This window comes from Cervus elaphus, chromosome 12 (genome assembly GCF_910594005.1).
Source record: "Cervus elaphus chromosome 12, mCerEla1.1, whole genome shotgun sequence".
Taxonomy (NCBI): domain Eukaryota; kingdom Metazoa; phylum Chordata; class Mammalia; order Artiodactyla; family Cervidae; genus Cervus; species Cervus elaphus.
The window spans coordinates 82,468,429-82,540,517 of record NC_057826.1 but is presented as its reverse complement, the minus strand read 5'-3'; the positions used below and the strand labels follow the sequence as shown (position 1 = coordinate 82,540,517).

The window sequence follows — 72,089 nt, the reverse complement described above, 5'->3', positions numbered from 1 at the left end:
CTTTAAAGGTCTTCCAAATTCCTTTGTCATTTTATACTCTGTGCCAAGCATAGTATCTGCCAATCAGTAAGTTCCTGATCAATGAAGTACCAACCAATCTGGGGTGTACGGTTACAGAAATGATCCACAATGAATCATACCTCTCTGAGTCCATGTCCTTGTATATCTTCTACATTGACTCTGGGCTTGGCCACATAATTCGCTTTGGCACCGATGGGACCTTAACAAACATGATACAACACGGGCTTGAAAAGCACATCAGAACACACACACCATATGAAGAAGCCTGAGCCAGGCTGCTAGAGATGCACAGTCAACAGACAGCTCCAACCACCGTTCATGTGAATGAGGCAGTTTTAGAACCTCCTGTTCCTACCAAGCCACCAGATGGCTGCAGCCAGACAAAGTCAGAAGAAGACTTGTCCTGCTGAGCTGAGTTCAAGTTGCTAACTGGCCCATAGAATCAAAAGAAAAAGTAATTGTAGTTTTAAGCCACTGATTTTTGGGTTGGCATGTTATACAGTAAGAGATAATTGAGATACTACTTCTTTGTAAATATATGTGTGTATATATATATATGACTTTAGATCAATAATGGTAGACAAGTTACATCCCATCTATCAACTTTATTGATTGGTAGTGTCTTTCTAGAAGGCTGTGTTGAGAAGAATTTGAGGACAACCTGGTGGAAAAGAAAGCCAAGATTCTAGCAATGTGTGCAAAGAACATGTGTGGGCATAGAAGCAATATGTCTGCCTTAGATGTGCCATCCTTCTTCCATATTATCAGTCAGTGGTCAGTGAGTAAGGAAAGCAGAATCATCAAAGTTAAATGTTAAATGGGCCAATTGAAAAGGGGATTTTCCAATGAATTAGGTAACATTTCCTGGGAACAGTGATGGTGAAGGCAGAACTTGGAGTGAACTCAACCAGACATTATTCAGGGCCAGCCTCCGGGCCACAGACTGGTACCTCCTGTCAGATTAGTGGTGGCATGAGATTCGAAATAAAGTACACAATAAAAGTAATGCTCTTGAATTATCCTGAAACCATCCCTCCACCTCCACCCCCATCCGTGGAAAATTGTCTTCCATTAAACTTGTCCCTGGTGCCCAAAAGGTTGGGGACCACTGATATCACCAGGGAACGCAATTCTGTGACTAAGGAAAGCCACGATTTGGGACTCTAGCTGGCAACTCAGGTTTGCCTGGAGCAGTCCCAAGTGACTTTACTAGCGCCACAGACGTCTTCACCAACTTCACAGGTCCAGAAGTTCAGTGTTGGTAAAGCATCTGGAACTGCTTGGTCTCTTGGGAGGAAACCAACAAGAACCACATTTGTGAGACACTGACAGCAAAATAAAATGTGAGGACTCTCTGAGGGTATAATGAATCTTATCTGCTCCCAAGACTAAATTAGTCATCACAAAGACTCAGTCCCATGAAGAGGATGGAATGAGAGGAAAGTAAGTGGGAAGGCTCAGAGTGAATATTTCACACGAGTCAGAAAAGGCGGATGAAATGCCTCTGTCTCACAACAGTGCCCTCTCCCCGGCAGTGGGAAAACCGCAGACTCTCCGGTCCAGAGCCTGTCTCCCTTGAGAATAGCAGGAGGCACATTGACAGCTTGGAGACAGGGATTCCTCTTCCAACATCTCTGCAGATCCCATTCCTTCTGGGAGACATGCTTCCCCAGACTGGTGAAGCTGTTGCTACTGTTTTACTCAGAAGCACCTTATGGGAATTCAACCTTTTTTTTTTTTAAAATAATGATTATTTACTTATTTCTTTCTGGCTGTGCTGGGTCTTCATTGCTGTGCCTGGGCTTTCTCTAGTAGCAGACAGTGGGGGCTACTCTTCTTTGCGGTGCACGGGCTTCTCGTTGCAGTGGCTTCTTTTGTTGTGGAGCAAAGCTCCAGGTGTGCCGGCCCCAGTAGCTGTGGCCCACGGACTTAGTTGCCTTGGGGCCTGGGGATCTTCCCTGACCAAGTATTAAACCCCTGTCCCCTGCAATGGCAGGTGGATTCTTAACCACTGGACCACCAGGGAAACCCTGGGAATTCAACCTTAATTAGAGTTTGTTTTCTCAAGTTTCTATCATTGCCCCTTGATTTATAAGGCATCTTACCCCCTTCAAAGATTTCTACTTAATGCGTTGATTTTGTCCATCCATCCATCCATTCATCCACTATTTCACCTATTTATCCTGTGAATACTTAAAATACACTCAGGAGCTAGGAGACCCAAAGAGAAATGAGGCATGAGCCCTTTAGGGGGTCACAGAGGTGGGAAAGGAGACAAGAATTTAGGAGCAAGATCAGTCTTAGACAAGTCCAGGGAAGACATGAGGGTACTCTGGCCAAGTCTGAGCAAAGGTGATTGGGAAGATGGGGCAGTTATCAGAGAGAGGGAATGTTAGGGAGAGAAATTGGATGGTGACTATCTAGTAGGTGGGAGTGAGGTGAAGGAGGAGGAGACCAGAACAATAAAAATGACTGTTAACTACTAAGTAGAGTTAAGTAAGTTAGTGTCATCACCATTATTATTATTAATAGCTGGTGTTTATTGAGCACGTGCACCACGCCCGCTACTATCCTGAGCCCTTTATAGGCACAAATTCAATTAATCCTCACAAACCAGCAAGACAGGAACTATTATGATGCCCATATTTCAGATGAGGAGGTGGAGGCACAGAAAAATAGGTCACTTGTCCAAGGTGACACTCAGGGGTGGAATGACCCTTAGGAGTCCAGCTCAGGGTTCACAGAGAGAAGAAATATAAGAGGAAGATACACAGAAAGGCTTGGGAAATGTGCAATTTGGGAGGCCTGGACCATTCCAGTGGACCCTCCCATAGGGAGGTGTGTGTATAGGACAGAATCCGGGGAGAGTATCTGTGCTGGAAACATGAACTTAGCCACCGTCAGTGTCCACAGACAGTGGGGGAAGCCACGGGCGTGCTGCGGAATGTCAAGGGCAGGGCTGAGGGCAAAGCCTGAGAGAGGCCCCAAGGGTGAAGGAGCATTTGGAGGAAGAGGAGACTGGTGGGGACTATGGAAGAGAATGAGTCAAGAGTCAGAATATGAACCGGGAACAGAGGGCTTCACAGAGCATGAGGTGGTGAAGAGATTAAAAAAAGAGGCCATGTCTTCTGAGTCCCAAACCACCAGAGAGCCGGAGAATGAGGCCTGGAAGCAGCTAGTAGACTGAACATTCAGAAGGTGTGACAACTAGTGACCTTGATAAGCACAGGTTTCAGTGGCATGAACTCCAGCTCCCCAAACACCTGGATCAGTGGTTCTCAAAGGCTGGTGCAGGAAAACCTCCCGGCAGTTTATTAAAATGCAGATTCCTGAGAACTAACCCCAGAGAGCTGGATTCAAAAGGCTTGAATTTGAGCCCTGGAGTCTGAATTTTTAACAAGTCCCACCTCCCAACCCCCATCCCCAGGTGATTCTGATATGGTTGGATCACAAGCTATATTTTGACAAGCACTGTCCTGAAGACACAAGCATTTCCTTTCCCACCTGCCCCAGCTTCTGGCTTCCTGTTAAATGAACCATAATCTCCTGGGAGACCAACGCTGTGAGTGACCAACCTTTTCAGTTCACGCCTTCCCATGGGGGATTGCCCCACAGACCTTCGTGGCATAAATCATATTTCAACACTGTAATCAGTAAAACTTTCATACATACCACACACATGCACATTCCTAGGCATACACAGAATAAAGAGAAACATTTGTCTCAGAGACTTACAAGCAAATAAATATAAATACAGAGGACTAATTCAATAAAGGAGAGGAGGAAACTATTATACAATTTAAAAAAAAAAAGGCAATACTCAAGTGACTCAAATACCACCAGAGAAAGCACATAAATGAGGTTGAATTGTGTGTGTCTGTTGCTCAGTCCTGTCCAACTCTTTGTGACCCCATGGACTGGAGTCCATCAGGCTCCTCTGTCCATGGGATTTCCCAGGTAAGAATACTGGAGTGGGCTTCCATTCCCTTCTCCAAGGGAACGTGGGTCTTCTGCATTGCAGGCAGATTATTTACCATCTGAGCCACCAGGGAAGTGATGAATGAGGTTATAAACATTTATATTTACTCCTTTTTTTTTTTTTTTTGGCTGCCCTGGGTCTTTGTTGTGGCATGTGGTCTCCAGAGTGGGCGGGCCTTTAGTTGCCCCGAGGTATGTGGCATCTTAGTTCCCTGACGAGGGAGCGAACCTATACATTGCAAGGCAGATTCTTAACTATTGGGCTTCCAGGGAAGTCCCTATATTTACTTTTATAATACATTTATATTTCCTCTTAGGAAATAGGAGCCAAAGGAACACAGAGGAAGGGGTAACAAATTCAGCTTGGAGGACATGGTTAAGGCATTCTTGAGAAGGTGATGTTTTAGTTAGGCTTGGAAGGGTAAACAAGAATTCCCAAGGAAGAAAGGAAAAGAATTCCAGGCAGAGGAATAGCAAGTGTGAAAGTAGGGAGGCAAGAAGGAGCACAGTGTTTCCAGGAAAGGTAAGGAGATTAGCATGGCTGGAACAGAGAAAAGAGGGTGGAAGGAGGGAGAAGCAGATGGAATAACAGTGAACTAGGGTGGAAAGCGACCCTGGGCCACTCACCCTTTGGAGGCTCTTTGATGCATGCTATGGAATGTGCCCTTGATCTTGGAAGAAATGGAGAACCATGTGGTTTTTTCAGTAGGGGCTCTGTCTGTAGTTTCCTGGAGCTGAGGATATGACAGTGGGGAAGCTGGCAGATCTCTTCCCTTCCATCTAGTACAGCATCCAATAGAAGGGAGGTCTCTAGTAGAAACAGAATCCTGAATTCACATGGCCCTTGCAGACACAGCTTCTGAGTGTGCTTCTCCTGGGCTGTGGAACCTGAAGAACATCATTTGGGAGATAAACCATGGGGAATGAGGTGAGAGAAAAAGGGGTAGGGTGGGGGGAAATTACCCTTAACTCCAATTCCCCAAATGGACAAAAGAGAAGTATGAGGTCTCTTTCTCTAAACACAGATTTTAAATAATCACAAAAAATCAAGTTTAGTTTCTGCAGAATGGCTGGGGGAGGAGAACCAAAAATGATCAAAGAGCAACAAAGCAGAAAAAACAAGCAGAGGAGGAAAGAATATAAAAACAGGAAGTCAGTGGGCAGCAATTCCCCATGAGGTCATTGGCACAGCCCCCAGGGGCTGATTCTCTGGAGGTTACGGGGTGGTGGCTGGGAGAAAGCAGGGGTACAACCCTTTCTCACAGCTGTGGGCACTAGAGCAGGCCAGAACATGGGGTCAATGCCAGACACACCTGGGAAATTCCATAAATTATTTCTGTGTGGACTGGAGGAGGGGTAGTCTCCAAGCTGCCCAGCTGAGCCTTGGGTGAAGCAGGAGGCAGCAGCTGAATTCAGGTCAGAAGCTGAGCCCTGTGTCTGGCAGGTCTCTGCGACTCTGGGCAAGGGCGTCTACCTCTGTAGGCCTGTTTCCTCATCCAGGATTCAGTGTGGTTGGCCAAGAGGACACTTGAAAATCCAGCTGTATACCCTGGTGTGAGCTGTGACCAGGAAGAGTGTTTTATTTTTCTAATTTACACCCAAACACCATTCTGCCAGCCAAAGCCAGAGCCACAGGGCTGTGACCACTTAGAGAGGCGCCTTTTTCTTACTCATATGTAGGCGCTTCATGGGCTGATGGTTGCCCTGACTGGGGGTGTGGACGGAGGTGCAGTGGACTAGCTTGAAACAATTGGCTAGGGCCACCCCACGGAGGGTCCTGGATGCATGCCGAGGAAATTGGACATAGACTTAAAGGGAATGGAAAGTAAATTTGCTCCAGCTCACAGGCCTCCCACCAAGCTCTTTTCCTGGTCCTGCTCATTGGAGAAGCTGTGCTGTGACTGTCACTTACCTCCTAAAACAACAGACTGCCTCAGCCACCCTTGGGTCATTTTTGGGTTTGGGCATGACCTTTATTATGTCCCCCATCATTGGAGGAACTGAAATAGCCCCTGGACACATGTCCACCCTGACCTGTACTCACTGAGTCTGGCCTCAAAGCTGCCCAGGGGGCCCAGCTACACAACCCATAAGTTCCGTTCAGTTCAGTCACTCAGTCACGTCTGACTCTTTGTGACCTGTAAGTACAAGAGAGTTAATGCCCCACAGGGTGAATTTTGACCAACAAGAGACCCAAGACAGGGAGGAAGCAACAGAGATTCCTAACTCTTCTCCCGAGCAGACTGTTCCGGGGTGCAGTGACTTCACATGGTCTTCCAGAAACATTCAGCATGGCTGAGCCGTCTGTTCAATTTCTCGTGGTGCCACAGTCAGTTCAGTAATGGACCACTTTGCATTCGCTTTGCTTTTTGTCTGCCCCACGTCCTAATTCTCTCAGTCTCTGCCCTGGCATTAACTCACCTCCCCATAAAGCTTTGGCATGTCAGCTTTGCCTCTTGTTTTTCATAGGAAAAATGAGCTTAGGTGAGAGCTCCCGGTAACAACTGGTACTGCCCTCTTGCTGTTAGTATATGACTTCTCCTGTGCCTGCGTGTGTTGAAACAAACTCATCCTTGTTATAGCCATTTGGGCTACAGAATCAGAAGAGCATGGAGCCAAGCAGCTGAGCTGTGCCCAGTCGCTGAGTTGTGTCAGACTCTTTGCAATCCCATGGACTGTAGCCTTCCAGGCTCCTCTGTCCCTGAGGGTTCTCCAGGCATGAATACTGGAGTGGGTTGCCATGCCAGGGGATCCTCCCAACCCAGGGATCGAACCCAGGTCTCTGGAACTTCAGGCAGATTCTTTACCATCTGAGCCACCAGGGAAGTCCAAGAATACTGGGGTGGGTAGTCTATCCCTTCTCCGAGGGATCCTCCCAACCCAGGAATTGAACCAAAGTCTCCTGCATTGCAGGCGGATTCTTTACCAGCTGAGCTCCCAGGGAAGCCCAGAGTCAGAGTGCGGCTGGCATCATTGCTCATTAGTTGCATACATAAACTTGGGTGGTGACTTGACTTCTTTCCATCTCAACTTCCTCTTTCATGAGCTAGAGATCACAAAACTTACTTCATAGTGTTGGGGATGATTAAACGAACTGAGATGAGGTATGCAGAATATTTAGCATATTGCTGGACACACAGAATGAGCTCAGACAGTGCTGTTTTTGTTACAACGATTAGGGCAATTGAAGAGCAGGCACCCAGGAGGCCTGAGTCAGTGCCCAGCAACAGCATCTCAGAGAGGGACACACTCAGCCCGAGGTAGGGGCACGGCTGTGATGCCAAGGCCAGCCTGAAGACTTCCCGGACGAGATTCTGAGCATGAGGATTCTCTGCTCTTTGAACATGGAGAGCGACTTGAACATTACTCCAAGCCCCCTCTCGCCATTCATTTCATCTCCAGGCAGCACATGCCCATTGGCTACCCACTCTGACCTCGGCCCTGAGCACATCCACCCATTCCTCACCCTGAGTGCTATTTCTGCTGCTGCTCCTGCCTCCGTTTGACCCTCAGAAAGGACAGGCTTCTTGCCTGGCTCGTGTCCACTTGGGCCTCAGTCTTGGAGACTGAAGGCGAGATTTGGCAGGAGGCGAGGCCAGGGGTAACCTAGGACAGAGGCTTTCACTGCCCATAGAAGCCTCCGACGCCAGCTCGGATGTCAACAGCTCAACCTCAAGGTCACTGTCACATTTGCTCAGCAGTGCTGCTGCTGGGGGCCCTGCGTCTACTTTTCATGCTCCACCGCTGAGTGATAACAGACCACGGATAGGGTGGGGAGAAGAAGGGGAAGGGGCTTCTCCCCCTCCCTCACCCCCACATCTGAAGCTGAGTGCGTAGGAGTGAGGGACCTGAGACAGATTTGAGAAAGGGCTACAATAGGTTTTATTTTGCTTTGTTTCATTTTATTTATTTATTTGGCTGTGTTCGGTCTTAGTTGCACCATTTGGGATCTTTCGATGTGGCCCACAGACTACCTAGTTGTGGCAGGCAGCTTCAGGAGTTATAGCACTAGGGCTTTCTATGTGTGACACGGACTCTGAGGGCAAAGGCTCAGGATTTGTGTTTCGTGTGCTTACCTGCTCCGAAGCATGTGGGATCCTAGTTCCCCAACAAGATCAAACCAGTGACCCCTGCATTGCAAGGTGAATTCTTTGCACTGGACCACCAGGGAAGTCCCTGTTTCATTTTTTCATGATGGGGGAGCTTGCAGGTGGAAAGAGCCAGAAAAGTGGGGAGAGATGAAAGCTGGTAGAGTGAAGCCCCAGAGGAACCCTGGGAGGAGCTGAAGGCTCTGGAAGCCAGGACAAAGGCAAAGAGAATCTGGTCTCCATAGAGTGAGACACCTCTGCTCTCTGACATTACTGGGAGGGTGTGGGGGTGCAGACATAAATACTTTTGTGGGAGGGAAGCTGGAAGTTGGGGGGTTTCATGGTGCACGGCCTCAGTTTTCTCTGAGAATTAGGCAGCAAAGCCATCTGCTGACAAGGGGAGTCAGGATGGAATGAGATGGTAGTGGTGAGGATCTAGAACGGTCAACCTGGAGAAGGGACAGGATACTTTCTATAGACATAGCGAAGGAGGGCTCAGAGGCACTGAAGGCTGAATTCATGATTTCCTCTTCAGAGCATCCAGCAGTAGAAAGATTTCAGTCACCAGCAGGCCATCCCCATGTGCTATCTCTGCCTCCTCTCCCCTCTAGGGTCAAGTGACTGGCTCCGTGGCCAGCTTGGGTGCTGCAGGAGCAGATGGCAAGGGAGGCAGTCCTGCCCCTCTGGCGATGATGGATCTCCTGGGGCCCAGTGTTCCAGAAGCAGCATGCAGCCAAGCCAGGGTGGAACCGCCTGTTGCCTGGAGTACACAGGCTCTTTAGACGCTAGGATGTAGATCTCAGCCTGTCAATCAAACACTGTTCATGAGATGTCACTCCCCTGCGTCTCCAAGCACCAACACATAGACAAGAAATCCTACCAAGCTTCCCCAGTGCCAAGGCCAACTTCACTAAAAGGGGCTTGTCCAGAGGTTTTATTAACTGATGTATATACTTAGTTATTCAGTTGTGTCTAACTCTGTAACCCCATGGACTATAGCCCTCCAGGCCCCTTTGTCCATGGGATTCTCCAGGCAAGAATACTAGAGTGAGTTGCTGTTTCCTCCTCCAGGGGATCTTCCCTATCCAGGGACTGAATCCATAACTCTTATTTCTCCTGCATTGGCAGGCAGATTCTTTTACATAACTGACTGTATCTTTGTTTCCACAGATTAGCTGTTTCCCAAAACTCCCCAGGTGGTGAAGAGAGCTAGAGGCCAGGGTAACTTGAAAACATGTTTTCTGGCAGAGGATTATTGGCAGAGCAACCAAACTGGGGCCACTTATTGTCCTTACATGTAAAGTAGCTCAGCGCTCAGCCCTGGCCTACCTTCTGGAAATGCCATGAGCTCACAGATGTCAACCAAGAAGCTTAGCCTCCTAGGAGAGAGATGAGCCATGTGAATTCACTGCATACTCACTTTTTTTTTTTTAAACCTCGTTGAATTTTGTTGATCCACTTATCTGAAGGAATAAATAGGGACTTCCCTGGTGGTCCAGTGTTTAAGAATCTGCCTGTTAATACAGGGGACACAGGGTTCGATCCCTGACCCAAGAACTAAGATCCCACATGCTGCGAGGCACCTAAGGCAGCTGAGTCCTTGAGCCACAACTACTGAGCCCCGGCGCCCTAGAGCCTGCACGCCACAACAAGAGAAGCCACCGCAGTAAGAAGCCTGCTCTCTACAATGAGAGAGAGCCTGCGCAGAGCAGCAAAGAACTGGTGCAGCCAAAAATGAGAAATGATAAATAAATAAAAGGATACAGAGCTGAAAACAAAAGCCATGGCCCCCCTCCCCACTACACTCCCATATATCCAAAATATGCTGTTTTTTATCTTCAGGTTCTGCTGTTCATCCCTTTTTCTGTTTTGGCGGAGTTGAAACACTGTTCTACACTGATCTTTTGAAGGTCACCATCTCGTGGTAGAAGAGGGTAACTGCCCATTAATGCTCTGCTGAAATAATTCATTATTTCAACAAGTACTGTATCTGTTGAGAGTCCACTCTCTATCAGGCGCTGTCTAGTAACTGCAGCCATCTCCTTATATTAAAAATAAGAGTCTGCTTATATAGTGGGAAACTCACTGGGACAGATGATAGCAGTCATTCCAGACCATCCATAACAGCTGCATCATAGGAACCCAATAACCTCCCTCTTCACTGAAATCTCACTGAGACTCTTGGAAGCTGAAAGGAGCCTGATGGAACTAGACTGCCTGGGGCTGCAGAATCCATTCCAGGTGCAACAAACGTGACCTTTTCCAGCTGTGATCATTTCCCACCCCCTACACATCCGTGGTTCTCAGCCCTGCTGCCCAGAAGAATCACCTACAGGCTTTTAAAAACAGCATACCCAGATCTCACTCCCAGAGATTCTGATTTAATAGTTCAAGGGTGAGGCCTTGGTATTTTTAAAGCTCTCCAGGTGATTCTAATGTGCAGTCAGGATTGAAACATGCTATAAAAATTGGTGAGCACGGGTCAGACATCACCCTTTTTATTGCTATTATAACTGGGAGAATTACTCCCTTACATACACATGCTTTCCTCACTAACCCCTTTCATACAGGAATTGAGAACAGCAAGGGCCCATCAGCTAAGAATTTCATCCGTCTCTCACATTACAAGGAATATGTTCCAGGTCTCCAGAGGGGACGGTCTTTGAGAAGCTCCACAAGCTACTAATAAAAAGTATATGGCCAGTTGGCCCCTTTTCTTATTCTTAGCCAGACTAAGGGAGTGCAATTGGAAAGAAGAAAGGATGGAGGAAGCCTTAAGCATAGAAGTATATTCTGGTCACTAAAAGAATGCTAAGTGAAATTTCAAGGGGGCAGCCTTGCAACGTACAGAAAGTTAGGCGGGAAAGTGTTTCTTTTCTCCTTAAGGGTCTACAGGTACTCTATGCTATCCTAGGAACTGGCTTCCCTCGTGGCTAAGCTGGTAAAGAATCCACCAGCAATGCCATTCCAGATGGAATAACTAAGCCTTGGCTTAATGAACTCCTGGGGGGTTGCGTGGGGGTGGGTGGAGATCCCTGTGTGTCAGACCAGTGCCTATAGGTGGGAAGTGGTATTTCTTAAACATGGGAAGGGATGCACACCCCAGAGCCGAGAGGTTTTGAAGAGGAGACTGCCTCTCCAAAAGGAAGGCAGATCTAAGATCAAAGGAACAAAATCAGGTTCTGGAGAGCCCCCACCAAAAGAATTTCCTCCTACGAAACATTTAATTTCTTGGATGTTTTTCTAGGAAAAATGGTATTAATGGCTACTTAAAATTCTGTCTCATTTGTTGTAACTTTAATTCTTACAACCTTTAGTAAAGCCTGAAAGTGTGAAAGCGAAAGTGTTAGCCACTCAATCATGTCCAACTTTGTGACCCCATGGACTGTAGCCCTCCAGGCCTCTCTGTCCATGGAATTTCTGACAAGAATACTGAAGTGGGTTACCATTCCCTTCTGCAGAGGATCTTCCCAACCCAGGGATCTAATCCAGGTCTGCTGCATCGCAGGCAAATTCTTTACCATCTGAGCCAACAGGGAATTCTGAAACATTCATTTATTCGTGATTGTGTGATAATGCTGTGGAGAGAGAAGAGACACATTTCTATGTCTTTCCCTGCAGGTAGACCGTTATTCAGTAAGCAACAGGATGTTGGGGGTGAGTGCTGACCTGAGTCGTGACCCACACGGAACCCAGAGCCAGGAAGAGAGGCAGACTCAGGGGGACAGAGGACAGGGAAATTCAGACTTGGGACAAGGGAAACAACCCTGACTGCTCTCCCAAATATAGAGGGAGGGAGGGAACACTTAAGAAGGGAAGGAGGGCTATCATTTAGGTTGTACATAAATTCCTTCATCACGGAGATAGAAGGGGGAGAGAAGGATGGTTGACTGAGAGGGCTGATCCAGAGGTGTGATTTTTAAGTTGACTGTTTTGGTTTAATAGCAGGACATTCAGGCAGAGACTTCCCACAGATACAAGGATGTATATGGTGAGTAGAGGGTCAACAATTTAAGACCAAAATAAAAATTTGAGCATTTAAGCAGGCATGGGGCTTCCTTCATAGCTCAGATGGTAAAGAATCTGCTTGCAATGCAGGAGACCTGGGTTCAATTTCTGGGTTGGGAAGATCCGCTGGAGAAGGACATGGCTACCCACTCCAGTATTCTTGCCTGGAGAATCCCAGGGACAAAGGAGCCTGGTGGGCTACAGTCCATAGGGATTGCAAGAGTTGGACATGACTTAGCAACTAAATGACCACCAAGCAGGTATAGGAATTTTTGGAGATACAGATCAAGTCCTAGTTCTTCATTTTCCACAAGAGGAAACTGAGAGGCCTGGAGGGGCAAGGGTCACTGACATCTGAGATCTATGACTAGAGCCCACCTCTCCTGACTTCCAGATCAGGTCTTGTATTTTTTGTTTTGTTTTTGATTAATTTATTAATTTGTTTATTTGGTTGTGCCAGGTCTTAGTTGTGACATGTGGGGTCTTTGATTTTCTTTGTGGCATGCAGGATTTTTTTTTTAGTTGCTGCATTTGGGATCTAGTTCCCTGACTAAGGAATCCAGTCCCAGGGGAACCCCTGCATTGGGAGCCCAGAGTTTTAGCCATTGGACCATCAGGTAAATCCCCAAGTCTTATTTTTGTTTGCTATTTTCTTAGGTGTATCTTGGTCCTGTTTCCACTTTAAAATTGACTCTGATGAACACATTGAAAGGCAATGTGTTAGATGTTCTGGGGAACTCACCAACCAAGACTCCTGCACTGGGTTTTCTGTTGCTAATTAAAGGAAATTTTTATCTTCAGTTTTTTAAGGTCTATTTTTGCCTCATTTTGTTTTTAGCAGAGTAATTACCAATGTTTGTGTAGGTGGAGAATTAAATCCCTGAGTCAGAGACTCCATTTGTTTTCAGTAAACTCAGTGACCAGGATCTCATGGGCAAAGTGTGTCCAATGGTTCCATTTAAAAGGGAACTTGAAATTGAGCCATGGAGCTTGGCTGCAGTCCTCACGCTAAGTGATTCCAAGAGCAGACATTCGCTCATGACCAAGGTGACCAGGGCTTTGAAGAGGAGAAACAAATCAGGAAAGAGGTGCAGAAATAACTCAGGAACTAAATGAAATACCCCCTTTGAATGGGCATTGGCTACATGGGGGAGGCCAAAAGGAAGGAATCAGTGATTCTTAGAGTGCAGGCTTAAACTTCTCTCTCCTCTCTCCCTCTCTCTCTGTCTCACTCTCTCTCCCAGGATTAATATCTGTATAGCCGTTTTGTTGGTATTTGAGGTGGCATTTTTGCTACCAGCCACAGGGTCCAGCAAAAGATGCTTCTATTGGTGCGAAAGCATCATCTCTTTTCTGCATTGAGTGAGAAGACACTAAAGTGGTGACTCATGGGCCTTCCAATAGTCTCATTTTCCAGTGTTTTCTGAGGTCAGAGGTGCAGGCCCTTCCTGTGATGCTCTGTGCTCCATGGTTGAGCCTCCCTTAGCCAGGGGGAGTCAGGATGACATAGAAACAAGTTCCAGTAGGTGTTCAAACTTGCCCGGGCCTCCTGAGTGGTGTGTTTATAGCAACAGGACCCACACTGTAAACTGGCTGTAAGGCTCCTGTGGTCTGGGTTGGATCACCCTGTACCTGGGACCCTCAAGAAAGCTTGGAGACACCACGTTTGTTTATTCTGAGACAGAAAGCCAAGAAAACACATTGAAAGGAGCCCTGACCCTTCGTCCTCAGAGTTAGCCAGACATGGAAATTCTCTCTAACCGCAAGACAAAACCACATTTTAAATGCAGACTGTTTTTTGTCCCTCCCAGTCCTCAGTGCCAGTTCAATGTTCCAATTATTTGGACCTCTCTTCTCAAGCTATGATAACATTCCTCTTTAATCAATCTTTTTTTTTGTAATGAAAAGTCCCTTTTCCCATAATTCACTGTTACAGATTCATTTTCCACATAGCAGCAGGAATAGATTCCTTTCCAACTCTTTCTATGGCTCTACATGGACTCGCCTTGCCCTTCTGTCTGAATTCACTACATCTCCTCCCATCCCTTAGCTCCAGCCACACTGGCTTTGGTACCAAACGCTTCAGGTCTGGGGGACTGATAAGGATGGGCTTCCCAGGTGGTAAAGAATCTGTTTGCCAATGCAGGAGATGCAGGTTCATCCCTGGGTGGGAAAGATCCCCCAGGAGAAGGAAATGGCAACCCACTCTAGTATTCTTGCCTGGAGAACCCCACAGGCAGAGGAGCCTGGAGAGCTACAGTCCATAGGATCACAAAGAGTTGGACATGACTGAGCATAGCAGAGCTAGCTAGCCTAGGATGGATTAGGTGGCATATACTCTTGAAACCACTCATCAACCATTTTCATTACTTTTTTAGAAATTTACATACAGTAAACTCCATTTTTGTTGTTCTTCAGTCCTATGAGGTTTTATACATGCATAGATTTTTGTAATCACTGCCATAAACAGGATACGAAACAACATGTACACCCAAAAGAATTCCGTCATGCTGCCCTCTTATAGTCCATTTCTGGCCCCTCCCCATGGCAACCATTCATCTGTTCTTACGGTTTTGCCTTTTCCAGACTGCGATATGAAGGGTGTCATACAGTATATTATCTTTTGAGGCTGATTTCTTTCACCTAGAATAATGCATTTGAGAGTTATGCAAGTTGTTGCGTGGTAGCAATAGCCCATTCCTTTTTTATTTATTTTTTTGCTGAGTAGTATTCCATTTGTGGATATATCACCTTTTTTTTTTTTCTCCCCAATCCATTTACTCACAGGAGAATATTTGAGTCATTTCCAGTTTGGGAAATTTATGAATAATGCTGCTATTAATGCTGCTGTTAAAAATTAATACACAGGTTTTTGTGTGCATGTAAGTATTCACTTCTCTGTAATAAATAAATACCTACAGAGAAGATAGCTCAGTCAAAAGGTAAAATATATGTTTTTAAGTATATTTTTATCTTTATAAGAAAATACCAAACTATTATCTAGAGGGCCTGTCCTGTATCATATTGCATTCTCACCAGCCATGTATGAGAATTTCACTTGCTCCATATCCTTGTGGACATTTTGTATTATCAGAATTTTTATATTAGTTGTTCTAATAGGTACATAATGGTATATCACTGTGGTTTTTAATCTACATTTTCATGGTGACAACTGATGTGAATATCTGTTCATGTATTTATTTGCCATCTGTATATATTCTTTGGTGAGGCACATGTTCAATTCTTTGGTCTATTTAAAAAATTGGGTTGTTGGCTTACTTATTGTTGAGTTTTGAGAGTTCTTTATATACTCTGGATGCCAGTCGATGGCTTATCTTTTCATTCCTTTAACAGTGTCTTTTGTAGAGCAAAAGTTTTTAATTCAATGAAAAGTGAAGGTGTTAGTTGCTCAGTTATGTCCGATTCTTTGTGACCCCATGGACTGTAGCCTTCCAGGCTCCTCTGTCCATGGGATTTTCCAGGCAAGAATACTGGAGTGGGTTTCCACTTCCTTCTCCAGGATATCTTCCCAACCCAGGGATTGAACCTGGGTCTCCCACATTGCAGGCAGACATTTTACTGTCTGAGCCACCAGGGAAGCCCCTTTAATTCAATAAACTCAATTTTTTTAAGGATCTTTTGTGATCCAAGAGTCCAAATATTTTCTCATATATTTTGAATCTAAGAGTTTCATAACTTTTAAAATTTTACGTTTAGATTTATGACACATTTTCAGTAATATTTGTATATAATTTGATGTATAGTTGAGGCTCAAAATTTACATATGAATATCCAATTGTTGTAGCACTATCTGTTGATAGACATCTATTGAATTGCTTTCAAACTTTGAACAGACACTTCACAAAAGAAGATATACAGATGGTAAATAAGCATGTGAAAAGACATTCAATTTCCATGTTAGGAACATTCAAATTAAAACCACAATAAATAATCACCATGCACTTTTTAGGCTAGCAAGAGTGGCACAGAGCTGGAACTGTCATATGCTCTTGGTAGAAATGTAAAATGGTTTAACAACTTAGGAAAACAATTTGTTAGTTTCCTTGAAAGTTAAACACACAGTTACCATATAATCCAGCCATTATACTCCGAGATATTTACTCATAAGAAATAAAAGCATATTTCCACACAAACACTCATACAGGATGTTCTTAGCATCTTTATCTCTAACAGGGAGACTAGGTAAACCCTGAATGCCCATCAACAAGAGAATGGATAAGCATGGTTACAACAGGATACTGCATAGCAATAAAAAGAGTGAACTACTGATAGACGCTACAGTATGGATGATTATCAAAGTGATTATGTCGCATACAAGAAGCAAGACAAAAAAGTACATTCTGTATGATTCCACTGTTGCAAAATTTTGAGAACTGTAAGCAAACATAAATGACAGAAAGCATAATTGGTGATTGACAGGAGATAAGATGGGAAGGTGGACTCCCAGAATATTGGAAATAAAAGCAAAAATAAACAAATGGGACCTAATTAAACTTAAAAGCTTTTGCACAACAAAGGAAACTATAAGCAAGGTGAAAAGACAGCCCTCAGATTGGGAGAAAATAATGGCAAATGAAGCAACAGACAAAGAATTAACCTCAAAAATATAAAAGCAACTCCTGCAGCTCAATTCCAGAAAAATAAATGACCCAATTAAAAAATGGGCCAAAGAACTAAACAGACATTTCTCTAAAGAAGACATACAGATGGCTAACAAACACATGAAAAGATGCTCAACATCACTCATTATCAGAGAAATGCAAATCAAAACCACAATGAGGTACCATTACACGCCAGTCAGGATGGCTGCTATCCAAAAGTCTACAAGCAATAAATGCTGGAGAGGGTGTGGAGAAAAGGGAACCCTCTTACACTGTTGGTGGGAATGCAAACTAGTACAGCCGCTATGGAGAACAGTGTGGAGATTCCTTAAAAAACTGGAAATAGAACTGCCATACGACCCAGCAATCCCACTGCTGGGCATACATACCGAGGAAACCAGATCTGAAAGAGACACGTGCACCCCAATGTTCATCGCAGCACTGTTTATAATAGCCAGGGCATGGAAGCAACCTAGATGCCCATCAGCAGACGAATGGATAAGGAAGCTGTGGTACATAGACACCATGGAATTTTACTCAGCCATTAAAAAGAATTCATTTGAATCAGTTCTAATGAGATGGATGAAACTGGAGCCTATGGTAAGCCAGAAAGATAAAGACCAATACAGTATACTAACGCATATATATGGAATTTAGAAAGATGGTAACGATAACCCTATATGCAAAACAGAAAAAGAGACACAGATGTACAGAACAGAATTTTGGACTCTGTGGGAGAAGGCGAGGGTGGGATGTTTCAAGAGAACAGCATCGAAATATGTATATTATCAAGGGTGAAACAGATCACCAGCCTAGGTTGGATGCATGAGACAAGTGCTCGGGCCTGGTGCACTGGGAAGACCCAGAGGAGTCGGATGGAGAGGGAGGTGGGAGGGGGGATCGGGATGGGGAATACATGTAAATCCATGGGTGATTCATGTCAATGTATGACAAAAACCACTACAATATTGTAAAGTAATTAGCCTCCAACTAATAAAAATAAATGGAAAAAAAAAAAAGATGGGAAGGTGTAGAGGAGCAGACATAAGGCAACCTTTGGAGATAAGAGATATGTTCATTATCTTGATAGGTGTGATGGCATTACAGATGTATATGTATGTCAGATTTATCAAATTGTACACTTTAAGTATGTACAATTTGTTACGTCAATTGTACCTCAACAAAACTCTTTAAAATTGACCATATTTTATGAATCTGTTTTTGAAGCCTCTATTCTGTTTCACTTTTAGTCAATACCATGGTATTGATCACTGTAGTTTTATTACATATATATATAATTGAATATACATTATATATATTCAACTATATATAATTATATATAATACATTAAAAGATATATAATTGTATATTATATTATATTTATATAAATATATTTAATATATAAATATAATATATATTAAAATCAGGTAGTATGAGTCTCAACTTCTTTTTCAACTTTGTTTTGGGTATTCTAGTGCTTCTACATTCACATATAAATTTTATAAACAGCTTGTCTGTATCTATAAATAATCATACTGGGATTTGCTTAAGATTGTCTTAAATTTATGGATCCATTGGTTAAGTGTGACATTTTAGCTATAACAAACCTTCTAATACATGAACAGAATATGTCTTCCCATTTATTAAGGTTTTCTTTGATTTCTTTCATCAGTGTTGTGTGGTTTTTACCACATAGACTCTGCACATGTTTTGTTAGAGTTATAGCTGAGTATATCATATTCTTTTGGATGCTATTATAGATGTCAACATTCTTGAAATTTTTAAAACCTTTTGAATGCTTTGAATTTCAGTTTCCAATTGTTCCTTTGTAGGTATAGAAAAATGGTTGATTTTTGTGTGTTGACCTTGATCTTGCTAAATACACTTAGTTCTAGAAGTGTTTTTTTTATAGATTCCTTGGGATTTTCTACATAAACAATAATGTCATCTGTGATTGGAAACAGTCTTATTTCTACCTTTCCATCCCAATTACTTTTATAGGTTGTCTATTACTTGCCAGGATTTCCGGCGCAATACGGAACAGTTGTGGTTAATTATTATACTCCACTGGTCATTTTTAACATAAGAAAGAGAGAGACAGCCAGACAGTGAGCAAGTCACTTTTAACAGTCAGCTATGAGGTATTTTTGACAAAAAATTGAGCCTGAGACCAACCAAGCCTTTAGCCAGAGCTGATACTAGGGGATGCCAAAAAAGTCAGTGATCAAGATAAACAACATTTTAATGCAGGTTTTTTAAAATAGAAATTAATGCAAAACAATTAGGACCAAAATAGTTTAAATAAAGGCAGAATCAGAATCACTGGTTTCTCCTTTGTCCCAGGCTCCATTACGGCTCAGCACTATTGCTGATTTTGACCCTGGTCTAGAGTCTGGATCTAATGACCATTTTAGAGAACAGATAGAAATAGAAGAAAGATTGAATAGATCTGGTATGTGGAAAACTATAAAACAATGAGAATTTTCTTTAATAAATAAATTGCAAAAGAAAAGCCCCGAAGTGCCAGAGTAGTAGTTACACAGATGTGTTCACTTAAGGACTCTTCAGCAAACGATAACCTTATGATAAAGTGTAATTTTCAACAGTCTGTTATATTGTAATACAAATCATTTTTAAAAGATGTTAGAAAAAGCATCTAGGGACTTCCCTGGTGGCCCAGTGGTTGACTCTGCTTCCACTGCTGGGGGCACAGCTTAGATCCCTGGTCAGGGAATTAAGATCCCGCATGCTGCGTGGTGTGGCCAAAAAATAAAAAAATATATATAAATAAACTGTTTAATAGAGAAATAAGAAAACTCACATCTCCATTTAAAAAAAAAGCACCTAAATTCAAATAGTTACTAAGTATGGGTGACTAGATTATAGCTATTACATAATTTCATTTTAATGTTGTTTTATAATGTTAACTATTTAATAATTTATAACTTTATAATTATATGTTATATACTTTATATAACTATTATTAATATTAAAATGTCAGGTTATGTTGTGCTCTCATATGTTTATAATTCATACAATTTTTATGAATTACAAACTTATTTCAACTAAAGTTAAAAAAAAACCTTACCTAGCCCTTATTATTACAGATGCATACTGAAGTATGTAGGGGTGAAGTGAATGAAATCTGGAATTTATTTTTAAATATTTCAGAAAAAAGGAAGGGAAAAATGAAAGAAAATCAGAAAATGGCCAAATGAAATAAATGTGGGGAAAACTGATAGTCGTTAAATCTGGGGAATGTACTACTTTTACTACATTTGTATTTCTTGAAATGTTTTCATTATAAAAATAAATATAATATACAGCCTTTCACCCACACCTACTGTCATTTTCTACTCCATTACATTGTTATATTTTTAAAACTATTGTCTGAAATTATCTCATTTATTGGTGTATTGTTTGCCTCCTCCCAGAAAAATTACAAGCACCACATACACAGAACGTACCTGAGCCATGTTCACTTCTTTACTCCCAGCACCTAAAACAGTTTAAAACAATGAACTTTATCAGCATCTTATATCTAATGTGATTGCCCAAACAGGTGATGTGTTGTAGTTGGTGGGTATTTTATTTTTTATACTATTTAAAGAATGGACTGTTTTCATTCCAATTCCTAAGAAAGGCAATCCCAAAGAATGCTCTAAATACCGCACAGTTGCACTCATCTCACACGCTAGTAAAGTAATGCTCAAAATTCTCCAAGCCAGGCTTCAACAATACGTGAACCGTGAACTTCCAGATGTTCAAGCTGGTTTTAGAAAAGGCAGAGGAACCAGAGATCAAATTGCCAACTTCTGCTGGATCATCAAAAAAGCAAGAGAGTTCCAGAAAAGCATCTATTTCTGCTTTATTGACTATGCCAAAGCCTTTGACTGTGTGGATCACAATAAACTGTGGAAAATTCTGAAAGAGATGGGAATACCAGGCTACCTGACCTGCCTCTTGAGAAACGTGTTTGCAGGTCAGGAAGCAACAGTTAGAACTGGACATGGAACAACAGGCTGGTTCCAAATAGGAAAAGGAGTACGTCAAGGCTGTATATTGTCACCCTGCTTATTTAACTTATATGCAGAGTACATCATGAGAAACGCTGGGCTGGAAGAAGCACAAACTGCAATCAAGATTGCCAGGAGAAATATCAGTAACTTCAGGTATGCAGATGACACCACCCTTATGGCAGAAAGTGAAGAGAAACTAAAAAGCCTCTTGATGAAAGTGAAAGAGGAGAGTGAAAAAGTTGGCTTAAAGCTTAACTTTCAGAAAACTAAGATCATGGCATCTGGTCCCATCACTTCATGGGAAATAAATGGGGAAAAAGTGGAAACGGTGTCAGACTTTATTTTTTTGGGCTCCAAAATCACTGCAGATGGTGACTGCAGCCACGAGATTAAAAGACGCTTACTCCTTGGAAGGAAAGTTATGACCAACCTAGATAGCATATTAAAAAGCAGAGACATTACTTTGCCAACAAAGGTCCATCTGGTCAAGGCTATGGTTTTTCCAGTGATCACGTATGGATGTGAGAGTTGGACTGTGAAGAAAGCTGAGCACCGAAAAATTGATGCTTTTGAACTATGGTGTTGGAGAAGACTCTTGAGAGTCCCTTGGACTGCAAGGAGATCCAACCAGTCCATCCTAAAGGAGATCAGTCCTGGGTGTTCATTGGAAGGACTGATGCTGAAGCTGAAACTCCAATACTTTGGCCACCCAATGCGAAGAGTTGACTCATTGGAAAAGACCCTGATGCTGGGAGGGATTGGGGGCAGGAGGAGAAGGGGACAACAGAGAATGAGATGGTTGATGGCATCACTGACTCAATAGACATGAGTTTGAGTAAATTCCAGGAGTTGGTGATGGACAGGGAGGCCTGGCGTACTACGATTCATGGGGTTGCAAAGAGTTGGATACAACTGAGCGACTGAACTGACTGACTGACTGACTGACTGACTGACTGACTGACTGACTGACTAAAAGAATGGGCTTCCCGGTGGCTCAGATGGTAAAGACTTTGCCTGCAATGAGGAGACCTAGGTTCAGTCCCTGGGTCAGGAAGATCCCCTGAAGAAAGGAATGGTAACCCACTCCAGTGCTCTTGCCTGGAAAATTCCATGGACAGAGGAGCCTAGCGGGCTCCACGGGGTCACAAAGGGTTGGACACAACTGAGCAACTAACACTTCATTTAGAGAATAAGATCTCAGGATGGCCTCACTGTTTGCCTCAAAGTGATCCCAGCCCTTCACATACACACCCCAGCTCTTCTCTCGTTGGATGGGCAGCAAGGATTGTGATGATGTAGGGACTACATGCCCTCCAGAAGCTCTTCACGGTCATTTCATGGCCCCCAGATTGGGTTATCTGCCAATCTGTAAAAGGCATCAAAGCCCAGCACTTTCATTTGACCTACTGTTAAGTTCTCCTGTGAGGTTGTTGATTTCAAAGATGTTTAGGTTTTATAGGTTCTATCTTCCTTACATTGTTTGGAGGCTATAAACAAAGAACAGATGGTGTGCTCTATAAATCTGCAATTAACAGCGTCTAATCAGTTCTCAATGCCAGATTCAGCTTCCCCATCTTGAGAAGGGGATGTGCAGCTCAGAATAAGCACGTGACTCTTCCAAATTTAGGTCCTTAAAACTGAAAACACAGTGGACATTTCTGCATATTTATTGTGCTTAAAACTAATCTATTTGTGTCATTTATTTCCTCTTCTGGGCTGTGGGTTCCCGGACTTGTGATATTAGAAGAATCACTTTTGGATAAAGAAAACATTCATGTTCCTAACAGTTACTGTTTGTTCTCTCTGAAGTCTGCCCCACGGCCACGCAAGATGACATTTATAGACACAAGGATATCTGTATAATGGAATTCATCTGGGGCTTGTTAGTTGGGGTTGACCTTTCACGTGTGCTCCAGGTGCTTCAGGTTAGGACCATCACCCTCATTTCACCTTCCAGAGAGGCAGCTTGGGTGGTCTTTTGGTCCTGACTTCCAAAATTCTCTATTGCATCGCCAAGTTCCCCTGTATCCATCCTAGGGACTCATGCTCATTTTCAGATTCCTCAGTGATTCAGAGCTCAAGAGTCCCCATTCCAAACTTAATCACACAAAAGATGCTTTTCCATACCTTGGATTGGACACTCCAAGGTGGAGTCCAGCATCAGAGTATTTCAGGACGAGGTGAAGTTGTCAAACGGTGCAGTACTGTAGAGCCCTTGGAATCTATATGCCCTGCTTGGATGTTTGGAAACACTGAATTTATATTATAGTGCACAATAATTTTAAGACTGGAGAAAATAAGTTTCTATTCAGGATCCATTCAACAACAATTTCCTGAGCTCCAGCCATGGACTAGATGCTATGTTTTGAGATATTGATTCTTACCTCGTGGTTCATAATCCAGTAAAGAAGTGTTGCAAAACAATCGCTATAATGTGAAGTGATTCGTGCTATAAATAAGTCTTTCCCACTCTTATTAGGATGAGTTTATGGCCAAGAGTTATAATTATGATGCATTTTGGGAAACCTTTTGTTTTTCTTTTGGCTGTGCTTGGTCTTCATTTTGGTGTCTGGCTTTTCTCTAGTTACTGGCGGAGCATGGGCTCTAGGGCACACAGACTCAGTAATTGTGGCTTGGGGGCTCTTGCTGGCAGCATGTGGGATTTTAGTTCCCTGACCAGGGATTGAACTCATGTCCCCTGCATTGGAATGCAGATTCTTAACCACTGGAGCACCAGGGACGTCCTGAAGAGCTGTTTATTCATATAGAGAAATTTCCATTGTTTACAGTATCCCCTTTAGTCCTTACAAGAACAGTGATGTTGTAGTGTTATCATTTTCATTTTACAGATGAGGAAACTGAAATTTAGAGATATGAGACAGGCCTCATAACTTGACAGATGGCAAGACGTTCACTTGTTTCTCAACCATGAGAGTACACGCTGGATTCGGACTCTGCAGGTGCCAGGCTGTGTTCCCCTTAGACAGGGCTATGTCCCAGTTTGGACGCTAGAGGGCACTAAGAGAGTAGAGGAATGAGAAGAATTTGCCTCTGGGCTACCTCTCCGTGAACAGCTACAACAAATCGCCCTTCCCAGATTCATCTTTGAAGGTGGATTAACTGTAACTGCAGTAGTGAGAAGGCAGGTCTGAACCTACCGCACATTCCAGTTACAGAAAAGGGCACGGTTCACTCAGGCTTCATCTTTCATCCAAAGCACTTCAGCTCACTACTTTTACCCTTAGTAGGGAAGGTGTGTCGAATTTAACTGATGTTTGTGTGCAGTTACAGTTTGTGTACAAGCCTGTACACCACGACAGGCTTGCTTATGCTCATCCTATAGCTGATGCGGCTATACCAGGGCTGGCTATGCAGACAGTTGCTCAAAAAGAAATTTGTCCAAGTGAAGGTAGCCCAGTTCATCTGGGGGCTGCATACACACTCCTGAATCGTCCCCCACCAGCTCATTTATTCCAGCTCCCAGAGCAATGAGTGGCTGGCATAGCCCCCACTCCATTGGCAGCATTTAAAGGACTGTCCATCAGCATGATTCTCAACCTGAGGGATGCTCCACCGGGAGGACGTTCTCAGCCTGTCACCTGCAGGATTACCTCTCTGCTAAGAGAAGCAGCACTCGACAGTATCAGTCAGTGTTGGAAACAAGAAGTCAACATTCCCTGCTGTTTCAATCCTTTCCTTTTTAGAAAGTGAAAGTGGTAGTCACTCAGTCACGTTCGACTCTTTGCAACCCCATGAACTGTAGCCCACCAGGCTCCTCTGTCCATGGCATTCTCCAGGCAAGAATACTGGAGTGAGTTGCCATTCCCTTCTCCAGGGGATCTTCCCAACCCGAGGATCGAACCCAGGTCTCCTACATAGCAGGCAGATTCTTTACCATCTGGGCCACCAGGGAAGCCCCTTCCTTCTTAGAGCTTTGCCATTAGTTGCTAGGTATTAATAGCTCTCCCAGCATGTTTACAACTCATAAGGAGAATATGTAGTTGAAAACTACTGGAAAAAACTAGTTCACATTTTAGGGAAAGGATTTAAAAACAATCAATGACCAATGTATCTTCAAAAAGTACTTTCTCGTGTGGTTCAGTCCCACATGGCAAAAACCAAACAGAACCTTTTCAACTCGCCACACCCTGGGGTGATGCAATAGTAAACAAGATACAGGCATGGACATGTTTCTGGATGTGAATCTGGCCAGCAGCTCAGGTCACCCTACAGTCCAACAGACTGTGGATCAACCAAGCTAACGATCAGAGACTTCCCTCCAAGATGAAAAGCATGGCAGGAATTTGAGGCAGCTCAGCCCTTAGTCTATGTTCAGGAAAGGGGCAGCCAGCAATTTTTTAAGTAGGAAAATTATGCAAACAGAACTCTCCTTTAGTAAGATGGGTTTGGTGGCATGATGGGGGATAGATTAAAGATGGTGATTGAAGACAGGGAGGAGGGTATGTGGATGTAAGTAAGCATGTGGGAAGGGAAAGAACATGTAAGGAACATTTCAAGGATGGAGCTAAGTTTCTGAGTTGTTGATTGAATATGGGGGAAAAATGAAGAAGGTATAAACATGATGACCTCATATTCTTTGAGCATTTACTATGTGCCCATTCACTATGGGCTTCTCTGGTGGCTCAGAAAATGAAGAATTCACCTGCAATGCGGGAGACCTGGGTTCAGTCTCTGGGTTGGGAAGATTCCCTGGAGAAGGGAACAGCTACCCACTCCAGTATTGTGGCCTGGAGAATTCCACGGACAGAGGAGCCTGGTGGGCTACAGTCCATGGGCTGGCAAAGAGTTGGACATGACTGAGTGACTTTCACATGTGCAAGATAGTTTGCATTTTATGGGAATTGACTCATTTAATTATGACAAATTGGAGGTAGGAATTATCCACTTTTCCTGGGACAGGAAACTGAGGCACATAGAGGCTAAGTCACTTGTCTAAGTGACTAGGATCTGAACTCAGGTTTTCAAAGTCCAGAACCTCCGCTTACCACATTGCACAGAGTCTCTTCTCCAGTCTGGGGGACATAGATGACAGGGACGTCACTGGCTGACATAGGCAGTCAGGAGCAGTAGGTGTCAGTGTGTGGGGTCGGTGGGGGTGGGAGGAGGGCAGACAAGGCGATGCTTTGGACATGTGAGGAATCTGGATGTTCTGCCAGCACCTCAGGCTTCCCTGGTGGCTCAGTGGTAAAGAATCTGCCTGCCAATGCAGATGCGATCCCTGATCTGGGAAGATCCCGTGGAGGAGGGCATGGCAACCCACTCCAGTATTCTTGCCTGGGAAATCCCATGGACAGAGGAGCCTGGCGGGCAACTGTCCATGGGGTCGCAAAGAGTCCGACACAACTGATCAACTGAACAAGCCAGCACCTCGAGTGTTGATGTACAGCAGGCTTCAGGTCCCAATTTGGAGAGGGAGCTGGTCTTCATTAAAAATATGAAACATCTGTAAAAATGCTGTTGGCTGACTTCCCTGGTCAAACTATTCCAGAAAGTCCTGCTATGCTCACAAACAGGAAGCCCATGCCCCAGCTGAAGGTTTGGCCAAAAATTTGGGAAGGTCAGGTTCATCAGCAAGGTGCTCAGGGTCTCTGGGCTGCAGAGAGGTCTATGAAGGAGACCACACCCCAACCTTGAATAAGGGGGAGGGATCGGTGTCTCTGAGACTGTCAATTTATCCCAAGTCCTCTCCTTGTTCCAATGAAGCAGTGGTTCTCAACACTGCCTTCTCATCAGAATCACCCAGGGAGATTTAAAAACCACTGGTGCCCAGGCTGCACCCCAGATCCAGTTAAATCGGTCTATGTCAGGGTGGGCACAGGCAGTTTTGAAAAGCTCTTTAGGTAACTCCCATGTGAGACTTGAATTAAGCACCAGAGCACAGGAGGAGGATTCGTCTTTGGAGATGATCAGAGAGCAGGGAGATCACTAACATCTATCAAGCACTTTTCAATTCATAAGACACTTTCACATACATGGCCTTATGGCCTCTTTTAAGGAGTATTGTCTCATTATCTACAAGTTGGAAGGGGAAACCATGACTCAAAAAAGAGAAATGACTTGCTCAAGGTCAAACAGTTACTGATTGGAAAAGCCATGACTAGAATCCAGATCGGCTGATGTCCAGTCCAGAGTTCTTTCCTAAGGCCACATAGGGGAATGCCACAGAAGGGAGGCCAAGCTCATCTGTATTCACATAAAAAGGTGAGAGGGTAGGTACCTTTTAAAGTAGTAATGATCACAGAAGCAAATCTTAAAACAAGAGCTGCAGCTGTGGCCAGGGCACAAAGGAGTGGGACACCGGGAATGTAGCCAGGCCAGAAATCGTTGGTGAAGTCCAGGTGTCCCACTGTCGGGGGTGATGGGAAAGACCAGGGAGGCGGTGAGTGGGACTGAAGGTAAGAGACGGAAGCCCAGGGCAGGATCTGGTGTGGCACCATCCAGAAAGCCTGGTGGCCTGAGCTCCAGATAGGAGTCTTGGGCCACCTCAGTGGTAGTGGTGGAAAGAGCAAATCTGAGTAATTCCTGGAGGCATTTACCAGTTAATAGGAATTCTTCTAGAAATTTAGGGATACATCCTCTTACTAACCAGATAACAATCACCTGCTAACTTGTATCGAGCTGTATAATTAAAAATATACTCTCTTTCCATTTTCACAGTGGCCTGAGGCATTATCCTGCCACAGCAGCTTCATGAGTAAAACTGGTATAATAATACTTCATGGAGACACAGAGGATAAATGAAAGGATGTGTCCAGCTAAACGCCCAGCACATGCTGTGCTGTGTTCAGTCTGACTCTTTGCAACCCCATGGTCTGTAGCCCACCAGGCTCCTCCATCCATGAGATTATCCAGGCAAGAATACTGGAGTGGGTTGCTGTTTGCTCCTCCAGGGGATCTTCCTGACCCAGGGACTTAACCCGTGTCTTTTGTCTCCTTCATTGGCAGGCAGATTCTTTACGACTGTGCCATCTGGGAAGCCTGCCTAGCCCATAGAAGGTGCTGAATACATATTAGTTCCCTTGGTGGTTGCTTCTTTTGGGGATGTGGATGGTGAGGTCCCACATGCTGAGTCCCATCTGGTGGTGAGGAGTGTGGGCTCCAGAACCAGACTGCTAGCTTCAAGCCAGCTCCCCCAATCATCTAGTCCTTAAACCCTGGACAAGTTAGTTACCCACACAGAGCTTCTGTTTCTTCCAGTGAAAGTGAAGTCGCTCAGTCGTGTCCGACCCTTTGTGACCCCATGGACTGTAGCCCACTGTAGTCCATGGGATTTTCCAGGCAACAATACTGAAGTGGGTTGCCATTTCCTTCTCCAGGGGATCTTCCTGACCCAGGGATCGAACCCAGGTCTCCCGCATTGCAGGCAGATGCTTTAATCTCTGAGCCACCAGGGAAGCAACATGTGAACCTTTCTTGTGTGGTGGTTGGGAGGATTAAATGAGATAAAGCATGAAAAGCTCTTGGCATAGTCCCTGGCATCCAATCGCTGTTCAATAGTTGTTGACAAATTTCATTAAGGATGACTTGCCCCCAATAGCAAGTGGATTCGCCAACACTGGAATCTAGCGCCACACTCTTTCTGCTACACTGTGGCAGCTTCCACTGAAAACGAGCTTACATTGATGGAGGACCAACTGCATCTCAAGACACTGATACCAAGGCAAAGCACTTCATAGAGATATTATAAGCCGAGGAGGGGCGAGTAACTCTCTTAATGTCACAGAACTAGTTAGCTGGGAATATGGGAGTCAGACTGTCTGACCTCAAGTCCCACAACCACTGTCTATGCCAGTCACTCTTAAATTCTAGTATGCATCAGAGTCACCTGGATGGCTTGCTAAAATTCAGATAACAAGCCCTTCTTCCAGGGATTTTTATGGGTTTTTTCCTTTCACTTCTGAAATTAAAAATGTGTTTTATCCCTAAGAAGGAAATATGGCTCTGATCCTACTACTACAGTCTTAAGAATTTTGAAATATACAACAGGGTTTATTACTAACTACAGTTACCTGACTGGACATTGCATCCCCAGGACTTATATAGCTTATAACTGAAAGTGTGTACCATCTTTAAAAAGATTTTTATTGGTGTATAGTTACTCTCCCAGAGTTTTTGATTCAGCCAGCCTGAGGTAGAGCCTAAGAATTTGCATTCTTAACAAGTTCCCAGATGACATCAATGCTGCTGGTCTGGGCACCACATCTAGAGAATGTGGACTATACTAAGCTGCCTTTGTTGGGTACAATTCATTGTGATGAGAGACTATGGGGGTCTACCCTGAATATCCATTGGAACGACTGATACTGAAACTGAAGCTCCAATACTTTGGTTACCTGATGTGAAGAGCTGACTCGCTGGAAGACTCTGATGCTGGGAAAGATTGAGGACAGGAGGAGAAGGGGGTGACAGAGGATGAGTTGGTTGGATGGCATCATTGACTCAAAGGACGTGAGTTTGAGCAAACTCCGAGAGATGGTGAAGGACAGGGAAGCTTGGTGTGCTGCAGTCCATAGGATGACAGAGAGTCGGGCACACGACAGCGACTGAACATCTGCAAAAACTCTGCTGACCTCTCAGGCTTCCAGGAGCCCCAAAGGAGAGCTCTGGGGCACATTCAGGAAATGTGTCTCTGTTAAGCTCCTTGGAGCCTCATGACACGACCCACGCCTTGTCACGTGCACACAGATTCCACTAGGCACAGCCTATGGGTTCAGAGCCAGCACTCCCAGTTAGGTGTTTTATTATTTATTCACTTGACAGGAAACATACATTTGGTCATATAAAACACCATGCTACTGGCTTAATTAGTTGCTGTTGTACAACAGAACTCCTTTGGGCATTCAGGAATCCCTTGCACAGCCAACTGAGGACAGCTCAGTCACTGAAGAGAAGAATCCTGCCCCAAAGAAAAGACCCACTGCTAGGCTCTCTCTGGGCAGCCTCTGTCCCAGAGCCCTGCAAGAGCCGTTCACACAAGTTGGGCATTATCAAAATAATGGTCATGCTGGGAGGAATGGGTATTCTGAACTAGAAGATGGTCTTAAAACCAGAGCATACCAGGCAATTCATATATATTACAAATATATAAATTAAGAGGTCTACAGGTATACAAAATCTTTCCAAGGGGACGTGAATTTCATTCAATGTCATGCCAGGTATTTGTCAGGACCTTGAAAACAAAGGCGATGTTCAGTGGAGCTGGTATTAAAATTAGAAGGTATTTATACACAGGCCCTGCTCCTCTCGTGTCCACCATGGAACCCTCTGGTGTTGTCAGGGCCTCTGGGCAACCTCAGTACGCCCACCGGTAGCCCATCTGCAGTCTGCATCTTCCGAGAGAGCAGGGGACTCGCTCGGGGGCTCTTCTCCTGCGGCCCCATCTCAGCTTGACGGCGCCTCCGAACCCAGGGGCTGCCAGAGGGAGTGACGCTGCTGTCCGAGGAATAGTCCGTGCACTTGCGAACGATCTCAGGACTGGCGCTTGTGTTCGGCCTCCCTTCTTCGGCCAGGGGGGATTTCCTGGAGACCCCTTTGCGCTGAGCCAAGGGGCTGCTCCAAGGACTTGAGCACGGGGAGGCATTGGGGCTCAGAAAGAGATTCTGGTGGCTGGAAGGGCTGAGCTTGTTGGCAACTGCATGTCGCCGGCCAGCCATAGGGGATGTAGGATTGCTCTCAGGGTCAGAGGAGCTGTTGGCGGAAGACTCATCCCCCATATACTGCAACTCTTCGACTCTCCTGTTGAGGGACTTGTTCAGGTGGATGCTCGAGGTGGGTTCTTCGTCCTGGTTCTTCTCTTTGGATGGTTTCTTTTTGGGTGGCTTCATGCCAATCAGGATAGCTTTCATGCTTTCCCTGCCCTGAGACTCTGTGATCATGAACTCGTGGGCTTTGATGGCTGCTTCCACCTCCTCGAACTCCACAATGGCACACTCTTGGGTCCCCACCTGGCTGTACCGGTTGCTGATCCTGCGGATATCAGGGGGCAGCTCTCTCCCAGGTTTGAGGATTCGCACTGACGAGATGACTCCAAAGGTCCCAAAGAGCTTGAGCAGGTGTTCCATCACCTTCTCCTGAACCCTTCCGTTCTTCTGGGGGGTGGCCAGGGCCCACAGCTTGGGGGACAGGTAGAGGTCATAGACCAGGAGCATCTTGCTGGGGAGGTTCTCATTGGGGAAGAGTGGGACAGGGGTGGTCCTCCTCACCTTCCGGTGGTCCTCGTTCAACTCCAGGGTCACTGAGTACTTTAAGGCGTGAGCTGTGGTTCTCCAGTCCCGGGTAAGGTGCTTCACCTGAAGAACACAGAGCAAATCGGAAATGGTACCTATTGTCCTTGTCCTCCTGGCGTCCTCTCTAATCTCCCTCCCTCCTTTCCTTACCCCGGTAACACCAGTATCTGGGATTATACCTGGTGTGTGCAGGCACTCAAAAACCTAGTGAGTGAACAAACACACTTTCTATAACTATGAACAAGGCACTATGGTTTAGAGCAGTGATGTCCGACAGATCTTTCTGAGGTGATGGAAATATTCTATTCTGTGCAAGTTGAGCGGTTAAATCCAAAACAAGTCTATTGGATACAAAATTCCAAGGTCCACCTCTGACTGGCAGTAAGACCTAAAGACTTATTCAATCTCTCAGTACCTCAACTTTCTCATTTGTAAAATGGAGATATTAATATTGCCTACCTCACAGAACTGTCATAAGAATTAAATGAATAGAGAAGTATATACATATCTACACCCAGATACACATTTATATAAAACTTAGGGTAGTGTCCAGCTCACAGAGTAGTCAATAAATATTATGTGGTATCCATATTTCAAATATTACATGCTACCATTTTGACAGGATCTGGAGATTTTAACATTCGAATCCTTCTCTGAAGTGATATTTCTGCATTTAATACACAGAAGGTGCCAAAAGATCTTTCAATATCTCCTAAAAATGATGTGGGCTGTTTCGACTAGGAATTAAATCCTACTTGGGTGTCAAGGAGAATGATGAAACAGTCCCTCACTCCTGTTCTTTTAGTGGAAATTGTGTGTATCAGTGCTACAGCCCAGGGAAGCTATATTTATACGGTAAAACAGTCATTTTCAAGAGGCCCACTTCCCGGAAAGGGAATGCCATGGAGAATGAGTCATCCCAAAGAGCCAGTGGAGGTGGGTGGGGTGGGTAACCTGAGCCAGTACAGACAGTGGGCAGAGGCACCCTGACTCAAACAGAATGAAGAAGGGAGGGCTCCCAAACAGGGCAGGTGTGGGAACTGGTACTGCCAAGCTCCTGTGGAGAGAGCATTGTCCACTGTCCTGTGGCCTCTGGGTGAAACGGCCCGGACTGGGGCTTGGGGTTCTAGAATCACAAGTCACCTACACACAGACCTACAGGGCTGATCACTGTGGCATGAGCCAAGGGCAGAGAGAAGCAGATCCAGGCAAAGGGCTGGACTTCAGGTGGACAGTCAATGAGGGACCCAGAAAACATGAAGAAGATGACCAAGGGACAGTTCTGGGTCATGGGACACCCACACAGTGGCTCTGTGGGGGTCAAACACAGGGGAGCCTTTTCCATTGCTGGTCAGGGAGGAAGCACTCAGGAGAGGAGGGGAAGATTGGGCAAGGAGTGTTGGGGGAGGCCACGCAACCTGGCCTTAGAGGGCTGGAGGAGCTGCTGGAAGACCATGGCCAATCCAGAGAGAAGCAGGACCCAGCACCTGCTGCTCAAAGCCAGGAGTCAGGGCCACTGGAAAATCTCAGTTAGGACTGAGCATCCCAGGCCTGGGTCTGTGAGCCTGGAGGAGTGTCCGGGTACAAGCTGGGAAGAGGAACGAGGCAGCTGCCATCTCTGTGCAATTACTAGAGCTTGGTAAGACTTTTTGAAACTCTGTGACTGCCCTGTTAGTACCTTTGTAATGCGTGTGCAAGCTAAGTTGCTCCAGTCATGTCTGACTCTTTGCGACCCTATGGACCACAGCCTACCAGGCTCCTCTGTCCATGCAATTCTCCAGGCAAGAATACTGGAGTGGGTTGCCATGCCCTCCTCCAGGGGATCTTTCCAACCCAGGGATCAAATCTGCATTTCTCACGTCTCCTGCATTGTCAGGTGGGTTCTTTACCACTAGTGCCACCTGGGAAGCCCCTACCTTTGTCATATATGCTTCCTATTATGATCAGCAGGAAACCTTTGAGAATGAAAACGCTCTTTGCTGTCATTTTGGAGGTGTCAGGGAGTCTGTGTCTATTCTGCAGCCAGTTTTCAACAGAGGAGAACTCTCCTAAACAGATCCAGTTAAGTGGCAGCTTAAAAGTGAAACAAAATACAAGTCAAGTACGTCGCTAAGTTGTGTCCAACTCTTGCGACCCCACGGACTGTAGCCTGCCAGGGTCCTCTGTCTTTGGGATTCTCCTGGCAAGGATACTGGGGTGGGTAGCCAAGTCCTTCTCCAGGGTATCTACCCAACCCAGGAATTGAATGCAGGTCTTCTGCATTGCAGGCAGATTCTTTACTGACTGAGCTATGTGGGAAGCATAAAACAAAATTAGGCTCACTTTAAGAGTCCCTGTGGGGGAAAAAGGAAGGTACAGGATGATTCCACTGATTGCTCCATTTTGGGGTCCCCCACAAACACTTTTGATGTGAGGGCTTGCTCACTGTTCTCTGGACATGTGTGATACTGTGATTTATACTAAGAAATATATTTATTTGGTCTTCATCCCTGGTACTAGCTCCTAAGACCTTTGTAAATTTCTGAGTGATAAGAGCACAAGAAGGAGCTTCCCAGAGGGTGCAGTGGTAAAGAATCCACCTGCAATGCAGGAGACCTGGGCTCGATCCTTGGGCCAGGAAGATCCCCTGGAGAAGGAAACGGCAACCCACTCCAGTGTTCTTGCCTGGGCAATCCCATGGACAGAGGAACCTGGCTACAGTCCATTGGGTCCCAAAAGGGTCAGAAGTGACTCAGTGACTAAACAACAAGGGCACAGGAGCATCTTTTGTTCTAATAAGGTGACTCTGGGTGGGCTCTTGGATGGGGTGGGGCTGGTCACCAGAAAGACCAGTTGTGATTTGAAGCTTGGAACTTTTATCCCTGCCTGCCATTCTCCAGAGAGGGGAGAGGGGCAGGAACTGCAGTTATAATTGATTGTGACTATTTGATGAAGGGCCAATAAAAATTCCCAAAGTGCAGGGTTTGGAGAGATTCTAGGCTGGGGAACACATCCAACCTAGAAGAGGGTGTTATAGCCCAGTTCCATGGGGACAGAAACTCCTACACTCAGGACCCTCCCAGACCCTGCCCTATGTGTCTCTGCATCTGGAGGTTCATCTGTATCCTTTACCATATTCTTTAATAAACTGGTAAATATAATTAAGCTTTTTCCTAAGTTCTGTGCGCTGTTGTAGCAAATAATCCAAGCCAAAGGGTCATCAGAACCTCTGATTTGTAGCCGGGTTGCACAGAAGTTGTGGATTCTGGGGATGTACTACTTGTGACTGGCACCTGAAGAGGGGTGCAGAATCCTGAACCTGTGGGACCTGATGCTATCTCCAAGCAGATGGTGCCAGAACTGAGTCAGACCACAGGAGGTCCAGCTGATGTAGCAGAATTGCTTGGTGTGGGGAAACCTCCTTCATATCTGGTGGCAGAAGTACTGTGAGGAGGCAGGGTAGGCTTTCCTTCATAGCCTGAAATGCCCCTTCCCTTCTCCTATACCTTGAAAATGCCTACTCATCCTCCAAGATCCTATTTCAACATCACCAGTTCTGGGAAGGCTTCTCAATCTTCCAAGCAGGGTTAGCTGTTCAGATCAATTAGCTCCAAACAGTACTTTGTTCCTTCTGTTGCAGGTTGATGGTCTACTGTGATTACATTGATGGTGATCTCTTGATGTGATCTATTGATGGTCATATTGTGATCCTTCACTGGTCTCTCTCTCTGACTGGACTTTGCCAGGGCACGGAGAATGCCATATTCATTCTGTATATCCTATGCCTAACATTGCACTCAGCATATAGAATAAATATGTTTGGTGAATGAATAAAGGAAAGAGATCAAGAGAAGAGGGCAGAGAATTCTAACAGGCAAGGCAGAGAAGAACTCTGGGAGGAAAGCCCTCCTCCAGGCTCTCTAATCAAGTACACTGGCAAATGGGCTGGGACCCACTCGTTACACATCCCGTTATGCAACAGGCCACATGGGTTTTTCCATTCGAGTAAATACACTTCCCCCAAGGGAGACACCGAGTTCTTACTCCAACTGGCCTGTCAACTCATCAACAAGTAGGAAAGGCACAACCCAGCTGCTGGATCTATACAGCAGAGAAATAGACGAGGATGTTGGCACTACACAGCAAAGCTGGCTGGAGTCTTGGAGAAGGCCCATCTCCCAGAGCTCCCTGAACCTCTTATTTACTCAATTCCACAAATGAAAAGCTTAGATTTCATCTTTCTAGGCCTGGTAGCTGAAGCTCCAATACTGTGGCCATCTGATGCAAAGAGGCAACTCATTGGAAAAGACCCTGATGCTGGGAAAGACTGAAGGCAAAAGAAGAAGGGGGAGACAGAGGATGAGATGGTTAGATAGCATCACCGACTCAATGGATATGGACTTGTGCAAACTCCAGGAGACAGTGAAGGACAAGGAAGCCTGGCATGCTACAGTTCATGGGGCTGCAAAGAGTCGGACAAAACTTAGCGAGTGAACAACAACAAGACCTGGTCGGTGTCTCTCAAGGCCTCTGAGTCCCCCTGCCCTGGCAAAGCACCCTCCGGGCCACCCACTTGCCCAGCAAGAGTCCTTGAACTTTGCTAAGAACAAGTACTGTCATGTCATAACTGCTACCAGCTGAGATTTATCTCAATACCCAGGACCCTTTCAATAGTGTAGGAGGACATTCTTTTCTTTTTATTTATTTATTTGGTTGTGAAGGATCTTAGTTGCAGAGCACAGGCTTAGTTGCCCAGTGGCATGTGGAATCTTAGTTCCCCAACCAGGAATTGAACCTGTGTCCCCTGTAATGGAAGGCAGATTCTTAACCACTGGACCATCAGGGTAGTTTCTGGGAGGACATTCTTAATAATGATCCTAATTCCCTCCTCTTGATAATTTTTTCCCTCTTTTTCAGGGCTCAGAGGAAATAAAAAGTTGTTAGTTATCAGTTTCAAGGAGGTAAAGAATATTTAGAACCACAACCCACAGCACCCCTGAAACCCTCAGAGCAGCTTCTGAGAATGAAGCCTCACCTTTTTGAAGGAGGTGAGTAGCTTGACACTCACATATCCCAGCTTGTTCCTCCTCACGTGCTTTAGCAGGAAGGCGTCCTTCTCCAGGTTCTCATCAGAAAAGTAGAACTCGATCTGATCCACCAGCTTCTTGATTAACTCCTCGTCCGGGGGCTGCCACTCCTGCTCCAGGTCATCACGCTCGTTCTCGCCCCCACTTGCCGTGGCGCCACTGAGACCAGAAGGGGACGTGAAGCGTAAGGGGTTAAACTCTGTCTCCCCAAGTTTCATATGTTGAAGTCTTAACCCCTGATATGTCAGAATGTGATGATACTTGGGAAAAATGTCTTGCAAATGTAATTAAAGGATGAGATCATACTAGAGTTGGGGGGTGGGCCCTATTCTACTCACAGAGTAGGGAGAATACCGTGTGAGGATGAACGAAGGCAGAGGTTGGGGGGATGTGGCAGAAGTCGAGGAGTGTCTAAGATTGCCAGCAAACCACCAGAAATTAGGGGACAGGCCTGCACAGACCCTTCCCAGCACCTCAAGAGGTAGCGAGCCCCTGCTGACATCTTGATCTTGGACTGCCAGCCTCCAGAACTCTGAAGCAATACACCTCCGCTGTTCTAAGCCATGAAGTTTGTGGCTCTTTGTTAGAGTGGCTGCAGGAAATTGTAATGGCTCATACCTGAACTGGACTCCTCAGAGGTGAGAATCACGCGGTCACAAGGGGAGAGTTTGCCCCCAACTAGCTAAGAAATCAAGTTTTTGTTTAACCGTCTATTAACATGTATGTTGTTCTGCCATTGACAGCATGCCTTTCATACACACTGCTCATTCTTCCCTCCCCGCTCCACCCCACAAACCCCTATTTCTACAAGATGGTTTAGCAGAGTGACTAAGAGTCCTGGGGTTCTAGAGCTAGGCTGCCTGAGTCTGAATCCTGACACCAGCGTTTATTAGCTGAGTCAACTCGGGCAAGGGACTCCACTGGCACATCTCAGCACTTATCTGTAAATCGGGATTCACAATGATCACTTTCTTCATAGGCCTGGATGAAGACTGATTAATTTGTGGAAATATCTATGAATACCCTGACAGCTCAGTAAGTGATACATTCACTTATTCAGTCATAAGTGCCAGATAAAGGATTAAAACTCAAATCTTCTGTCTCCAAAGTCAGCTCAGATGATACCTTCCACATTTTGTTGGGACACTGCATGGAATCTGGAAACAATCTCATTCACTGGGGCCCCTCTAAATGAATCCCCTTCCCCAGCAGCTCCACCTAGATACACTTCCTCTCCCTCTCTCCAAGAATATTAGCACAGGACTAGACAAAGAAGTACTGGGCAAAGCTTTTTTTAAGAAGGCGAATATTTCATGAAGAGACTATAAAATCTTCATAATATTTTAAGGAATTTCTGGTTATCCACATCACAGTTGACACCATTATTATAAGTCATCAAAAGTGAGTTCTCTTTTGTATATTTAATTACAAATTATGTATAATATAAACACTGTATTTATAATTCAATACACAGGATTGGTTAAAAATTACTTCCAGAGAAAAGAAAAAGAACTTCTCTCCTTTGTGGCGGTTTGATGTCTAGCAACATTAACCATCAGACCCAGGACTTCTGTCAACATGTTCTGAGCAGAGAGAGCATCTCTTGGGATGGAGGCACATACTTAACCCCCCTAAATCATCCTAGTCTTTCTAAAGCACTCGAGGCACTTCCAATGTGTTGGGAGAACAGGCCAGGCTCCCCAAAGGGCTTGGTGGGTGATGCGTGCTCAGTCGCTCAGTTGCGTCCAACTCTTTGTGACCCCGTGGACTGTAGCCTGCAAGGTTCCTCTCTCCATGGGATTTTCCAGGCAACAATACTGGAGTTGCCATTTCCTTCTCCAAAAGGGCTTAGAGAGTTCAAATAAATAATCAACCAATTAAAAATGGGGCTCATAAAGTAAAAGAATCTATGAATGCGACAGTTGATAGTCAAAAGACTCATACACATAAGTCCTTCAACTTCAGTAAAATTTTCACTGGCTCAGAACCTTAGAAAAAAAAGCAACTGTCTAAGAGTCAAAATGAGAACAAAAATCAAATATTCTGGCAGGAAAGGAAAAAACTAAACAAATCTATCTTAATTTTTCAAATTCAGAAATTATATTTAGCATAAAATACAGACATTGGTTGATTTTAAAAATGAAGTGTTTTATTTATTTGCCTGTAGATAGTTTGGAAGTGGTTTTTTTAAACACCTTACTGATGTCACAAGACAAATGTGTACATTTGTAAAAGAAAAAAAAACAGAGATTAACTTTAAGAGTATGTTTTCTAGAAAGGCTTTTTAACAATGTGATGATAAACTAGGAGCATACATTAAGGCAGCCCATTAGAGATAACAGGCCAAGTGCAACTTAAACAGATAAGCTGAATATTTTAGAAGTCCTGAAGGGCACCTGTGGCAGACACCAGTCTGACTCACCTGACATTTAATAGCAAACTCTTTCTCACTTACCCTCCTTTACTATGGAGGCTATAAAAACTAAATGCTCACTTTCCCATCTCTCTTACACATGGCAGCCATTTGTCACGCCATGGCCAATAACATACCAGTGAACATCTCTTGGCCTTGTTCCTTCCCCTTTAATCTGTTCTGAGTGTGGATGTAATGGTTGGAGCAATAGCAGCAATTTTACCATCACAAGGAAAAGGCCAAGAGAATCAGCTTGGCCTGGTTTATTTTCATTACTGGTTTTCTGACATAACCAAGTTACTGAACCAACTCATATAATTACCTACTTGCAGAATTATTATTATAATAGGAAGACAAAATTCTATCTGTTTAATTCACTTGTTACTTGGGTTTTCTCCTGCTGCTGCTGTTGCTAAGTCGCTTCAGTTGTGTCCGACTCTGTGCAACCCCATAGACGGCAGCCCACCAGGCTCCGCCATCCCTGGGATTCTCTAGGCAAGAACACTGGAGTGGTCTCCTACTTACAGCCAAATCCTAGGATAGTAAACTACACTGAGAAAAGAGGTCTTCAAAACATGCCACAGGAAAAGTATCAGTGGGACAATGAAATGAAAAAGGTTAATGCAAGATGGAAAGATAAATTTTGATTTTGGAGAAAGTTTATGCCCTAGACAATAGTTAAACAGAGGTTGAATATACCAGGTAAAATAACTACAAATGCATAGGAAATTCTGGGCCCAGCTAACAAGGGTGACAATAAATAGCACGGAATGTGGTGATGTGTGCAATAATGACCAGCAAAGAGTTTTGGGTGGACTCAGGAGTATGAGCAAGACGACCAAAGTTATGACAAATGGCTAATATCAGAGGTGACCAGACCATCAAAAGGACCCACAGACCAAGAAGCCCTACTCCCAAACCAGAGCAGTTGATGCTATCACTAATGAAATAAAACACAGCAAATAAAACATAATGGGAGGAAGATGATGCAACTCCTCCATTTCTTCAGTGCCTATGCCAGATCTTCCCATTCTTCCCAAGGCCATTATTCCCACAGGAAGACTTTATTCTCTGCAGATGATTCTACCTCCAACTTGATCGAGAAAATAAAATTCATCCAATCAGATTGCCCAGACCTTCCTCAAGCTTATCTGCATGTCCAGACATCCACCAAAAAATTCATTTGCTCTATCTGGGTGCCTTTTCTCCGTCTTAGTCTCCTGCCTGTGGCTATACAATGGGACACAGCTGGTCACCTTCTTCTTGTCAGTCTCCCTCTGGACTTACACGAGTTGTTCTTTTCTAGTTTTTCTCCCCATTTGACTGCCCTTTCCGGTTTGTCTTTCTCCTCCCTCCCATCTCTAAATGCAGGGATTCCCCCAGGATCTTTCCTTGGTTCTTTGTCCCCTGGCAATCTTCACACTTCAGCTGCCGGCTGGGTCATCTGATTCAAGGCTGCCTCTCCTCCCACCCCTCCATCCTGCTCTCACTCAAGTCCACTCCTCAATGCCCAACTGCCAGCCGGATGTTTCCATGTGGATAGGCTGATATTCCTTCAATATCAATATACCCTGAATCAAACTGCCACCTTCTGCAGAACTCAGCCTCAGGTAGGACTGAGCCTAGGCCTGCTCACCAGGAGACATACTACATGGGCAGCTCATCTTATTTTCACACCATCTCTCAGTAGATAATCCATAATGTGTTGGGAGGTGAGTCCTAGGTTATTTGCACCTGGTGAGCAAGTAACTAGAAATTCCAGAGCAGGTGGGCAGTACTGGGAGGCGATAGAAGCACCCCTGTATGAGAGCAGAGGTGAGCTGCTTGTACTCAGAGGAACCCCCCTCTGCATGGGTGCCGTCAGGAGCAACTGTGCATCTCCCAAGGGGAATCACGGAAGAGCAGGAAAGCCTAGTTTAAATACGGGAGCCTGCTGCACCGTTTCCTGGTTCTTGTGACAGCCTTTGAACACAAAAGACCATGTATCCTTCACAAACATTAAAGAAGTTTATAGTCTTTATATATGAACATTAGCAACTTTTTAACTATTGTGCTATGATCCTGTAATAATCACATATCTTCCCTCCCAAATTGTCCCACCACTTTCCCTACATTCTCTTCTGTGTGCTTAGACTCAAAACCTAAGATGCATTTTTCAGCCTTCTCCTTTGCCCCCTAATTGAGTCGTTATCAAGTGTTGATTTTATTCTGCAGTGTCTCCCATCTGTTCTCTTTTTCATTCCAACTGTTCTCATTACTTTTCCCTTGGACCCTATTAGTAGCTTATAAAAAATAATTCTTAAAATTAAAGTAAAATAAAGTAAATTAAAATTAAAGAAAAAAGTTAAAATAGTAGAGAGCCTGGAGAGAAGGCAACAATCTCCCACTCCACCCTTTCCTAGATGCAACCTCTGTTCAACCACTGAATTTCTTTTTTTTTTTTTTTGCCTGAAAGGATAATTTTATTTGAATCTATTTTCACCCAAAATTTTAAAAAATAAAGCAACATAAAATATGGGGAAAGGGAAGTTGGTCTTTGAGAATTTGTCAAGTTTTTACTGCTACAACAATCCTTCAAACCTGGAGCTACTCAAAGATGAATCATGAAAAATAAGAACAAAGACTTTATTTCAAACAGGTTCAGTGGTATGTCTACTACAGCAAAGTCTGGTTGTAGCAGTTTCCTTTCAAATCTGCACTGACGTATAAATTAGACATTATTTGGGAATGATTAATTTCTGGTAAAATGTAGATTCAATCCAACATGATGCTAATTTCTACATTTATTGTAGGCTCTATTTCAGTACTAGAGGTTAAATTTTCATCACCAAAAAATGAGAATAACCTTACAGCTACTACTAAGGTAATGAGCTGTGAAATTACTTTCCCAGTATTGTTCTGAAAATATATCCCTAGGTTGTTAAGAGAAATTCCAACTTCATCCAAATCTGTTATTTAATTCTTCGGTCATCATCTACTGTTGGCTTGATTGTCACTCCTCTTCTTATTTGACCCCAACCAATTAAACGCCAGTGTTTCTCAACTCTTCGGCTAAGTGCAATTTTTTCTCCTATTTCTGTGCACACAGGATTAGTCAAGACGATTTTGCCCAAATCAGCCTTGACTGCATTAACTCTTCCTCCTGATGACAGGGATCCTATATTCTCCATAAGCACTTCATTCTTAGACAGCTTTTGTACTTTCGCTGTTTTCTTATCTCCTTCAGTGAGAACACCTAGAAGCCATCTAAGCAGGAAATGGGAAATTTCCAATTCTGTGAAGATCTCAGGTAAAGCTCCAACTGCACCAAGTACTTGCCCCACCATTCTCTCAGCCCGGCACAAAGTGGAGTCAATTTTTGTTCCAACTCCAATAAGACCTCCTGGGGCAGCATACTGAAGATCATTATGCTCTGCGAAAAGTGATACAATTTTGGAAAAGATAGGTTTACACATGAGTTTTCCTTCACTGTCTTTGGAAACAATACCAGGTCTGACTTCTGTCTCCTGGCCCACCTTTAACACTCCTTTTAGAATACTACCACCAGCTACACCCCCCTTAAGGTCATCAACTTCACAGCCAGGTTTGTTGACATCAAAGGATCTAATAACAATAAGTCTGGGTTCTGAAGTAAAGTCTCTTGGGGGTACTGGAATTTTCTTTACTATGTACTCATAGACAACTTCAATATTGTATTTTAGCTGAGCAGAAATTGGGATAATAGGAGCGCCTTCTGCTACTGTACCTTGAACAAATGCAAGGATCTGTTCATACTGTTCTTTAGCCTGGCTTTCTTTTACCAAATCAATTTTATTTTGTAGAATCAAAATATGCTTCAGTTTCATGATTTCTATAGCAGCCAAGTGTTCAGATGTCTGAGGCAGAGGACAAGACTCGTTACCAGCTATCAACAGAAGAGCGGCATCCATCACTGCGGCACCGTTCAGCATAGTAGCCATCAGAATATCGTGGCCAGGACAGTCAACAAAGGAAACATGCCTGACTAATTTGAAGTTCCCTTTGGTCCCTGGAATGTCTGTAGGAAACTCATCGGGTGTGCTACTTCCACAGGATCTATAACATTCTGGCCAAGGACAACTGGGGTCGTCAAGTTTATAAATCTTAGCATTGGCAGAGCCAAGTTTGATTGTAATATTTCTTTCCAGTTCATTTTTGAAACGGACAGTGTGGACTCCAGAAATAGCTTTTACAACTGTAGATTTCCCATGAGCTACGTGACCAATTGTACCTATATTAATTGTGGCTTGTCTGCTGATAAATTCATGTGAAAGTGGCGTCAACTTGGAAACATCCAAAGTAGTGAGATCTTGCCGAGAAAGGTGCAGCTGCCCTAAAGTCACACCAGCCTCGCCCCCCGCCATCTTGCCCGGAGAGCCAACCACTGAATTTCTATACGAGCTCCTTATAATTCTGTAAGTTCACAGCTCTGCATATCACTTAGCAATCTCCAAAATTCTCTGTTCGTGTCCTATTATACAAAATAAGGATTTGGGGGGTCAAAGCCTCCTCTTCTAACTTTTAAATTTTATGCTATTTTTGGTTTTTTCTATTAGCCTTCCCTGTGTTTCTAAATAATATACTTAAAATTCTGTTTCTTATTCCACTAACATTAAAAAATATTTCTCAATTCCTCATAACATACAATGTGCATATTATCATCCCTCCTTTTCCTTCATCTCTTCTTACATTTCCAACTTCCCAAATTTTATCAGATGTGCCTTTATTTCCTAGTGTCATGGTTCTTAATATTTACTGTCTCTTCCAGAACTACTATCCCATGCTTTGTCTATAGTTAATAAACACTTAAAAGTCAATCAGTTGTAGGTTATTATTAATATTATGACTACATAAACACTAGTCACCACAGGGAGAAGGCATTTGCTAAGATTACACCTCTTCTCCTAAAATACTGTTAGTTGGCTGACTACTTGGGTTGATCCTCTACATCTATTATTTTCGCTCATATTTTGTCTTTGAATGTAAATCAAAGACATGCGAAGAGCTTTCCTTGACATTATCTTCTAACCTTTTCCAGTGAATTTTAAAATTTCAGTAATTAGTCTTTAAAAATTTTTTTATTTCTTCAGACTGTTCCTTTTTAAGAGCATCCTGCTTTTACATATATGTCTTATTTTACTTCTCTTTTTTAAATTGGAGTATCATTGCTTTACAACGTCGTGCTGGTTTCCGCTGTACAACGAGGTGAATTAGCCGCATGTAAACGTGTCTCTCCTCCCTCTCGGGTTTCCCTGCCAGCCTCTCCCCGACTCACCCCTGCAGGTCGTCTCAGCACCGAGCTGACTGTCTGTGCTATATAGCAGCCTCCCATTCACTGTCTGTTTTACACACGGTCCTGTTGCTGCTTTGTGGACACAGTATCTTAAATTCTCTCAGGGTACTAACTGGAGTATATGCTGGAATCAAGATTGCCGGGAGAAATATCAATAACCTCAGATATGCAGATGACACCACCCTTATGGCAGAAAGTGAAGAGGAACTAAAAAGCCTCTTGATGAAAGTGAAACAGCAGAGGGAAAAAGCTGGCTTAAAGCTCAACATTCAGAAAACTAAGATCACGGCATCTGGTCCCATCACTTCATAGGAAATAGATGGGGAGACAGTGGAAACAGTGTCAGGCTTTATTTTTTTGGGCTCCAAAATCACTGCAGATGGTGATTGCAGCCATGAAATTAAAAGACGCTTACTCCCTGGAAGGAAGGTTATGACCAACCTAGACAGCATATTAAAAAGCAGAGACGTTACTTTGCCAACAAAGGTCCGTCTGGTCAAGTATATGGTTTTTCCAGTGATCACGTATGGATGTGAGAGTTGGACTGTGAGGAAAGCTGAGCGCCGAAAAATTGATGCTTTTGAACTATGGTGTTGGAGAAGACTCTTGAGAGTCCCTTGGACTGCAAGGAGATCCAACCAGTCCATCCTAAAGGAGATCAGTCCTGGGTGTTCATTGAAAGGACTGATGCTGAAACTCCAGTACTTTGGACACCTGATGCGATGAGCTGACTCATGGAAAAGACCCTGATGCTGAGAGGGATTGGGGGCAGGAGGAGAAGGGGACGACAGAGGATGAGATGGCTGGATGGCATCACCAACTCGATGGACATGGGTTTCAGTAAACTCCGAGAGTTGGTGATGGACAGGGAGGCCTGGCGTGCTGCGATTCACAGGGTCGCAAAGAGTCGGACACGACTGAGCGACTGAACTGAACTGATTGATGTAATTTTTAACAGTCTCCTTTGTTTTCAACAGTGTTGCCTCTATATCCTCTGGGGTCAGTTTTCCCATTTAATTTTCATGTCATTGATTTCCTTCACATGACAGGTAAACAAGTTGTCTTTTTCTTTAAAAAATTTTTTTAAATTAACTAGTTTTATAATAGTATTAGGTTAGAATTCAGAAAATTTGTGAAAATAGCATAGATTTCCCATATATCCAATGCCAGAATTCTCCTATTATCTTGCATTAGTATGGTACAATGACTTCATATTGATACATTATTATTAGAGTCCATACTTTATTCAAATTCCCTTAGTTTTTACCTGATACCTTTTTCTGTTTCAAGATTCCATCCCATGTTACATTTAATCACTGTGTCTCTTTTCTCTTGGCTATGACACTTTCTCAGACTTTCCTCGCTTTTGATGTCCTTGACAATGTTGAGGAATACTGGTTAGGTATACTGTAGAATGTCCCTCAATTCAGATTTGTCTGATATTTTTCTCATGCTTAGACGGGGACATGAATTTTTGGGAAGAGGGCCACAGATGTAAATTTCCATTCTCATCACGTCATGCGGTACAAACTATCAACATGACTGATTATTGTGGATAGTGACCCTGATCGCCTGACTGTAAGTATTCGTCAGGTGACTACAGTGTGAAACGACTCCTTTTTCTCCCCTTGCATACTGTACACCTTGGAAAGAAGTCCATACATAAGCAGTACGGAACTACGGTTCCACAGCTATTCACTTAGAAGAACGAAGGCCTAAGGTGTGCAGGCCCCTCTCGCTGTATACTCCTGTTGCTTTTCTTCCTTAGGTGGCTCTACACATGTGGGCAGGGCACGCCAAATGGCAGACTTTGCTTCAGAGTGAGCAGGAAGGGAATCATTAAGTAGGAGCCTTCTAACAGGTGTCAGTTCTACCCTAGCAGCCCTAGATCACCATGTAGTTCATTCGGTTCCTTTAGAAAATTATCTGGTTTCTTTTCCCCTGGGAAGTAAAGGGCATGTTGCTTGCTATCTTTCACTGACAGGCAGAGAGACTAGGCAACTGTTCTAAAGGAAGAATTTAAATTACCTCTCATATATCCGTATCCCTTTTCACTGTTGCATCCTCTGCATACTTCCCTACAACAGCCTTTCTAGAGTTCTCCCCACCTCCCGCCACTTCCTGTTGTATTTTGGGCTATAGTCTCTTCTATTTTGTGTTTTATTATACGTTTTCAAGAACAGCTATAAAATACAACTGCTCTGCATTAATACTAATAATTTTTCTATTTCTTATTAAATAAAAGCACAAATCCTTAGCTCTTTATTCAGATTCACTTAGAATCTGCCTGTAGCCAGCTTCCAAATTTACTTCTGTCTCCTTTCATGCAGATCCTTTGAAGCAAATAAAAGACTTACAGTTCCCTGTAAGTAGCACAAGGTTTCTGGACTCTATGCCTTTGTGCATTCAGCTCTCATCTCCGTGAATACCCCTCTCTCTCAGGTCTGAATCCTAGCCACACATCAAGATCCATCTCAAATGCAACTCTCCCAGGAAGAGAACAATTTCAACTTCTCCACGTACTTGTGTCTACTTGTATTAGAGCTACTTGTGTGCATATCTTATTAGTGCCCTGAGCTCTAAATTCTGGGATGGCAGGATTCATATTGATTTTTCTCATTCTACCCAGAAACTTGAACACAGCAGAAATTTAAAAAGCATCACCAAGGTAAGATGAATTGTTTTTGTATGGGCAAATCACTTATCAGGATTCTTTTAGAGATAAAGTTTGTGGGTTTCACTGTGAAAAAGTTTTCTGTTTACATTATTGTTTTGCTTTAAATAAAGCATTATAAATTGGGAGTGGTGATGAGTTCTTATATTCTTATAAACCTGCTAGAAATGGAAACAAAGCATAGAAATAAAGGATACATTTTAAACAGATAACGGGGCTGCACAGACCAGTGGTGAAATATTTATTATATTTGTAAATTATTTGGAGGAACAAGGGCAGCATAAAATCTCCAAGGCTGATTTTTCTTAAAAAATCTCAACCTACTCTGGATGTTAATGGAGTGGTTAATCAAATGATACCTTACAAAAGAAAATAGCCAAACTAAAACGGTGGAGCAATGAGCTCCTCCTAAGACTTTCAATACAGAAAACATTTCTTGGGCTCATTGTCTATCCTTGTGGAGAGTCTAACATGTGGCGGTTTAGTCACCAAGGACAGGAAAATAATGGACAGCAATATGGAACACAGAGGAGAAAATAACATTTATGAAAAATGCTAGGACCCAGTATCATTATGTGACGTTCCTTTTGACTTGCCTCTAGAAAAAGATAGTGAATCTGAAAAGGTTCAGAAAGGCAACCAAATTGATAATTCAATTTAAAAACATGAAGGAAGATTGAAAAGACAGAATTTCGAGAAGACAGACTGAAAACATATATAGGATATACAGGAACATACCAACTCTGGAAAAGGCATCACGAGAATAAATACATTTTGGATGCCACTAGCAGAGGCTCCAGGGCTTCCTTGGGGGCTCAGATGGTAAAGAATCTGCCTGCAATGTGGGAGACCAGGGTTTGATTCTTCGGTTGGGAAGATCCACTGGAGATGGAAGGGCTCCATGCTATGTATGGCTGGTCCATGGGTTCCTACATATTTATTACAGAGATCATGACCTTCCTTCCTCTCTGATCCTGTCTTCTACTATGCTATTCTGGCATATTTCCTAGGGCCTAGGAAAAGTATAGCAAGTGAATGTCTCTCCACATCTAAATAATGGTTTATGGTGCGGAGCAGAGATAATGTATACAAGGTACATAGTTACAACCTTGGCACACAATTGGCATTAATAAATGAAAGCGTCTGTTAACATCACCTAGAACAGGGAAAACACAGCCTTGTGCAATGGCCCTGAAACATCACAGAGATAAAGAAACCTAGATGTTTTTGTTTGTTAAAGGAAGGGCAGGTATGTTCAGTGGTTTTATTATTCATACTGATAGTATTATATAAATCTGAATTGGAATTATCAATATAAACTTATTTGTTAAAAATATATTTCCTAAATATATATTTCCTAACTCTATTGAAAGGACTTGAAAGCAATGATGCCCCAGTAGAGATTAGCACTTTTAACTTCAGGCCTTGGTTTCTAAATACCTCCCACCTAGTATTTGAAAAAACAGGGATTCCTGTGGAAAGGATACATATCATGACAAAAGTATAAATTAAGCCTAGAATATCTAGTATCAGAAAGCAAAGAAGACACACAGATGGCCAACAGGCACATTGAAAAATGCTCAGCATCACTACAGGGACATACAAATCAAAACCACAATAAGATATTACCTAACAGCTGTCATAACGGCTATTATCAAAAAGACAACAAATAACAAGTGCTGGCAAGGATATGCAGAAAAAGGAACCCTCATCACCACTGGTGGGGATGTAAGTTGGTGCAGCCACTATGGAAAACAAGATGGAGAGTCCTTAAAAAATAAAAATAGAACTATCATATGATCTAGCAATTCTACTCCTGAGTATTTATTGGAAGAAAATTAAAATATTAATTATAAAAGATATATCCACCCTTATGTTTACTATAGCATAATTGAAAATAGCCAAGATATGGAAGCAACCTAAGTGTCCATAAACAGATGAATGGATAATGAGGAATACATACACACACACACACACACACACACACACACACACACACACACACAGAGGAATATTGTTCAATCGTTAAAAAAAAAAATAAAATCTTCTCGTTTGCAACATGAATGGAACTAGACGGTATTATGCTAAATGAAATAAGTCAGACACAGAATGACACAGACTGTATGATTTCACTTACATGTAGAAGCTAAAAAACAAGTGAACAGAACAGAACAAAACAGATTCAGAGAACACACTGGTGGTTGCAGGGGAGGGGGCAGAGAAGGAGAGAAATGGGTGAGGGAGATGAAGAGGTACAAACTTTCAGCTGCAAAATAAATGAGTCACGGGCATGAAATGTCCAGCATGGGGAATATAGTCAATAATTATGTAATATCTTTGGTGAGAGATGATAACTAGATTTAAGTGGTGATCATTTTGAAATGTTCAGAAGCATTGAATCACTATAATCACTATAATGTAACAGGAAATAACATAGTGTTGGAGGTTAATTATATTTCAAAAACAAACTAACAAGGTCAGAAAAAGAAATTAGACTTGTGGTTACCAGGGGCAGAGGATAGGTGAGAGAAGGGGGAGCTAGATGAAGGTGGTCAAAAGATAACAAACTTCCAGTTATAAGATAAATAAGTACAAGAGATCTAATGTACAACATGATAAATATAATTAACACAGCTGTATGCTACATATGAAACATGTTAAGAAAGTAAAGCCTGAGAGTTCTCATCACAAGGAGAAAATTATTTTCTATTTCTTTTATTTTGTATCTATATGAGATGATGGATATTCACTAAACTTACTGTGGTAATCATTTCACGATCTAAGCAAGTCAAACCATTATTTTGTACACCTTACACTTATACAATGCTGTAGTCAATTATATCTCAATAAAACTGGAAGAAAATAAAAATAAACTTAAATAAACTTTAAATAAAACATGAGGGGGAAAAGGAAAGGAAGTGCTCATTTCTGCTTGCCTCTTTTTTGCTTGTTTTTTTTTTTCAATTGCAGGATAATTGCTTTAAAATGTTGTGCTGGTTTCTGCATACAACAACATGAATCAGCCATAAGTATATGTCCCCTCCCTCTAGAACCTCCCTCCCACCTCCCCATCTTTAAGAGGAACACTTGTTCAATCCCAGATGATCAGGGAGAGGTCTATTTTACATAAGAATGTCAGCTAATAAATGTACCAAGAATAATAAAATGAGAAAATCATCAATGTGTAATTTCCAATGAACTGACTCAAGTAAGTAAGCATCGATCATCAGTGGATGCTAACACCATTAGGTGAAAAGTCAAAGAAAATCCACAAGAAGCCCAGATGTTGTTAATCACAATGGAGGGATCACCTTAATCAAGAAGTCAAGTTTAGCATCACCAATGCTGGATGCTGCCTGTGGTCATAGGACAAGTTCATGGTAGTGCCCCCAAATTGTTCTTGCCAAAATGTTTAACTGAATCTAACCAATCCTTTAGCACTAACTTGAGCTCATGGGAAACACATGGTACAAAGGAGCAAGTTAAGCTAGAGGATGAGAACATAACCAGACCAGTTCAAACAGTGAAACATTCATCAAGACATCTGGGCTCTTATTTCTAAAATAGGAAACCATTTTAAAAAGTGGGGATGCTCTAGATTAAAAGATTCTAAAGAGAGATAATAGGCGACTGTTTTGATCTGGCTTGTGTTCTGGTTTGAAGAGGAAAAGAGCAGCTGTAAAATGTAATGTGGGACAATTAGGGAAAACATGAATATGGAACTTGGCTATCAGATTATTTTAGGGATTATATTAGGTAGTTATGAAGCTGAAGTTCCAATACTTTGGCCACCTGACGCAAAGAGCCAACTCAATGGAAAAGACCCTGGTGCTGGGAAAGATTAAGGGCAGGAGGAGAAGGGGGCGACAGAGGATGAGATGGTTGGATGGCATCACCAACTCGATGGACATGAGTTTGAGCAAACTCCGGGAAATAGTGGAGGACAGGAAGGACACGGAAGCCTAGTATGCTGCAGTCCATGGAGTCTCAAAGAGTCAGACACGACTGAGGGACTGAATAACAACAAAAATGGTTAATTTTCTTAGTTGCAATAGCAGTATCATGATTTTATAGGAAAATGTCATTATTAAAAGCTACAAAATGAGGTACTTGGGGATAAATCTTGTGTACAACATACTTCCAAATAGTTTAGGGAAAAATCACACACATTATATATCCATCAAACAAATATGGCAAAATACTAACAACTGTTTAATTTAGATGATAGGTATACAAATGCTCACATAACTTCTCTTTCACATTTATGTCTGATTTTTTTTATGTTAAAAAGGTGAGAATAAGAGAAAAGACACTTTTTTAGAAAGCAAGGTGAGGGGTAAGACTAGTGAACATTTGGGGGTTATAAAGATTTTTCCTTAATTCCATTTTACCCCTGTTCCTCAGGGATAAGTCAGGTACTGGACTAGGTATTGGGGATATGAAGAGGATTAAGACAAAGTTGATACCTTCAAAGACCTCACTGTCTAGAAGAGGAGAAACACACAACTATTTCAACTTCCTGGAGTGACTGTGATGAGAGAGACACTCATTCATTCAACAGGTATTTACAGAGCACCCACTAGGGCCAGGTGCTGTGCTGGGGAGCTAAGGATACAGTGATAACAAGGTCAATGTGGTCCCTGAATTCATGGAGCTCATATTTTTATGAGGGAGACAAAATTAGCACTGGGGTGTGTACAGAGTACTACACAACACAGAGAACACAAACTTGGCTTTGGGGTAGGGACTGAGGATGGTGGGGATGATGCAAAGTTTTAAGGTGACTAGAAATCAATCAGAGGGATCAGAGGTGGGAGTGCAAAGATAAAGGGACACAAAACGGCACCCTGTGTTCAGGGCTCTGGGGGGCCTCGGCACTGGGGAGCAGGAATTGTTAAAACAGGCAGGAAAGGAAGCGATGGGTTGAGGGATGATGTGGGTGGATGCCCACCTCAACCAGCGGGTTTAGGAACCTGGGCTTTCTCCTGCAGGCTCTGGGAGCCCAGAAGTATTCATAAAGGGCGGTGGCTGCTGTTGTGTCAGGCTGGCCCAAACAGGGGACAGCGTGGTTCCTATTCTTGGCTGCACTCTCCTTGTGCGCTGGGGGTTTGCCTGCTGGGCCCTGTCAGCTCCACCACCCTGAAGAGCCCCAGGGATTATCTGGGGTCAACTCTATGCCAGCGGGCAGCAGGAGGGTCAGGCTGAATACTCCACGACACTCCAGCCCCTGGAGCTGGGAGAGAGGATGGCTCTGGAGGGAGAGTGTTGGGGGTGAGGATAAGAAGCCCCTACCCCCTGAAAGAAGGGCCCGTGTTCTCCTAGGGCTCCCTAGGGAAATGAGGAGGGCTTTGATCCCTGCTAATGGTACAGTCTCAACGTGTAGTCCCCAGGATAGGTAACAGCTGTTTGCCACAGTCATAGGCAAATAAAGGCAGCAGAATACGTCACTCTGGGCTATTTGACACAAACTCTGAAATTATTTTGACTAGCTAACTGCCTTTTCAAGACTCTGAGATGTCAGTGACTCATTATTTTTATATTCTCAATACTCAGCATGGGGACTTCTGTGGTGGTCCAGTGGTCAGGACTCCTCACTTTCACTGCAGGTGGCCCAGGTTCAACCCCAGCTCAGGGAACTAAGATCCTACATGCTGCAATGAACAGCCAAAAAAAAGGAAAAGAAAAAAGAAAAAACTCAGCACAGAGCTGAGTGAATGAATAAATCTGACTTTACAGTAAAGTACTGATATTATGTACTAATCTCTTGTGTCATCTCCTATGGCTCAGCTTTCCTGCACTAAACAGCTGGGCTGGACTTTCCTCCTAGAATATCTCTGAATGGCCCTGAAACTCTGGCCTTAAACCCAGACCTCTTCCACTATGAAAACATCAGGTAGTGAAAAGGAATAGTTCTGGCCCCTCAGAACTAGAGTTTGTATCCTCAAACCCTTGAGTATTCTCCCAATGAAGTAAAAATGTGCCTGCCAGGGAATAATTCTGCAGAGCTCTGACAGCTCAAAGTGTGTGCACTGAGTCCCTGAAGAAAGAGGGCTCTTAAGAAGTGCCTCATGGAATTTCCCAGAATTTACAAGTTCTATCACTGCCCTACCCTCATTTCTAGGGACGCTCCATACCGCATCTCCTTTCAACAGCAGTTAGAAATATCACAGTCCTGAAGCCTGGGTGTTAGTGGACACAAGACTAAGGTCTCTGGCTAATAATAGAGATGAGGGCCCAGAGGTGAGGTTAGGCAGGTGGTTTCTTGCGCTAGACTGACTACCCATTACCCAGGAACCCCACTCCAAGGCAGCAAAATGATGATGCACGCTTAGAAATCTGGAGAAGGTGAATGAAAACGGGAATCTCCCAGCAGAGCAGGATGAAGCAGCATGCCCTGAACTGATCCCAAATCGGGGCACGTGAGCTCTCTACACCACGAAATCAACCGTCCTCGGATCTCCCAGCAGCAAGTGTCAACTCTGCCTGGCCTGCTCCCCGCCTCCCCGGCCCCATTCGGACTGAGAAGCATTCAGGGCAATGTTGACAGTGAAGGCTAGGTGGGACCACTCTCCTGGGGGGTGGGGCGGCTCCGGAAGTGAAGGCTGGGCTGAGGGAGGCTTTTTTGGAGGGTCTTTGGTTGAACTCAGTGGCAAGCAGAGTCTCCTCTGGAGAGAAGATGGCGAGGCTGGCCCAGGAAGGACTTTCCCCGGGTCCCAGAGTATGCCCCACGTCCAGGCCCCTCAGATCCCCGCCGCCGGCCCCGGGAGTCTTGGTGGGATTGCCGGACTGCGGACCCAGGCACCGACGACCGCCCAGAGCCGCTTCCGACTCCGCGGGACGGCCCCGGGCAGCACCCGGGCGGCGGGGCCGAAGACCCGCCGTGCCCGCCTTGTCGTGGCCCCCCAACTCGGGTTCGGCCAGGACTCGGGGTCGGTGGCTACCACCCGGGCCCGGGCCGCGCCTACCTGTGCCCGCGGCTCGGCTCCTCCTCGCTGGCGCTGCCCCAGCCGGGACTGAGGTACCGAGCCGGGTCCCCGGCGGCCCGCGCCTCCGCCCCCTCCTCCTCGTCCTCCGGCTCCTCCACGTCCTCGGCCTCCTGGATGGCGACGCGGATCTGCACCGCGGTCTCGGGCCCCGGCAGAGTCTCCTCGCCGGGCTGAGCCATGGCTCGCGGGCCGGCCGGGACTGCAGCGCGGCCGGATCCCCGCGCCGCGAGGCCGAGCCAGCCGGGCGGCGGCTAATGCGACGAGGGGCGGGGGCGGCGCGAGCGCTCGGCCCCGGGAAGGACGGGGGTCGCGGCGCCCCGCCCCGCGCCGCAGCCGCCACCGCGTGCGCCCGCGCGGGCGGGGCCGCGCAGGGGGAAGGCACTCTCCTCCGCTGTCCTCCCGCAGGGGCCTGTCCCGTACCGATCCCCTGATCTCCCGACCCCCGATCCTCACAGTGCGCGCCCTCGGCTCGCGCGGCCCCAGCCGGCGAGGACGTGCCGGGGCTGCCTCCTCCCGCCCGCTCCGTTCCAGGCTGCCCGGAGGAGGGGAGGGGCGCGGCACGTCTGACTTCACAGTTTGTGGCTGAATCTGGGGGTGTCAGGCACAGATAGCCGCTTAAGGGGCTTCTGTGCTCCCTGCGCGTCTCCCTGCCTGCCTCGCACAGAGACTGAAGTCTCCACCTTAGGTCTCTTTGGCACCCTACACTTGCGTCCTGTGAAATTAGGTACTTGGCTCGGGCAGTGCTCCGGTGCAGTGCTGCCCGAAGTGTGGTCGCCAGACTAACAGCTTGAGCTTTACCTGATTAGGAAGCTCTCAATATGATTCAGAACTTTGTGTTTTACCGAGCACTCCAAGTGACGTTGAAATTCACTCAAGTTTGAGATCCACTGCCCTATATATGTCTCTTAGAATATGCCTTGCACATAATAGTAAGCATCCAAAGACTTGTTAAGTGAATAAATAAAGCTATTGAAATGCCAGTATGGTCGAAACCCTGCCACTTTTTCACATTTAGCTTATAATGAATTTCATCTCAACCCTTCAAATGTGACCCAGAAACTAGGGATGGGGCCATAGATATGCATAAAACCTCAATCTGCTTTCACAAAGCTCTTGATTGAGTGACTTACACATAATCTGTTGTGTTAATTTGCCACAGTAGGGTTTCAAAAGAATATCTTTTGACTCAAGAAATGGGGTCTTGGAAAGCAGCATCCTCGTAAAAGAACACAACGCAGGAGGCTCTTGGCATCTGAGCTGGGCCAGGAGAGACCTGGGGCTTCCCTGTGGCTCAGCTGGTAAAGAATCTGCCAGAAATGTGGAAGACCTGCGTTTGATCCCTGGTTTGGGAAGATCCCCCGGAGAAGGGAAAGGCTACCCACTCCAGTATTCTGGCCTGGAGAATTCCGTGGACTGTATAGTCCATGGGGTTGCAAAGAGAGACTTTGTCCCCTTCCGTTTCAGGAGAGACCCAGGGGTGCAATAGAACAGCCACTCAAGATCTGCCTGGAATCTTCATCCCTTTCTTTTTTAGATCTCTCTTTTAAATTTTATTGTTTTTTTTGAACTTTTAATTCTGTATTGAGGTATAGCCGATTAACAATGTTGTGAGTTTCAGGTGAACAGCAAAGGGACTCAACCATACATATGCTTGCATCCATTCTCCCCCAAACTCCCCTCCATCCAGACTGCCACATAATATTGAGGAGAGTTCCCTGTGCTATACAGTAGGTCCTTGTTGGTTATCCATTTTAAATATAGCAGTGTGTACAGGCAACCATAAATTCATCCTTTGAGAGTCTGTTTCTATTTTGGAGGTAAATTCGTTCGTATCATTTCTTTGTAGATTCCACATATAAGGGGAATCATATGCTATTTCTCCTTCTCTCTCTGACTTATTTCATTCAGTATGACAATGTCTGTTGTTGTTCAGTTGCCCAGTCGTGTCTGACTCTTTGCGACCCCATAGAATGCAGCACGCCAGGCCTCTTTGTCCCTCACCATCTCCCGAAGTTTGCCCAAGTTCATATCCATTGCATCTGTGATGCCATCGAGCCATCCTTTCCTCTGACGCCCTCTTCTCCTGCTCTCCATCTTTCCCAGCATTGGGGAATTTTCCAGTGAGTTGACTGTTCGCATCAGATGACCAAAATGCTTGGAGCTTCAGCTTCAACATCATCAGTCCTTCCAATGAGTATTCAGGGTTGATTTGAGGATTGACTGGTTTGATCTCCTTGCTGACAATGTCTAGGTCCATCATGTTGCTGCAAATGACTTTATTTTGTTCTTTTTAATGGCTTTTTAATGTTCTTCTAATTCCTTTGTGAGGCTTCCCCGGTGACTGAGTGATAAAGAATCTCCCTGCCAATGCTGGAGACCAATGTTCAATCCTTGGTCCAGAAGATCCCCTGGAAAAGGAAATGGCAACCCATTCCAGTATTCTTGCCTGGAGAATCCCATGGACATAGTATACCACATGTTCTTTGTCCAATCCTCTGTCGATGGACATGTAGATTGCTTCCAGGTCTTGGCTACTGTAAATAGTGCTGCAGTGATACATGGGGTGCATGTATCATTTCAGATCTCTCTTTTGAAAAAGGAGGTCCTAGAATGAGTAAGTGAAGGAAGAGGGAGACCCTTGGTGTTCTGCTCCAGAACAGCTCACAGCCTGCAGTCCGAGCTACTGGAAGAGGCAAAAAGTTAACAGGATCTTTTTCCAACTCAGCTGTGCCTCCCTCCAGGGCTCCAGTGGTTATAGGACCTCTGCACACTTGGCATACAACTGCAATGAAGAGCAAGAGGAGAGAGATTTGTAAGCCCCTCCGCACATCCTGATCTGACAACTTTAGTTCCTAAACTCACAAAACAATATGCATCTTCTCATTTGAACTGTTCTGTGTGGCAAAGACTTCAGGGATTATTGTCCTTGCCCATGATAATGGCTCCATTGGTAGCAGGTTTTAATTTATGTAGAATGTATGCATACCTTATATCAGGGTTTACAATTGCCTGATCATAAGAGTCCCCTGGGGACTGTTCTGAAAATGCAATTCCTAGTCCCTTATAATTTGAAAACTGGCAGCTGGTAAGTGAATTTGATCCTCAGAAGTGTTTTATTGGAGTTGGAGTTTTGAAAAAATAAATTGAATTTTGTGTGTGTGCACAAAATTCAAATTGAATAAATTTGAATTGAGTGTGTGTGCATTAGTCAGTCATGTCTGATAGTCCACCTAGCTCCTCTGTTCATGGAATCCTCTAGGCAAGAATACTGAAGTGGGTAGTCATTCCCTTCTCCAGGGGATCTTCCCTACCCAGGGATCAAACCAGGGTCTCCTTCATTGCAGGCAGATTCTTTACAGTCTGAGCTACCAGGGAAGCCCTTAGATCCAAATTGTCTACCTATGCTGATTCTGGTACTTTTTTTTCTGACTCTGTGTAAAGGAATTTTGGATTTAGAAAGGATGTAAGACACCATCCAGCCCTGAGTTCTTCCTATTCTGCACTGGGTACTGCAAGAGTACAAACCTTTCTGCCAGGCTCCCACTGAGAGAATCAAATGCAAAACTTGCATGAAATTTTTAAGGCAACTTCACGCTTGCTTTGATTAATCCTACCCACACAGCTCCTCATCCTGTGTCACTGGTGCAGGAACCAGGCCTTTTAAAGGGCCCCTTCTGGTTTCCAGCTTCTTCCCTCACAGGCCTGTGGCCAGGGAATGGAGCCAGTTCCACCCAGGCCTGTGTTTAGCATCATTGCTGGCGGTTTGCATCAGTATTGAGATGATTAGCAAAGTCTCCTTTAGCAAAATCATGACCTCAGCCCACAGTTGGCACCATTCCCTTCCCCTGGAATCTTGAGAGCTCATTTTTATAGTAAACTCAAACTGGGACATAGCTTTTTTCCATAGTTTCTGAGGATAAAACAGAAGGAAAAACACTGAGAAGGCATAGGGATGGCCTGAGGTTAAATTAAAGCAAAAACTTAACTCTGAAAGACCCTTCCAATAACTATCAGTGCAGGAGGCATTTTATTTACTTATTTAATCATTTGTTTAAGCATGTAACAAATACCAGGCTCTGTGTTGGCCTCAATTTTGTAAAGTGACTAAGACATGATCCATGAATACCAGAATATGGAGGGAGTCTGGAAAAGAGAGCCTTCAATAATGAGAATGTGTCCACTGCAATAAACGTTGTAGCAGAAACCTGAACAAAGAGGCACAGCCTATAAAAACATCACCAAGGATGTCTTGACACTTGCTAGAAAAGCAGCAGGGTGTAGTGGAAAAAGTACTTGCTCTGTTATCAAATAGACCTGCAGTCAGACACCAGCCTTGCCACATCTTAGCTCCATAACCTCCTGCTGCTGTTTTCATACCTGTAGAATGGTCTGAATGATCCTTATCTCATAAAGTTAGAGATACAGATTAAATCAGGGTGTTTGTGGAAAATGCCTAGCACAGCCCTTGGCCCAGATGAGGTGCTCAGTGTATGCTGGTATGCACTGTGATATGGCCTTCTAAGTACTTTCTTCCCAGGAAAGTCTTAGCCTGTGTGGGGAACACAAATGTTGCAGTTACTGCATATGTACCTTCCTCCATTGTAAATCAAGAAATTGGTACTTTTTGTCTAATTGCAAAAATCTTTATAAATTGAGGTAGCCTTTTAGAGCCAACTTAATTCTGAATATACTGACAAAACAGAACCTCTCTGGGCAGGAAATCAGGATCTTTCTATAGTTCATTTCTGGCTTCAGAAAGAATTAAGATATTCATCCACAGATATAAGGTGTTTTAAGAGCCTTTTCCATCAATATACTTCTCTTATTAAATAATATAAATCCCCAATAACCACCTAACTAGAAATTACATTTCCCAGAATGCTTTGTATATTGTCCTAATCATGTGACTAAATTCTGGCCAATGAGATGGGAGTAAAATGCTTTCTGGGTTGTGCCTTCTAGAAATGTAGATGTGCCTCCCTGGACTTTTTTCTTTGCCCATTGACTGGAGCAACCACCTTGGCTTTAAGGATGGAAGCCACATGTTAAAGATGGCAGAGACAAACCCTGGACTGATTTAGTGAATCATTTATCTCGACCATCATTTGAGAAGGAAAGGAAACTCAGGCCTTGCTTAACCCTGTATTTTGAGATATCTTTGTTCAAGCAGCTTAGTCTGTATCATAACCAATACCTGAGGATTTACTGAAATTGAATGAAATAATCTATGGACACAACTAGCTCAGAACTCAGGATATAACAGCCATTCAATACATTGATGTTAAGTTTTAATTTCAAAAAGTTGACCATTCAGTAACATTTGTTGCATGACAAAACTATACAGGTTTTGTGGTAAGAATGAAGCAGAATTCAAAAAAGGATAGAATACGGTCTCTTCCTGGGAACTCATATTATATTGGGGCAATTGAATTATTTATTCCTTCTCCTAATCCCTTTATTTCCCAGCTGGCCCTGGTGGTAAAGAACCTGCTTGCCAATGCAAGAGACATAAGAGACACAGGTTCAATCCCTGGGTCAGGAGGATCCCCTGGAGGAAGGCATGGCAACCAACTCCAGAATTCTTATCTGGAAAATCCCATGGACAGAGGAGCCTGGCTAGCTACAGTTCATAGGGTCGCAAAGAGTCAGACATGACTGAGGCGACTTAGCACGCACAATCCCTTTGCAAGAATAGCATCACCAGCATTACTAGTGGAAGTCCAGTCATTTTTGCAAGTGGCGAAAACAGTGGGGGCTTCCTAGGCTCTCAGATACTGTCTCCTACTCCCTTAAGTTTGATTCCCTCTCCCCAAAAGAGCAGCACCTCAAGCTTGGGTCCCACTATTTCAAAGTAACATCTTGCTATTTTAACATGAATTTCTTTGTGGTATATTATCAAATTGTTTTGGCACAACTTCAGAGAGACAGTGTTTAAACTTTGCCAGCCATTATGCCTGGTAGAAGACTAGTCTACCAAACTGCTGGGGAGTAAGACACACTAAAAATAGATGGATTTTTTAGGGCTGGGAGGGAAGTGAGAAGAGGGCTGGTTCTAGGAGAGTATTCAGAAATGTCAGGGGTAAAGGTGATTGGCAGAAGTGCCAAAAAGCACAAGCAGAGATATTCAATTAGGGAAAGTCTGAAGAGCTAGAACAAAGCTGGATCACTCAGAGCAAGAGAGTCAATTGCGTTTTCTGATCAGAAAGATGAGCACATCCCCAGCCCTCCAGTTCCTCGGAAGACACACAGCAGTGAAAGCTTCAACTCAATTGGGGTGGGAACCCTGCTGGGTCTGAGATTCTGTGCATTAGCATCACTTAGGGAGCCCTTCAGAAGTCTGATGCCCAAGTTGTATCTCATTCAACTAAGTTCTGGGGGTGAGATTCAGGCACCAAAACTCTTAAAGTGATTCTAATGTGTGGCAAAGGATAAGAACCTCTGCGTCAGATTCAAGTTCATGTTCCTTCCCAGGCCTCTCTTAAAAGATCTGGAGACTGGTTACTGGCTCACCTGATTTCCAGGTGTGAGTAAAGAGCCCAATTAAATCCCAGCAGTTTCACAGAGTTAGCTGAGAAACAAGGTGACTCAAAGGTGAATTATCATCTCTTTGCAGAAGCAGACTTCTGACCAGGTTGCTGCAAACAGTTGTGTAGGTTGTACATAGTACAAGGATGCTTGATAAAGAGTAGGAAGGGACTGAAACTACAGCTTAAACTCTGCTCACCAAGCTGTTGCCCTGGCCTTGGCCTTGATACCGCTAGAAGGGGAAAAGGTGCCTATTTCTAATACTCACAAAGGAGCTAAAGGGCTAATAGTGTCTATATTTTAGGCCTGCATGAGGTAGAAGCAAAGGGAGATTCAAGAACCATCTATATTGGAATTACCTGCAATCTTACTAAAACACAAGTTCCTGGACCTTTATCCCAGATCTAATGAATCAGATGTCTGAACAGGGCTGAGAAATCTGTTTTTTAAACAATATCCTGAGTAGATTCCATCAAGCTGAAGTTGGTGACCACAGGTAAGTGTATGGGATGGTCTTTCAATAAAAATAAATTGAGCACCTTCTACAGGCGGCCAGGTCTGTGCCACCTTTCAAGGATACAAGAGCAAGTAAGATCCTGTCTCCTTTCAACCATCCTGATCTAGTGGGGGACACAGACAAAAGTGTGGGTCCCAGGAGGAGCCCAAGCTATGCGTTCTGCTGGGGCTCATGTGGATCTGGCGCATTCCGAGAACCAGCCAGCAGACTCAGGAATCTCTACAAGAGAAAGCTCCTCCCAGGAAAATAGTCATCCCAGGGACACAGGAGCCAGGCACCACCAGCCTGTCCCACTAACAAAGGTTCCACTGTCTGAAAGGAAGAGTGGTTTGCAGACCACTCAGTGTCTGATGTGTGTTTACTTATGGGCCAAAGCCCTGCTACCAAACCCCTGTTGATGCTCTGTGGTTATATGGAAAACTGGGGGGCCAGGGTATTAAAATGGGAAGAGCTGTTTTCTTATAACCAATATAAACTATTTGTGCAGAAGGAAAATGACTGTGGAACCCCACTGGTTGAACATACACATAAAGGGGGAGGCATTCTTTGCTGCTTGCCAGAACATTTTGCAGCTTTGGCACCTCCGGTGCCCCTCCTCAGCTGCAGGATGGAGCCTGTGGTGCCTGGTGGACACAGCTGTGCCCAGGGGAGGGGGCACTGTCCAGCCTAGAAACCCTGGGCAGCAGAGGAAGGATGACCTACAACTACCAGGTGATGACTAGGTAGACTCACCTGTGAACACATGTGAGACCCACCCCCCCACCCAGGGAAATCCCACTGATGCTTGGGCGTGTTTGGGGTGCTGCAGGAATGAGGATCACATATGAATGGCATTAGTGAGTGAGAAAGGGCGGGTGGAAGGAGCCCCCAAATCATGGGTAACAGATTCAGAAGATGGGGCTTTCCTTCATTATGACCCCTTTTGCAGAAGGAACCTAGTGCCCGGTCAGAGTGACTTCTAATTTGTAGCCCAGACCCAGCACCCCAGGATCCCTGAGGCCTGGGCACTGGCGTGGGACAGGGGTGTTGAGAGAGAAGGATGGACCCTGAGGATCTGGAGGAGGGAAGGTGTGTGTGATTTCCTTCACTTGGTCTGAAAGCTCTAGCACATCCTGGCCCCTGCCCGCCTTCCCACCCTTATCTCCTGTCACCCTGGCCCTAGGTCTCTGCTCCAACCACGTGGAGCTTCTCTCAGTTTGCTTCCAGCCACCAACACTCTCTTGAGCTTCAGGTACTTGAAATGCTAATTTGGCACCCCCCATTCCCTACCACAGGCCAGTTCCTACTAATCTGTCAGCCAAAATGTCACTCACTCAGATGGACCTTTCCGGAGTCACCAGCTCAGGGTCTAGGACATTAAATGCAGTCCATAAACTCAGAAGATTAAAAAAGAAAAAAAAGATGCTTGCTCCTTGGCAGAAAAACTATGACAAAGCTAGACAGTGTATTAAAAAGCAGAAACATCACTTTTCCAACAAAGGTCTGTATAGTCAAAACTGGGGTTTTTCTAGTAGTCATGTACAGATGTGAGAGTTGGACCATAAAGAAAGCTGAGCGCCAAAAAAGTGATACTTTCAAATTGTAATACTGGAGATGACTCTTGAGAGTCCCTTGGGATAGCAAGAGATCAAATCAGTCAATCCTAAAGGAAATCAACCGTGAATATTCATTGGAAGGGCTGATGCTAAAGCTGAAGCTCCAATACTTTGGCCACCTGATGTGAAGAGCTGACTTGTTGGAAAAGACCCTGATAGAAGATAGAGATAGAAGTCAGGAGGAAAAGGGGGCCACAGAGGATGAGATGGTTGGAGGGCATCACCAACTCAGTGGACATGAATCTGAGTAAACTCCGGGAGACAGTGAAGGACAGGGAAGCCTGGTGCGCTGCAGTCCATGGGGTCACAGAGTCGAACGTGACTTAAAGACTGAACAACAACATAAACTCAGATGTGGAAAAAGTGTAGCTCGTTGGGTTGCTGGAAACTCAATCTCAGTTTTAGTTTGCGCTTTTCCTGTAACTTGGATTTGGATCAAAATTCCACACAGTCATCTGGTCACCAGTTGTCTGTTTCCCCAGGAATGGATCTACCAAGATCATTCTCAGTCAGAAGCTCTCTCGGCTGCCTCAATGCCAAGTTTGCTTCTTCAAGGCCCAAACTGGAGCATGGGGATCTTTGCTGGGTTTGCCATGATTTGGTGTGCCTAGAATTAACACCACTGACAAACACCCATTTTTTTCCTTTCTCCTCTTGCTTTCATTCTAGAGGAATCATTTTCTAGTTCCCAGAGAAGTTACTCTCATCTCAAATCGTATTCTGCTCAATGGTTGCTAAATTCTTTCCCAATACTTTTTATTATTCTCATAGATACAGAAAGGTTGAAAGAATAAGAAAAAGTGCTCATACTTATAAACTCTACTGAATTAAAAGATTGTTGATATTTTGCCATCATTACTTACTGAACTCTAAGTACTCCAGACTGTGTCTTCTAAAAATAGTCATTTGTCTTCATAACCACAACATCTCGATCACACCCAACAAAGTTATCAATATTTCCACAAAGTCATCTAATATCTACTTTGTATTCAAATTATTCCCAAATGTTTCATTCCAATAATTTTTATGCTTAAAAACAAAATCCAGAGTCTGAGTCACACATTCTTAACTTTATACTATTCTAGAATATAGTTTTAGTCTAGCAAACTTTTTTTATATTGTGGCTGTTGTTGCTTTTTGAAATTGACTTTTTTGAAGGTTTTATGTCAGTTAACCTGAAAGACTAAGGCTTTTGTAAACCAAAGTCAAAGAGCTCTGCTCCAGACTTTTCCTAGGACAACAGGTGCAGCCAGCTGTCATGGTTTTCTCAGGACTGAGGGTTTTCTCTGACCACAGAACTTTTCTGCCCAAATCAAGAACGTTCTGGGCAAACCAGGATCACCCTGCAGCTGATCCTGCCCTAGCGGCAAGGAGGCACAGACTTGGATATTTACTTTAATGGTTGTAAGGTTCAAGATAAATCCCTAAAAATAATAATAATCCAGGGACTTCCCTGGTGGTTCAGTGGTTAAGATTTAAGACCATGCTTCTAATGCAGGGGGTAGTTTCGATCCCTGGGGAAACGAAGATCCCACATGCTGTATGGCACAGCCAAATAAAATAAAATAAAAATTAGAGGCTACTCTTAAAAAATTAATAATCCAATATTATGCAGCCACACTTGATTGATAAATGGTTTGATACACATCCTATGCTTACGCTTTTGCAAAACTCATCATGTTTTTCACTCTGCTTCATGTCTGATTTTTCAATGGACAGTAAACTCCATGAAGGCAGGGACATGAATGTCTTTCTCACCACTTTAACCTCACTGTATTCCCATTGTTCAGGTAAATAGCAAGTTTTATTAACTATTTGTTGAATGAAGGAATAACTTAATGATGTCGATATTTCACAATTAAATGTAGAAAGGAGAATTCAGCATATATTTTCTGAATGCCCAGCAAAGACAGTTTTAACCAGTATTTAAGACTGCAGCCCTGGTTGGTAGATTATGTTGCCTGCAAGGAGATCTGGACAAGCATCCCATGCAATCATCCTAGCCTTCCAGGTAAGATTCTGGACGTTTAAATAATCCTCAACATCAGATGCAGACCTTAGCCTCTAAGACCTCAGAGGCTTCATGCAGTGAGGGTACAGATAAAAGTAGGGGATATTAGGGCATCTGGAGACACTTAACCCAATGCTAAGCAGCACTGGTCCATGTACGAGGGTCCTAAGGAGATCAGTAACACTGCAAGGAAATTAAACTAAATCAAGTAGGAATTAAAATAGTTCTACTCAATTCTTGTCCCTTTCTTCAGAGTTGAACCCCTCAGGGCCATTAAATGATTGGTCTCTGATAGACCAAGAAGGAGGGGATAGGGTTAGGAGGGCAGTTGAAAGGTGGTATAATTCTGGACATGGTCTGAGCTTCAGGTGGACTCAAAGTCATGTCTGGCCTTCGGGGAAATTTTCTGGGCTGAAGATTTGGTGACAGACTTGAAGTAGCACTGGGTCAGTTGGAGGCTGATCTGAAGGAGAATCTTGAAGGCACAGCGCCCTGGACTGGCAAGTCCAAATGGGAGATACCACATCTCAATGCATGATCTCTCACTCCTTTCTCCCTTTCCAGAGGAACATCCGAGGGGGACCCAGGCTAAGTCATAAAGGGATGAATTAGTGGCAAGAATCCTTAGTTTAGATGCTCACCAGAAAAAGAGGTGTGAGGGGCCCTATGAAGGATCAATTAAAGACTGATAGACAAGAGTATCTGAAAAAGAACTTCCTGTGAAGGAATTTTGAAAGGCATGATGAGATTGGTTTTTTAAGCATCAGCGGAGTACTTTTCATGTGTCCGTCACACCAAAGTGGGGGACAGAAGTACTAAGACACCAAAGTACAGTAAAGGAGCTAAAGGGAGTGACCATTTAAGAGCAAATACTGTTTGCTGTGCAAATGACCTTATTGAATCCTTGTAGAAATGCCAATGAAGCCTTTTTCAGGGAAACTGAGGTTTCGAAAAATTGAGTGGCTTTTTCTAAAGGTCATATGGCTGGGATGCGACAGACATGAAGAGTTATGATATCTGACTTCAAATCCACACTTTTCCCATTATACTACCCTGCTTTCTTCTGGAGATGCAATGGGAGTAAGGTCTAAACAGCCTTAGAAATGGGGAAATTATTAAATATGGGTGAAGAGGATCATCACGGCTGCCATGCTATTCGAAGGGCACTGCAAAGACTTTTATCTCCCCAGTTTTCTCTACTACACTCAGCACACTGCCTGAAACCCTGGCATGTATTGCTTTGAGATGAATATTGGGGTCATGGTGCTCAGAGTCATTCTGAATGGACTAGTCTGATCCAGAGGTCGTAGGGCGAGGTGCTCTGTATTCCTCCTCTCTGTCACCTCTATTCTGATTTATTCCAGATGCCCCAGAAGCGCCGTTTCTCAATATTAGCTGTGAACTCAGAGCACTGTTTTCTCTTCTCTTTGGTGAGATTGTCCTTTGCCCTTGAGGGAGGGGGAGGGGTGCAAATAGCCTGGAGGGTGGCCAGATTATTCCATTTTGCAATCTCCAGCCACAGCTGCTAAAGAAAACTTATATTGTGTTTTCATTCAGTGGGGAAAACATGTTTTGTTTTGCACTCTTGCGTAACCATGAAACATCTGGGGTAACTTAGCTTAAACTTCCCTCCAGTGTCACATTTGGGCTAAATGATATAGAAAAAATGTTCACCTTGAAATGTAAGCTATAACAGTATAATAAGTCATTATTACACGTGTTTGGATGCAAACCCAGTAGGGAGTCATCCAGGACTTACAGCCCGGGCCCTCTAAAATAAAGCCCTGCCTTCATGCTATGTCACATTGGCCCTTGTAAATAAATGTTGTTATTGTTCAGTCGCTCAATCGTGTCCAACTCTTTGCAGCCCCATGGACTGCAGCACATCAGGCTTCCCCGTCCTTCACCATCTCCCAGACCTTGCTTAAACTCATATCCATTGAGTCGGTGAAGCCATCTCATCCTTCGTCGTCACCCTCTCCTCCAGAAAATGGGTATTTGGGCACTCAAAAGGGGAAACACTCAAGAGAGCTTAGAAATGACACTTCAGTGCTTTCAAATGGTGGTTCTCAAACTTGAGCGGGCATCAGATTCACCTGGAAGACCTGTTATAACTCAGGTTGGCTCCCGTCTCCTGGGGGTTTCTGATTCAGCATCTCAGAGAATTTGCATTTCTAATCAGTTTCCAGGTGATACTGAGGCTACTATTCTCGGGACCATATTTTCAGAATCTTAGTTTTAAACCTTGGTCAGCCTCAGTGAGGAATTGAATGCAATACAAAGATTGGTAAAAATTGTACACACTGGCAATGCCCAGTTTCATGGTCTGTTTTGTTTTTATAAATGGGTAAGAATTGGTGACAAAATGAGATGATGACAGTTAGTCATTGATGGTGAGAGGGCCTTTGGTACAGCCTTTCTAAAAAACTAACTGGCAGTAAATAAATATTTATAGGTATTGAACTAGCAATCCCACTTCTAGGTATCTCTAAGGAACTCATCAGAAATGTATGCAAAGACTAAGGTATAGGAATATTTACTGCAGTTTATATAAAGTCGTAGGGACTTGAAAATCACACAAATACCCAATAGTTCATAAATTACAGTAATATCCATACAATGGAGTATTATGCCACTATCAAAGGAAATTTTTTTTAATGATGAGAGGAAAGGCTTGTGATATACTATTAAATGAGAGCTCAAGGCACAGAGCTACATATATAGTCAAACACAAAATTCATATATACTGCTGTAAATAGCATATCAAGTAAGAAAATGCACTGAAATGTTAATAGTCATGAATTCTGGATTGCATTACATTTGCACAATAGATATTAATCATTTCCTCCCTACTTGATCTTCTAAAACAACGTGTCCTACCCATAGCCCCATCCTTCCAAATACAAAAGGGGAATTTTAGGCTGCCATATGTGTATCAAGTGGCCCCACCCTTCCAGTGATAGTTGATTGGACCTGAAAAGATGTTTGACCAAGGGTGAACCTATCAGAGGCTTCAACACAAAACTGGACTACCAAATCCCGAAACTGTGTTTAGGCAGCTGTGGGATATATGTGCAGACTTAGGACTGGTGACCCCCTAGGGTTATGTGCCATTAGAGGCTGCTGGTGCAGATCTGTAGCTCTACTGGTTATTATCATCTACAAATTCAGTAGCTAAGCAGCACATGCACACACACACACACACACACACAAGTCCTCTTTAAAAAGCATGGGTGGGGAAAGGTTGTAAACATTAAACAGAAACACTTTTGTCCCTGATACATTTCCAACATCCTCCTTTTCTTTTCTGACTGGAGCTAATTAGTGTGTGTGTGTGTTCAGTCACTCAGTCCTGTCTGACCCTTGACAACCCCATGGACTGTAGCCTGCCAGGCTCTTCTGTCCATGGGATTTTCCAGACAAGAATACTGGAGTGGGTTGCCATGCCCTCCTCCAGGGGATCTTCCCTGGGTTGGGAAGATGGAAATGTTAACAGAGACAAAAGTGTTATAGTTTCATGTTTATAACCTTTCCCCACCCATGCTTAGGCAGGGTCTTAAATTAACAGGTGACTTTTGTTTATTTTTGCCTATTTGTTTTTTCTTAATCCTCTACACTCAACACATTGTCCCTTTAATAATAGGAAAATATTATTAAAATTAAAACACTAAGCTACAGGTAGAAAAAAATTATTTATTGAAATGTTTCCTAGTTGGGGAAACTCAGCCCCAAACATTCCTATTTTTGACACGCTGAGTTTCAGAAACTGAGAGGTTTTCTTGGTTTTTTTTAGTTTGGTTCAAAATCCAGGGGACAGTTTATTTTAAGTTTGGAATGTGTCCAGGCAAAATTCTTGTTGTATGCAGAGCAAGGCCCTGTCATTTCCCACAGCAACCCTCTGAGGATTCCATCAGCAAAGACTGATGCTAAATCAAAGATGCAGGACATGATTTTTCCATTGATTTATAGACTTGAAAATTGGAGGGGTGAGTCATCAGCAAATTGAATTGGGATTGTTGCAGAGCATCCCACACTTTGTCATAAAAATCCTGCTGCAATGTCACGCTAACTCCATTGTGGTTTTTCATTTTTAGAAATGAATGAATGCCATATAGTTGGTTACCACTTTTTGGTGACACGTCAAATTCATGTGAAGTTGCATCAACTCCAAAGAGTAAAACAGTTCAGGACAGAACTATTCTAAATAAGCCTATTAGGTAATTCTTATCCCTCTCAAAGTCATCATTTCATTCTCTTCCCAACTGGGAATCAAATTCTAACTAAAACATGATTGGAATTGGTTTAAAGAATTTTTAGATATGCTGTAAGGTCTTTAAAGGAAGGCCGGCTTCTGTCATGATTGATTTTACCCTCAGTTTGTTGAATGAGTGAAAAAATATTCATATAGTGCTACAAGGTTAACCCAGAGGATAAGAATACTTAGAAGTCACTTCTTGAGTGGTCTGGTTTAGGGATCCAGAATAGGGGTTTAGAAGCCTGGGAAGATGTTGGGGATCAAGTTGCGATACAATTTAGAGTTTCCAAAAGTGTGTGTAGTCTAAAAGGATGAAAACATTGTCAAAAAGGAGAAAATTATTATCACTTTAATAAGAGGAAATCTAGACCAGGGCAGTTCCATAATTAGAATCTAAGAAAGATGTCATGACCATGAGGAGAGTAATTTTGATCTGAAACCATGGTGTGGATCTATTCCTAGAGTGAAAGGGAACCTTATTTCTGAAGAGTTTCCAAGGCCTGAGAGAGAAATAGCCCTTAACAATGGATTGCCAAGCAGAGGTAACCTAAGTCTACATTTGCAGTTGAACCAATACCTATTGTATTCAGCTATTCGCTCATTGAGATTAAACATCATATACAGTCAAAAGAGCTAACTAAATCTATGATGATAGAAGAATCGGAGGATGAGGGGTAAGATGAAGAAGAAAGCACTGATTGCCTTTTCCTTAGGGAGCCTCTGCCATGACACATACATCAGGTGATATTTGTCGTATAACACGTAACTCCAGTGTAATGACTTAAAACACAACCAGTAATTCAGCTCACAATTCCATGGGTTGGTTGGGAAGTTCATCAATTTGGACAGGCTTGATTGATGCTATTGGACTTACTCAAGCTTCTCTAGTCAGCGGGCACGTTGGCAATGGCTGAATGATCTAGGATGGTCGCATTCAGATGTTTGGCATTTCCAAGGCTCTTGTAAGAGTCTGATTTCTTCTGCACATGGCCTCTCGTCCTCCCGCAGGCTAGCCTGGGCTCATTCGTATAGTGATATTAGGTTTCCAAGCACAGGAGGAGGACAAGCTCAATACTCAAGTGTTTTCAAAGCCTCGGTCTGCATAACTTCTGCTAATATTCCATTGGTGAAAGTGAGTCACATAGCCAAGCCAGATTCAAGGAGTGGACAAATAAATTTTACCTCTTGATGAGAGTAGAAGAATTTATGGTCACTTAAAAAATCTATTGTAGGGTTGGTAAAGAAATAAACTGCTCCTTAGAACTTATAGACAAATTGTTGGGATATCAGGGAAACAGTTCTTGGATATAGAAATTCTTCATTTCCTAGGTGGTGGTAGCAAAAATACCTGAATGTCATTTAGTCCAGCTAAGGCACACTCTGGGACACCCTGGGTTATGTTATCACACAGTCCAACATAACTTTTGAGACCCTGAATAGAACCATCTTAGAACAATCCTGGAGGTGTTCTAGATATCTGGAATCCATCTGTTCTGAAAGTATTAATAACAAGGCAGGGGCAGCCTCCTAGGAATATCTGAAGACCCATCCTTGCTCGCACCAGTGGAAAGAGGACCTACTGTTTCTTTAAGGGCAGGGATTAGGATCCAGAAGAAACAAAGGGTAGATGGGTGAGTAGCCATGATAGGGCAGGTTAGTAGTTTGAATGGAATCAGGGGGGAAAAAGGATATGAAAGGTAAGCTTGCTCCCAGAGGGAAGTTACAAAATTTTTTTTTCAAAATTAATAATAAGCTGGAGTCATCTGTGACTTGGAGGAAAGTTTAGGGAACATTTAAAAGGACAGGTGGAAAAAAAATTTGATAGTGTCTTGAATTTTTATTAAAGACCATGAGTTAGGGAAAATTCTAATCTCTGCTCTGCCACTAGTCAGTTAGCTGACCTTGGACAAATCATCTCATTTAGTTTTCTCATTGACAAGATGAGGGATTTTGGCTGGATGATTTTTCCAAAGTTCTTTTTAGCTCTAACATCTTCATGAAAGCTAGACAGAGAAGAATAGACATGTATGTCAAGGGAATCCACTTCAGACAGCATGGAACAGATATTGAGGAAGATCTAAAATCTCTAGAGCTTTAAAAACATGATAGATCCCTATCATTCATACAACGAATATTAACTGATGATCTACTATATGCCAGACAGAGCAATCAGTGAATGACAGCAGTTTTGTCCCACCTCTTTGGAGATTTCACTATCACTTGGGCTTGATCAAATTATTTTAGAGAAGAAGTCAGATTTGTAAACATATCCAGCTTCATTTTTCCATTGTTTCTGATAAGAAATTGGATGGGGTTTACCAGAAATGAAGAGACTGGATTGTTGAGAAAATTTCAGGCTGGGATTACATCAGATAACTTCCCTGATCTTTAGTTTCTTAATCTGCAAAATGAAAAGAGCAGACTGGATCATCCCTAAAGTCTCATTCAACTCCAGAGTTCTGATACGGCTGCCCAGCCTTTCTTAGGTGCCTTAGCTCAGCAACCCCATCTAGTGTCACTATGTGACCTTATTTGAAAACCTCCAATAGTCCTATTGACTGATGAGAGGCCACTGAAGAGTCTGGACATAACTGAAGACAGGCTTGAGAATCAAGATATAAGGGGTGTAGGGTTGATGGAAGTTACAATTAGCACCGACATAATGTTCATTCTGTGTTGGGCACTGTCCTCAGCAGTTGCTGTTCATTTAATTTTCACAAGCCCATGACAAAGGTACTAATGACAGTCCTACTTTACAGATAAAGAAACATGGCACAGAAAGGTAAAGTAACGTGCCTGGTAAGTGGCAGGGCCAGGATTCAAGTCCAGATAGTGAGCTACAAGGCCCATCCTCTTAGCAACCGCACATCCCTCATTCTAGCTAAGAGTTATGCAGTTCTTACCCTCTGTCAAGCACTGTTTCTGAAAGTTTTGCATATTGTAACTTACTTAACCCTCTCAACAAAAATAGGATGTCTGTACTAAAATCACAGTTTCTCGGACGAGAAGGCTGAGGTCCAGGGAGATGAAGTAACTTGTCTAAGCTCATACAGTTGCTCAGTGGTGCAGCCTGCGTTCAAGTTTCTGTACTCAGCCAGGATAGGTACATTCAGGCTGCTGCCATCTTCCTAGAATTTTTCTCCTACTTTCTCAATGTCATTGCTTCATTATTCTTGGCACAGAAAGGGAAGAGGCAAGCATCAAACACCAGACAGAGTTGGGGTCTTTTTGTTTGTTTGATTTTGTTTTGCTAGTTATCTCAAGAGCCAGTTCCAGAATACTCAGAAGTTGTTGATTAATAGATAAGGCAGGCTTGTACAATTTTCTTGGTCTTTCCTGCTTCTTATTTTGGAGCAGTTTTGCTAGGTAAGTAATGAAGACATTAAATGCCACAGGAGTGTTATAAGCTCTCCTTTAGGGATTCTACATCATGGCTTCAAGTATTACTTTTCTGTAAATGCCTCCCAAGGCTACATCTCCATGCCTCACCACTCTTAATTGCCTGAGAAAGGCATCTGCTTTCCTGCTCCATTATTCTCTCAAATTCAACATTCAGCATTTATTAGCAAATAACTTATAAGCATGACAAGAACATTTGCAAACCCCTTAGACCTTTAGAACAGTGCTTGGCACATGGAAATACTAATGAAAGACAATCCTCACATTCAAGGTAGAGTCTAGTGGGGGGATATTGGTAAACAGTCATTTACAACAAAGTGATAAATGCTCTGGTGGGTTAAGCATGACATGCTT

The 72,089-nt window shown here is 43.8% G+C and overlaps 3 protein-coding genes across 4 annotated transcripts in view; all 3 read right to left on the bottom strand.

Annotated features, from left to right (window-relative positions):
• The window catches only part of LOC122705422, a 16,928-nt gene extending 7,807 nt beyond the window's left edge, over positions 1-9,121 (bottom strand). Inside the window, exons 1-2 of one of the 2 annotated variants that reach the window (XR_006344095.1) lie at positions 4,963-5,485; positions 4,627-4,887 (exon numbers count right to left, since the gene is read on the bottom strand). Coding sequence is in view for 1 of the 2 variants with exons in the window: in XM_043920787.1 (XP_043776722.1) it covers positions 4,627-4,887; positions 8,393-8,474 (343 nt within the window). In the remaining variant the exon portion in view is untranslated. Of the gene's footprint in view, positions 1-4,626; positions 4,888-4,962; positions 5,486-8,392 lie in introns of those variants that run through there. The other variant, XM_043920787.1, reaches the window with a different exon arrangement.
• A 20,365-nt stretch (positions 9,122-29,486) lies between these two features.
• LARP6 (La ribonucleoprotein 6, translational regulator) lies at positions 29,487-54,070 on the bottom strand. Its single transcript, XM_043920359.1, has 3 exons — positions 53,413-54,070; positions 35,998-36,208; positions 29,487-31,046 (listed from the first exon to the last, which is right to left on the bottom strand). Exons 1-3 carry the CDS (start codon positions 53,610-53,612, stop codon positions 29,979-29,981), a joined length of 1,479 nt encoding a protein of 492 aa, XP_043776294.1. The 5' UTR covers positions 53,613-54,070; the 3' UTR covers positions 29,487-29,978.
• Positions 41,074-42,872, bottom strand: LOC122705146 (eukaryotic translation initiation factor 2 subunit 3-like). Its single transcript, XM_043920360.1, has one exon. It carries the CDS (start codon positions 42,842-42,844, stop codon positions 41,414-41,416), a length of 1,431 nt encoding a protein of 476 aa, XP_043776295.1. The 5' UTR covers positions 42,845-42,872; the 3' UTR covers positions 41,074-41,413.
• Positions 54,071-72,089: the final 18,019 nt, after the last annotated feature.

Coding starts and splice junctions, on each gene's coding strand:
- LARP6 (XM_043920359.1), bottom strand. CDS start 53,612: ATGGCTCAGCCCGGCGAGGAGACTCTGCCGGGGCCCGAGACCGCGGTG. Junction 36,209..53,412: donor GAGCCGAGCCGCGGGCACAG/GTAGGCGCGGCC, acceptor TTCTGGTCTCAG/TGGCGCCACGGCAAGTGGGG. Junction 31,047..35,997: donor TACTCACCTCCTTCAAAAAG/GTGAGGCTTCAT, acceptor TGTGTTCTTCAG/GTGAAGCACCTTACCCGGGA.
- LOC122705146 (XM_043920360.1), bottom strand. CDS start 42,844: ATGGCGGGGGGCGAGGCTGGTGTGACTTTAGGGCAGCTGCACCTTTCT.